Genomic DNA, 72,089 nt, shown 5'->3' on the forward strand with positions numbered 1-72,089 from the left:
CAAAGTAAAAAAGCAAAACAAGATTAAAGTGATGGAGATTGATATGATGAGAATAGACCCGGGGGCCATAGGTTTCACTAGTGGCTTCTCTCAAGAGCATAAGTATTCTACGGTGGGTGAACAAATTATTGTTGAGTAATTGACAGAATTGAGCATAGTTATGAGAATATATAGGCATGATCATGTATATAGGCATCACGTGTTGGGGAACGTAGTAATTTCAAAAAATTTCCTACGCACACACAAGATCATGGTGATGCATAGCAATGAGAGGGGGAGAGTGTGATCTACGTACCCTTGTAGATCGACAACGGAAGCATTTGGTTGATGTAGTCGTACGTCTCCACGGCTCGACCGATCAAGCACCGAAACTACGGCACCTCCGAGTTCTAGCACACGTTCAGCTCGATGACGATCCCCGGACTCCGATCCAGCAAAGTGTCGGGGAAGAGTTTCGTCAGCACGACGGCGTGGTGACAATCTTGATGTACTACTGTCGCAGGGCTTCGCCTAAGCACTGCTACAATATTATCAAGGACTATGGTGGAAGGGGGCACCGCACACGGCTAAGAATATGATCACGTGGATCAACTTGTGTGTCAAGGGGTGCCCCCTGCCCCCATATATAAAGGATCAAGGGGAGGAGGCCGGCCAGCCTCTATGGCGCACCAAGGAGGAGTCCTCCTCCTAGTAGGAGTAGGACTCCTACTAGGAGGGGGAAAGAAGTGGGGAGGGAGAAGGAAAGGGGGGCGCCGCCCCCCTTCTCCTAGTCCAATTCGGGCCAGGGGGAGGAGGCGCGCGCCCACCTTTGGCTGCCCCTCTCTCTCTCCACTAAGGCCCATATGGCCCATTACTTCTCCCGAGGGGGTTCCGGTAACCCTCCGGCTCTCCGGTTTTCTCCGAAATCACCTAGAACACTTCTGGTGTCCAAATATAGCCGTCCAATATATCAATCTTTATGTCTCGACCATTTCGAGACTCCTCGTTATGTCCGTGATCACATCCGGGACTCCGAACTAACTTCGGTACATCAAAACTCATAAACTCATAATATAACTGTCATCGAAACCTTAAGCGTGCGGACCCTACGGGTTCGAGAACAATGTAGACATGACCGAGACACGTCTCCGGTCAATAACCAATAGCGAAACCTGGATGCTCATATTGGCTCCTACATATTCTACGAAGATCTTTATCGGGCAGACCGCATAACAACATACGTTGTTCCCTTTGTCATCGGTATGTTACTTGCCTGAGATTCGATCGTCGGTATCTCAATACCTAGTTCAATCTCGTTACCGGCAAGTCTCTTTACTCGTTCCGCAATACATCATCTCGCAACTAACTCATTAGTTGAAATGCTTGCAAGGCTTATGTGATGTGCATTACCGAGAGGGCCCAGAGATACCTCTCCGACAATCGGAGTGACAAATCCTAATCTCAAAATACGCCAACCCAACATGTACCTTTGGAGACACCTGTAGAGTACCTTTATAATCACCCATTTATGTTGTGACGTTTGGTAGCACACAAAGTGTTCCTCTGGCAAATGGGAGTTGCATAATCTCATAGTCATAGGAACATGTATAAGTCATGAAGAAAGCAATAGCAACATACTAAACGATCGGGTGCTAAGCTAATGGAATGGGTCATGTCAATCAGATCATTCACCTAATGACGTGATCCCGTTAATCAAATAACAACTCTTTGTTCATGGTTAGGAAACATAACCATCTTTGATTAACGAGCTAGTCAAGTAGAGGCATACTAGTGACACTCTGTTTGTCTATGTATTCACACATGTATTATGTTTCCGGTTAATACAATTCTAGCATGAATAATAAACATTTATCATGATATAAGGAAATAAATAATAACTTTATTATTGCCCCTAGGGCATATTTCCTTCAGTCTCCCACTTGCACTAGAGTCAATAATCTAGATTACACAGTAATGATTCTAACACCCATGGAGCCTTGGTGCTGATCATGTTTTGCTCGTGGAAGAGGCTTAGTCAACGGGTCTGCAACATTCAGATCCGTATGTATCTTGCAAATCTCTATGTCTCCCACCTGGACTAGATCCCGGATGGAATTGAAGCGTCTCTTGATGTGCTTGGTTCTCTTGTGAAATCTGGATTCCTTTGCCAAGGCAATTGCACCAGTATTGTCACAAAAGATTTTCATTGGACCCGATGCACTAGGTATGACACCTAGATCGGATATGAACTCCTTCATCCAGACTCCTTCATTTGCTGCTTCCGAAGCAGCTATGTACTCCGCTTCACATGTAGATCCCGCTACAACGCTTTGTTTAGAACTGCACCAACTGACAGCTCCACCGTTTAATGTAAACACGTATCCGGTTTGCGATTTAGAATCGTCCGGATCAGTGTCAAAGCTTGCATCAACGTAACCTTTTACGATGAGCTCTTTGTCACCTCCATAAATGAGAAACATATCCTTAGTCCTTTTCAGGTATTTCAGGATGTTCTTGACCGCTGTCCAGTGATCCACTCCTGGATCACTTTGGTACCTCCCTGCTAGACTTATAGCAAGGCACACATCAGGTCTGGTACACAGCATTGCATACATGATAGAGCCTATGGCTGAAGCATAGGGAACATCTTTCATTTTCTCTCTATCTTCTGCAGTGGTCGGGCATTGAGTCTTACTCAACTTCACACCTTGTAACACAGGCAAGAACCCTTTCTTTGCTTGATCCATTTTGAACTTCTTCAAAACTTTGTCAAGGTATGTGCTTTGTGAAAGTCCAATTAAGCGTCTTGATCTATCTCTATAGATCTTAATGCCTAATATGTAAGCAGCTTCACCGAGGTCTTTCATTGAAAAACTCTTATTCAAGTATCCCTTTATGCTATCCAGAAATTCTATATCATTTCCAATTAGTAATATGTCATCCACATATAATATCAGAAATGCTACAGAGCTCCCACTCACTTTCTTGTAAATACAGGCTTCTCCAAAAGTCTGTATAAAACCAAATGCTTTGATCACACTATCAAAGCGTTTATTCCAACTCCGAGAGGCTTGCACCAGTCCATAAATGGATCGCTGGAGCTTGCACACTTTGTTAGCTCCCTTTGGATCGACAAAACCTTCTGGTTGCATCATATACAACTCTTCTTCCAGAAATCCATTCAGGAATGCAGTTTTGACATCCATCTGCCAAATTTCATAATCATAAAATGCGGCAATTGCTAACATGATTCGGACAGACTTAAGCATCGCTACGGGTGAGAAGGTCTCATCGTAGTCAATCCCTTGAACTTGCCGAAAACCTTTTGCGACAAGTCGAGCTTTGTAGACAGTAATATTACCGTCAGCGTCAGTCTTCTTCTTGAAGATCCATTTATTCTCAATTGCTTGCCGATCATCGGGCAAGTCAACCAAAGTCCATACTTTGTTCTCATACATGGATCCCATCTCAGATTTCATGGCTTCAAGCCATTTTGCGGAATCTGGGCTCACCATCGCTTCTTCATAGTTCGTAGGTTCATCATGATCTAGTAGCATGACTTCCAGAACAGGATTACCGTACCACTCTGGCGCGGATCTCACTCTGGTTGATCTACGAGGTTCAGTAGTATCTTGTTCTGAAGTTTCATGATCATCATCATTAGCTTCCTCACTAACTGGTGTAGGTGTCACAGAAACAGTTTTCTGTGATGCACTACTTTCCAATAAGGGAGCAGGTACAGTTACCTCGTCAAGTTCTACTTTCCTCCCACTCACTTCTTTCGAGAGAAACTCCTTCTCCAGAAAGTTTCCGAACTTAGCAACAAAAGTCTTGCCTTCGGATCTGTGATAGAAGGTGTATCCAATAGTTTCCTTTGGATATCCTATGAAGACACATTTCTCCGATTTGGGTTCGAGCTTATCAGGTTGAAGCTTTTTCACATAAGCATCGCAGCCCCAAACTTTCAGAAACGACAACTTTGGTTTCTTGCCAAACCATAGTTCATAAGGCGTCGTCTCAACGGATTTTGATGGTGCCCTATTTAACGTGAATGCGGCCGTCTCCAAAGCATAACCCCAAAACGATAGCGGTAAATCAGTAAGAGACATCATAGATCGCACCATATCTAGTAAAGTACGATTACGACGTTCGGACACACCATTACGCTGTGGTGTTCCGGGTGGCGTGAGTTGCGAAACTATTCCGCATTGTTTCAAATGTACACCAAACTCGTAACTCAAATATTCTCCTCCACGATCAGATCGTAGAAACTTTATTTTCTTGTTACGATGATTTTCAACTTCACTCTGAAATTCTTTGAACTTTTCAAACGTTTCAGACTTATGTTTCATTAAGTAGATATACCCATATCTGCTTAAGTCATCTGTGAAGGTGAGAAAATAACGATATCCGCCACGAGCCTCAATATTCATCGGACCACATACATCTGTATGTATGATTTCCAACAAATCTGTTGCTCTCTCCATAGTACCGGAGAACGGTGTTTTAGTCATCTTGCCCATGAGGCACGGTTCGCAAGTACCAAGTGATTCATAATCAAGTGGTTCCAAAAGTCCATCAGTATGGAGTTTCTTCATGCGCTTTACACCGATATGACCTAAACGGCAGTGCCACAAATAAGTTGCACTATCATTATCAACTCTGCATCTTTTGGCTTCAACACTATGAATATGTGTGTCACTACTATCGAGATTCAATAAAAATAGACCACTCTTTAAGGGTGCATGACCATAAAAGATATTACTCATATAAATAGAACAACCATTATTCTCAGATTTAAATGAATAACCGTCTCGCATCAAACAAGATCCAGATATAATGTTCATGCTTAACGCTGGCACCAAATAACAATTATTTAGGTCTAATATTAATCCCGAAGGTAGATGTAGAGGTAGCGTGCCGACTGCGATCACATCGACTTTGGAACCGTTTCCCACGCGCATCGTCACCTCGTCCTTAGCCAATCTTCGCTTAATCCGTAGTCCCTGTTTCGAGTTGCAAATATTAGCAACAGAACCAGTATCAAATACCCAGGTGCTACTGCGAGCATTAGTAAGGTACACATCAATAACATGTATATCACATATACCTTTGTTCACCTTGCCATCCTTCTTATCCGCCAAATACTTGGGGCAGTTCCGCTTCCAGTGACCAGTCTGCTTGCAGTAGAAGCACTCAGTTTCAGGCTTAGGTCCAGGTTTGGGTTTCTTCTCTTGAGTAGCAACTTGCTTGCTGTTCTTTTTGAAGTTCCCCTTCTTCTTCCCTTTGCCCTTTTTCTTGAAACTAGTGGTCTTGTTGACCATCAACACTTGATGCTCCTTCTTGATTTCTACCTCCGCAGCTTTCAGCATTGCGAAGAGCTCGGGAATAGTCTTATTCATCCCTTGCATATTATAGTTCATCACGAAGCTCTTGTAGCTTGGTGGCAGTGATTGGAGAATTCTGTCAATGACGCAATCATCTGGAAGATTAACTCCCAATTGAATCAAGTGATTATTATACCCAGACATTTTGAGTATATGCTCACTGACAGAACTGTTCTCTTCCATCTTGCAGCTATAGAACTTATTGGAGACTTCATATCTCTCAATCCGGGCATTTGCTTGAAATATTAACTTCAACTCCTGGAACATCTCATATGCTCCATGACGTTCAAAACGTCGTTGAAGTCCCGATTCTAAGCCGTAAAGCATGGCACACTGAACTATCGAGTAGTCATCAGCTTTGCTCTGCCAGACGTTCATAACATCTGGTGTTGCTCCAGCAGCAGGCCTGGCACCCAGCGGTGCTTCCAGGACGTAATTCTTCTGTGCAGCAATGAGGATAATCCTCAAGTTACGGACCCAGTCCGTGTAATTGCTACCATCATCTTTCAACTTTGCTTTCTCAAGGAACGCATTAAAATTCAACGGAACAACAACACGAGCCATCTATCTACAATCAAGCATAAACAAGCAAGATACTATCAGGTACTAAGTTTCATGATAAATTTAGGTTCAATTAATTTACTTAAAGAACTCCCACTTAGATAGACATCCCTCTAATCCTCTAAGTGATTACGTGATCCAAATCAACTAAACCATGTCCGATCATCACGTGAGATGGAGTAGTTTCATTGGTGAACATCACTATGTTGATCATATCTACTATATGATTCACGCTCGACCTTTCGGTCTCCGTGTTCCGAGGCCATATCTGTATATGCTTGGCTCGTCAAGTATAACCTGAGTATTCCGCGTGTGCAACTGTTTTGCACCCGTTGTATTTGAACGTAGAGCCTATCACACCCGATCATCACGTGGTGTCTCAGCACGAAGAACTTTCGCAACGGTGCATACTCAGGGAGAACACTTCTTGATAATTAGTGAGAGATCATCTTATAATGCTACCGTCAATCAAAGCAAGATAAGATGCATAAAAGATAAACATCACATGCAATCAATATAAGTGATATGATATGGCCATCATCATCTTGTGCTTGTGATCTCCATCTTCGAAGCACCGTCGTGATCACCATCGTCACCGGCGCGACACCTTGATCTCCATCGTAGCATCGTTGTCGTCTCGCCAATCTTATGCTTCCACGACTATCGCTACCGCTTAGTGATAAAGTAAAGCATTACAGCGCGATTGCATTGCATACAATAAAGCGACAACCATATGGCTCCTGCCAGTTGCCGATAACTCGGTTACAAAACATGATCATCTCATACAATAAAATTTAGCATCATGTCTTGACCATATCACATCACAACATGCCCTGCAAAAACAAGTTAGACGTCCTCTACTTTGTTGTTGCAAGTTTTACGTGGCTGCTACGGGCTTAAGCAAGAACCAATCTTACCTACGCATCAAAACCACAACAATAGTTTGTCAAGTTGGTGCTGTTTTAACCTTCGCAAGGACCGGGCGTAGCCACACTCGGTTCAACTAAAGTTGGAGAAACTGTCACCCGCAAGCCACCTATGTGCAAAGCACGTCGGGAGAACCAGTCTCGCATAAGCGTACGCATAATGTCGGTCCGGGCCGCTTCGTCCAACAATACCGCCGAACCAAAGTATGACATGCTGGTAAGCAGTATGACTTATATCGCCCACAACTCACTTGTGTTCTACTCGCGCATATAACATCAACATATAAAACCTAGGCTCGGATGCCACATTTGGGGAACGTAGTAATTTCAAAAAAATTCCTACGCACACGCAAGATCATGGTGATGCATAGCAACGAGAGGGGGAGAGTGTGATCTACGTACCCTTGTAGATCGACAACATAAGCGTTTGGTTGATGTAGTCGTACGTCTCCACGGCTCGACCGATCAAGCACCGAAACTATGGCACCTCCGAGTTCTAGCACACGTTCAGCTCGATGACGATCCCCGGACTCCGATCCAGCAAAGTGTCGGGGAAGAGTTCCGTCAGCACGACGGCGTGGTGACAATCTTGATGTACTACCGTCGCAGGGCTTCGCCTAAGCACCGCTACAATATTATCGAGGACTATGGTGGAAGGGGGCACCGCACACGGCTAAGAATATGATCACGTGGATCAACTTGTGTGTCAAGGGGTGCCCCCTGCCCCCGTATATAAAGGATCAAGGGGAGGAGTCCGGCCGGCCTCTATGGCGCGCCAAGGAGGAGTCCTCCTCCTAGTAGGAGTAGGACTCCTACTAGGAGGGGGAAAGAAGTGGGGAGGGAGAAGGAAAGGGGGGCGCCGCCCCCCTTCTCCTAGTCCAATTCGGACCAGGGGGGAGGAGGCGCGCGGCCCACCTTTGGCTGCCCCTCTCTCTCTCCACTAAGGCCCATATGGCCCATTACTTCTCCCGGGGGGGTTCCGGTAACCCTCCGGCTCTCCGGTTTTCTCCGAAATCACCCGGAACACTTCCGGTGTCCGAATATAGCCGTCCAATATATCAATCTTTATGTCTCGACCATTTCGAGACTCCTCGTCATGTCCGTGATCACATCCGGGACTCCGAACTAACTTCAGTACATCAAAACTCATAAACTCATAATATAACTGTCATCGAAACCTTAAGCGTGCGGACCCTACGGGTTCGAGAACAATGTAGACATGACCGAGACACGTCTCCGGTCAATAACCAATAGCGGAACCTGGATGCTCATATTGGCTCCTACATATTCTACGAAGATCTTTATCGGTCAGACCGCATAACAACATACGTTGTTCCCTTTGTCATCGGTATGTTACTTGCCCGAGATTCGATCGTCGGTATCTCAATACCTAGTTCAATCTCGTTACCGGCAAGTCTCTTTACTCGTTCCGTAATACATCATCTCGCAACTAACTCATTAGTTGCAATGCTTGCAAGGCTTATGTGATGTGCATTACCGAGAGGGCCCAGAGATACCTCTCCGACAATCGGAGTGACAAATCCTAATCTCGAAATACGCCAACCCAACATGTACCTTTGGAGACACCTGTAGAGTACCTTTATAATCACCCATTTACGTTGTGACGTTTGGTAGCACACAAAGTGTTCCTCCGGCAAACGGGAGTTGCATAATCTCATAGTCATAGGAACATGTATAAGTCATGAAGAAAGCAATAGCAACATACTAAACGATCGGGTGCTAAGCTAATGGAATGGGTCATGTCAATCAGATCATTCACCTAATGATGTGATCCCGTTAATCAAATAACAACTCTTTGTTCATGGTTAGGAAACATAACCATCTTTGATTAACGAGCTAGTCAAGTAGAGGCATACTAGTGACACTCTGTTTGTCTATGTATTCACACATGTATTATGTTTCCGGTTAATACAATTCTAGCATGAATAATAAACATTTATCATGATATAAGGAAATAAATAATAACTTTATTATTGCCTCTAGGGCATATTTCCTTCATCACGTCCGTGACAAGTAGACCGAAACGATTCTGCATTTACTACTATTACTCCACTCATCGACCGCTATCCAGCATGCATCTAGAGTATTAAGTTAAAAACAGAGTAACGCCTTAAGCAAGATGACATGATGTAGAGAGATAAATTCATGCAATATGAAATAAACCCCATCTTGTTATCCTCGATGGCAACGATACAATACGTGCCTTGCTGCCCCTTCTGTCACTGGGTAAGGACACCGCAAGATCAAACCCAAAGCTAAGCACTTCTCCCATGGCAAGAACTACCAATCTAGTTGGCCAAACCAAACGGATAATTCGAAGAGACATGCAAATATAACCAATTATACATAAAATAATTCAGAGAAGATTCAAATATTATTCATAGATAGACTTGATCATAAACCCACAATTCATCGGTCTCAACAAACACACCGCAAAAAGAAGATTACATCGAATAGATCTCCACAAGAGAGGGGGAGAACTTTGTATTGAGATTCAAAGAGAGAGAAGAAGCCATCTAGCTACTAACTATGGACCCGAAGGTCTGAGGTAAACTACTCACACTTCATCGGAGGGGCTAGGATGATGTAGAAGCCCTCCGTGATGACGGCCCTCTTCCGGCGAAGCTCCGGAACAGGCCCCAAGATGGGATCTCATGGATACAGAAAGTTGCGGCGGTGGAATTAGGTTTTTGGCTCCTGTTCTGATCGTTTGGGGGTACTTGTGTATATATAGGAGGAAGAAGTACGTTGGAGGAGCACCGAGGGGCCCACAAGGCAGGGGGCACGCCCTAGGGGGGCGCGCCCCCACCCTCGTGACCGCCTCTTTTGTTCCTTGGAGCAGGGTCCAAGTCTCCTGGATCACGTTCGGTGAGAAAATCACGTTCCCGAAGGTTTTATTCCGTTTGGACTCCGTTTGATATTCCGTTTCTTCGAAACACTGAAATAGGCAAAAAAACAGCAATTCTGGGCTGGGCCTCCGGTTAATAGGTTAGTCCCAAAAATAATATAAAAGTGGAAAATAAAGCCCAATATAGTCCAAAACACTAGATAATATAGTATGGAGCAATCAAAAATTATAGATACGTTCGAGACGCATCAGGCATCCCCAAGCTTAATTCCTGATCGTCCTCGAGTAGGTAAATGATAAAAAAGAGAATTTTTGATGTGGAGTGCTACTTGGCATAATTTCAATGCAAATATTCTTAATTGTGATATGAATATTCAGATTCGAAAGATTCAAGACAAAAGTTTATATTGACATAAAAAATAATAATACTTCAAGCATACTAATAAAGCAATTATGTCTTCTCAAAATAACATGGCCAAAGAAAGTTATCCCTACAAAATCATATAGTCTGGCTATGTTCTATCTTCACCACACAAAGTATTTAAATCATGCACAACCCCGATGACAAGCCAAGAAATTGTTTCATACTCTAACTTTTTCAAAACTTTTTCAATCTTCACGCAATACATGAGCATGAGCCATGGATATAACACTATAGGTGGAATAGAATGGTGGTTGTGGAGAAGACAAAAGGAGAAGATAGTCTCACATCAACTAGGCGTATCAACGGGCTATGGAGATGCCCATCAATAGATATCAATGTGAGTGAGTAGGGATTGCCATGCAACGGATGCACTAGAGCTATAAGTATATGAAAGCTCAAAAAGAAACTAAGTGGGTGTGCATCCAACTTGCTTTCTCATGAAGACCTAGGGAAATTTGAGGAAGCCCATCATTGGAATATACAAGCCAAGTTCTATAATGAAAAATTCCCACTAGTATATGAAAGTGATAACATGAGAGACTCTCTACTATGAAGATCATGGTGCTACTTTGAAGCACAAGTGTGGTAAAAGGATAGTAACATTGTCCCTTCTCTATTTTTCTCTCATCATTTTTTTATTTGGGCCTTTTCTCCCTTTTTATGGCCTCTTTTTATTTGGGCTTCTTTGGCCTCTTTTTTATTTATTTATTTTTCGTCCGGAGTCTCATCCCGACTTATGGGGGAATCATAGTCTCCATCATTCTTTCCTCACTGGGACAATGCTCTAATAATGATGATCATCACACTTTTATTTTTCTTACAACTCAATACTTAGAACAAAATATGACTCTATATGAATGCCTCCGGCGGTGTACCGGGATATGCAATATGACAATGATGGAGTGTGTCATGATAAACGGAACAGTGGAAAGTTGCATGGCAATATATCTCGAGATGGCTATGAAAATGCCATAATAGGTAGGTCTGGTGGCTGTTTTGAGGAAGGTATATGGTAGGTGTATGATACCGGCGAAAAGTGTGCGGTATTAGAGAGGCTAGCAAAGGTGGAAGGGTGAGAGTGTGTATGATCCATGGACTCAACATTAATCATAAAGAACTCATATACTTATTGCAAAAATCTAGAAGTTATCAAAGCAAAGTATTACGCACATGCTCCTAGGGGGATAGATTGGTAGGAAAAGACCATCGCTCGTCCCCGACCGCCACTCACAAGGAAGACAATCAATAAATAAATCATGCTCCGACTTCATCACATAACGGTTCACCATACGTGCATGCTACGGGAATCACAAACTTTAACACAAGTATTCTTTAAATTCACAACAACTCAACTAGCATGACTTTAATATTATCACCTCCATATCTCAAAACAATTATCATGATTCAATGTTTTCTTAGTATTCAACACACTCAAAAGAAAGTTTCACAAATTCTTGAATACCAAGCATATTATTATTAAGCAAATTACCATGCTATTAAGAGACTCTCAAAATAATTTAAGTGAAGCATGAGAGATCAATAGTTTCTTTAAAACAAATCCACCACCGTGCTCTAAAAGATCTAAGTGAAGCACATAGAGCAAAATTATAACGCTCAAAAGATATAAGTGAAGCACATAGAGCAAAACTACTTAGCTCAAAAGATATAAGTGAAGCACATAGAGCAAAACTACTTAGCTCAAAAGATATAAGTGAAGCACATAGAGTATTCTATCAAATTTTAATTCATGTATGGCTCTCTCAAAAGGTGTGTACAACAAGGATGATTGTGGCATACTAAGACACAAAAACACAAATAATACAAGACGCTCCAAGCAAAACACATATCATGTTGGTGAATAAAAAGATAGCTCCAAGTAAATTACCGATGGAAGTGGATGAAAGAGGGGATGCCTTCTGGGGCATCCCCAAGCTTTGACTTTTTGGTGTCCTTGGATTATCTTGGGGGTGCCATGGGCATCCCCAAGCTTAGGCTCTTGCCACTCCTTGTTCCATGGTCCATCAAAAGAATTCACCCAAAACTTGAAAACTTCACAACACAAACTCAAAACAGAAAACTCATGAGCTCCGTTAGCGAAAGAAAAAAAAAAGACCACTTCAAGGTACTGTAATGAACTCATTCTTTATTTATATTGGTGTTAAACCTACTCTATTTTACTAGCCATAGATTCATCAAAATAAGCAAACAACACACGAAAAACAGAATCTGTCAAAAACAGAACAATCTGTAGTAATCTGTAGCTAGCGCAAGATCTGAAACCCCAAAAATTCTAAAATAAATTGCTGGACGTGAGGAATTTATCTATTAATCATCTGCAAAAATAATTAACTAAATATCACTCTTCAAATAAAAATGACAGCAGTTCTCGTGAGCGCTAAAGTTTCTGTTTTTTACAGCAAGTTCAACAAGACTTTCCCCAAGTCTTCCCAACGGTTCTACTTGGTACAAACACTAATTAAACACAAAAAATACAACCAAAACAGAGGCTAAATAATTTATTTATTACTAAGCAGGAGCAAAAATCAAGGAATAAAAATAAAATTGGGTTGCCTCCCAACAAGCGCTATCGTTTAACGCCCCTAGCTAGGCATAAAAGCGAGGATAGATCTAGGTATTGCCATAGTTATAAGATAGATCGGTGAAGCTCATTTCATATTCTCTATGTTCAGCAGCAAGTTTTCTTTGAGGCAAGCAAAAGTAATCAAAAGGGCTAAATTTAATAGGACAGAAGTCCCGAAGATCAATTTTAGGAGGTATAGGTTCCTCTTTCGGCCCTTCGTATTGTACAACCAATTCATCATTATAAGCATTCTTTTGACAGAACTTTGTGAGTCTAGACTCAAGAGAGTATCCTAGCTCATTATTTCGAATAGCCAAATCATCATTAAGTTCAGAGATTCTATCAATTAAAATATTGGTTGGCACCTTTTTTCTGAGGTTTTCATTAAAAGTAACATAGTCAGGAGATTGAAAGCGCATAATTTCTTCTTGATCGAAGAGGATAGATTCTATGGGAGGACGACCAGCGTCCACCCTATAGTGCGCAAAGATTTATTTGGCTTCTTTTATTATAAATCTGAATTCATGAGCCAAAAAGATAGTAGCGGCATGCTTAATAGAGGAATGCTCGATATTAGAAAATTCTAGGAAAACTCTTTGTATAGATGGGTGCATATGCATAAATTGCCTTTCAAGTTCAACGATAAGCATGGCAATAGCGTCCGCGAGACTACTAGTTCTATGGAGAATAGAACCGCCCATAGAGGGCAAAGCACCGACACAAGTAAAGAAATCTTGAATAACTCCTTTTCCAATAATATTACCACTACCGATTCGAAATCTTTTTGTATGGTAGGTAGGGGGTTCTTCAGCAGGAGCATCAGAATTTTCCATGATATTGTTATCGCCCATATTGGCGATAACTTCCCCAATTTCAGACATAACGACAAGCAAGCAAACTAGCACACGAGCAAACAAGAGCAAACGGGCAAAAGAGGCAAATAGAGAGGGAGGATAGAGAGAGAGGGCGAATAAAACGGCAAGGGTGAATTGGGGGGAGAGGAAAATGAGAGGCAAATGGCAAATAATGTAATGCGAGAGATAGGGATTGTGATGGGTACTTGGTATGTTGACTTTTTGCGTAGACTCCCCGGCAACGGCGCCAGAAATCCTTCTTGCTACGTCTTGAGCTTGCGTTGGTTTTCCCCGAAGAGGAAGGGATGATGCAGCAGAGTAGCGTAAGTATTTCCCTCCGTTTTTGAGAACCAAGGTATCAATCCAGTAGGAGGCCACGCTCAAGTCCCTCGTACCTGCACAAAACGATAGTTACTTGCAACCAACGCGATTAGGGGTTGTCAATCCCTTCACGGTCACTTACGAGAGTGAGATCTGATAGATATAATATTTTTGGTATTTTTGGTATAAAGATGCAAAGTAAAAAGTAAAGGCAAAGTAAAAAAGCAAAGCAAGATTAAAGTGATGGAGATTGATATGATGAGAATAGACCCGGGGGCCATAGGTTTCACTAGTGGCTTCTCTCAAGAGCATAAGTATTCTACGGTGGGTGAACAAATTACTGTTGAGCAATTGATAGAATTGAGCATAGTTATGAGAATATCTAGGCGTGATCATGTACATAGGCATCACGTCCGTGACAAGTAGACCGAAACGATTCTGCATCTACTACTATTACTCCACTCATCGACCGCTATCCAGCATGCATCTAGAGTATTAAGTTAAAAACAGAGTAACGCCTTAAGCAAGATGACATGATGTAGAGAGATAAATTCATGCAATATGAAATTAACCCCATCTTGTCATCCTCGATGGCAACGATACAATACGTGCCTTGCTCCCCCTCTGTCACTGGGTAAGGACACCGCAAGATCGAACCCAAAGCTAAGCACTTATCCCATGGCAATAACTACCAATCTAGTTGGCCAAACCAAATGGATAATTCGAAGAGACTTGCAAAGATAACCAATCATACATAAAAGAATTCAGAGAAGATTCAAATATTATTCATAGATAGACTTGATCATAAACCCACAATTCATCGGTCTCAACAAACACACCGCAAAAAGAAGATTACATCGAATAGATCTCCACAAGAGAGGGGGAGAACTTTGTATTGAGATTCAAAGAGAGAGAAGAAGACATCTAGCTACTAACTATGGACCCGAAGGTCTGAGGTAAACTACTCACACTTCATCGGAGGAGCTAGGATGATGTAGAAGCCCTCCGTGATGACGGCCCTCTTCCGGCGGAGCTCTGGAACAGGCCCCAAGATGGGATCTCGTGGATACAGAAAGTTGCGGCGGTGGAATTAGGTTTTTGGCTCCTCTTTTGATCGTTTGGGGGTACATTTGTATATATAGGAGGAAGAAGTACGCCGGAGGAGCACCGAGGGGCCCACGAGGCAGGGGGCGCGTCCCCACCCTCGTGACCGCCTCTTTTGTTCCTTGGAGCAGGGTCCAAGTCTCCTGGATCACGTTCGGTGAGAAAATCATGTTCCCGAAGGTTTTATTTCGTTTGGACTCCGTTTGATATTCCGTTTCTTCGAAACACTGAAATAGGCAAAAAAAAAGCAATTCTGGGCTGGGCCTCCGGTTAATAGGTTAGTCCCAAAAATAATATAAAAGTGGAAAATAAAGCCCAATATAGTCCAAAACAGTAGATAATATAGCATGGAGCAATCAAAAATTATAGATACGTTGGAGACGTATCACGGGGCGATGCGGCAGCAGGCACGGCGAGGTCGCGGGAAGCAGCGGCAGCGGCGCAGCAAGGCGCACGCGGGGAAGGGCGCGGCCTGAGCGAGCGCGGCGAGGGGGGGGGGGACACGGGCGCGGACCGCCACCGGTGAACGAGCAGCAGTGGGCAGCACGACAACAGGTGGCCGAGGCAGACGGGCACGGCGGCGCGGACGCGCGGACGCGAGGCGTCCTGGTCAGGGGGAGAAGAGGGGAGGCGGAGGCCGATGGCCTCACCAGCGTTGTAGGGGCATGGGTCGGCGAGGCTCGATGGAGCTCGTCGAGGAGGAGGATGGGGACGACGCGCGGCGATGGATGATGGCTCCGGGCGGCGAGGCGGTCGAGGATGGCGCGGTGAAGTGGCGGGGCGGCGTGCGTCGACGACGGGTGGCTGAGGCGGAGGCGGCAAGCGACGGGGTCGGGGCGGCTCTAGGCTCGAGATCGTCTGGCGAGGAGGGGGACGGGGCGGCGATGAGCGTTGGCTCCTCTTCCCGATCCAGATCAGGATCGAGAGGCAGACGAGGGAGGAGAGTGCGATGTGGGGGGAGTGGGGGAAGTGGGATGGATCGAGGGTTAGGGTTCGGTTGCTCTGGGGAATAAGTGGGGAGTGGGGGTGGGCTGTTTGGGCCGGCCTGGTGGCCAGTTGGGCTGGTTGGCTCGGTGAGGGGGGGTCCTTTCTTTTGTTTTGTTTTTCTTACTTTTTATATATTTTACTTTTTCTATTATAGTTTTGTATCCTATTATTTTAGTTTTAGTAAAAATATATACTTAGTATGTAAATTAGTATCTCAACTTAGTCCACACTCAAAAAGTCCAGTCTTCAATAAATTAGTTTGACATTTTATTAATTACAAAAGGTATTTAAATAATTGTTTTTGCTAGTGTTTTATTCATCTCATATTATTTAAACATTTTATAAAGGTGTGGTTTCTCCACCATAATTATTTATGCAATATTTGGTTCACTCCAAACATTTTAATTTTAGTATTTGAAAACTTTTATTGTTTGCTTGATTTTGGATTTGAATTAGAATCGGTTTCGAACTAACGTGAGATTAGCAACAGTAATCGAAGTGACGTGGCATCATTACTAGAGAATTACTGTAGCTTAAATATCCGGGCATCACACCGCCCCTTCCTCTCCTCTCCCGCGATGGCTCCGCCTCGCCCACCGCCGCGCCGTCCTTTGACCCCCGTCGACCAGCGCATCACCAGCATCCAGGAGCGCTGGCTGGCTGGGCTCCAGAACTCGGGCCGGGACCTGGCATCGGTGCTGCGAGCACCGTCCCCCATCTGCTGCCGGCCACCACGAGCGTCGGCCAATGCAGTGTCGGCTGTTCCTGCTCCACCGCCAATTCCGGGCCTCGTGGTCCTGGGCTCAGCGCCGGCGCCGTCCACAGAGCCGCCGCTTCTTGGGACCCCATTGGGCAGGTGGTTTTCTTGACCCCCGTCCAAGGGTTTTCTCCTATCGACGGGCAGTCCTCCTCGACCTCCGGCGTGGAGATGAGCATGGGGCCGATGCCGTAGGCCGTCGCCAGGGCCGGCTCCTCCTCTGCTCCGCCACCTCTCTCCTTCCCGCCGGGGTTTTCACCGCGGCCTTGGTTCGCTGTGACTGTGCGTGCTTTGGTGAGTCAAACGCCCTCAATGCTTGCTCGTATATGTAGATTAGGGGTTTATTTCTTATGCATGTTCTAGTAGTTAGTGGATTCGATAGGATTCGAGTAGTTTCGTTTGGATGTGATCCCAATCGAATCCAATCGGACTGATCTGTTCTTGTTTCGTACAGTGTGTGTCCTAGGATAATTTTCTTATGCTACTGCTGGTGTGTCCTATGGTCTGTGTTCATGCTAGTAGTTGTGTTCATGCTAGAATCCCCAATGGTAGTGTGCTTTGCTAGGATCTGTGTTCATGGTATGGTCTTGCTAGGATCTGTGTTCATGCAAATGGCATGTTCATGTTGTTGTTCATGTTGCTACATACATGTTCAAGCTAGGGTTTGTGTTGATTGTTATACGTGCATGTAGTAGGATCATTTTAGGATGCTGCCAAATGTGCATGGGTGCACATGGGTGCTATTCAGGGGCGGGCCCAGTATAATTCAAGGGTATTCAGTTGAATACCCATTATATTTGGCAAATAAATTCTATATATATATAGTGTATTTCATGTGTACACAAGGGAAAACAAAAATAGATTCAGGAAATAAAGGCCAGCTAAGGATTTCAGCCCGAAAACAAGGCTAGCCCACTTCTCTCCTCACCACCCCGACATGGCCCAAATCGCTGCGGCAAGATGCAGAGCCCGCACGCGCTTTGCTAATGAGGCATATCGCACGAGACGAACCAGCGCTTCCCAATTCTGTTCGCACTCGTGGGATCGTGGGTAGGGCATGGCGGCAGGGCTGACCGTCATCCCCTTAACGCACGCGCGCACGGCGGCACAGGCAGGCGGGCGGCATCGATGAAAGCATCTGACGGCACCCATCCCTTATTCCCTCAACCCTCGCAGCTTCGCTTCATCTTTAATCCATCTCGTCAGTTGGCAGCATCAGGCATCACCGCATCGAAGGCTCTAGGTTTCCTTCCAAAGTCACAAATTCAGTCGTTCAAGATTTGATTGATAATTTGATGTGTTCGTGTTTCTAAACATATTGACCGTCTGTCTGTTAAAATTTTGATCTGCAGATGTCAGCGCGTGGTCGTCTGCTTCAGTTGTCTAGCATTGACTTACACCGGTAAGTTAACTTGGTTAGTTGGATTTCTATTTCAGTATTTTAAAACTACAAAATTGTTTGAAATGAATTATGAATTTTTTAGACATGATAATTCGCAATTTTCCACATGAATTACAATGTGGGAATGTTTAAAAATTGGGGAATTATTACAACAAGCATTATTAATAAAAAAATAGTTCTCCTATAGTTTGTAAGTTTTTTCTAATCATTTTCTATTTCCTATCTTTTGTACTCCTATATGTTAAGATGTTGTCACTTTGATATGTTGACTTATTAGTCTTTCTATCCTTTGAACAGTTTCAAAGTATGACCAGTTTTACGATTCTATTACATTATGTTATATCTTTTATATAATATACAGTTAGTATAATATGGTGCCAAAAAATGGTGCTATAATCAATTATATACGCCAAAAAGAAAGATTTATAGGATTAAAATAGGCATTAAAATTTTGAATACAGTCTCTTTAAATCATGGGCCCGCCCCTGGTGTTATTGGCACTTGATGTTGCTATTTTAGATGTTTTCATGCTTAGAATAGTGCACTGATTAGTAGCATTTGCCCAACAGCAAGTGCCATTGATAAGTAGCATTTGGTAAAGAGTTTGTGCACTGATCAGTGGTATTTACTATTGGGTAAATGTCTCTGATCAGTGGCATTTTGCAAAGAGTTTGTGCACTAATACTTATCATCTTACCTGTCAAGATATTGAAGACTGACTGGGATATGGCGGGTGGAGGAGCTCAGGTGCTGGCTGGAGCTGAGGGCGTCGAGGATTTCATCCCCACGAATAGGTGGCTCAGGACGGTGGACCTGCCTGGCAGGATCGCCTTCATGAGTCTGCCTCGTTCAAGGGGACGGTCTCCGAGGCAGGGCCATGAGGAGGGGGCTCGAGAGCCGCTGCGTTTCTACCAGCAGATCAAGGACAACGAGGACCTCGCCATGCTCCTCGTCCCTTGCAGATTGTGGAGGTGATGAACACCTGGTTGGTCATCAAGCGACTCCCGCGCGTGGTCAGGCTGTCGGCGAACAAGCGGTGCGTGTTCTGGGTGCAGGTCCAGAACTTCGAGGGACACATGGTGCTTGGCCGGGGCTGGAACTACTTCTCCTGCCGCCACCGGATCGTCTCCGGCGACCTCGTCGTTGTGCGCATCTCAGGACTCAGACTGAAGATTCAGATCTACAACCACGACTCCTCGGTCATGTGCAGATTTCGTTGCAGCAGGCGCAACTACCTTGGTGACATTGAGCATACTATGTAGTTAAGTTAAGTATAAGGTGTTAGTGTTGAACTCTTATGGTGTGTGCGAGACTTATGAGTACTTGTGTTGGGAACTTGTTCATATTTTGGCCAGGAGCAGCACCCTGGCGTGGAGCAGGGAAGGAGGATGCCCCTGCTGTTAATTTAGATTTATGCTATGTAGTTAAGTAGTTTGCTGTCATTTTCTTGTTTTCTTTGTTTGATTTCATTTGGTTGCTTGTTTTGTTTGATCTCATGTATGCTTGTTGTTGTGCTGATCATGTGATGGTAAGGTCATCACATTTGAATAGGGTGAGTAGAACACAAACGCTGTTACAACCAAACAACTAAAGTTTTCATCTGTTCACACTCTAAGCACAAAAACGATAACCAAACAGTAAAAGTAAGTGCCCCTTAATGCGATGCATGCAACCAAACAGATTGCATCTACTGCGTATAAAACTACATTTTAAAAACCAAACTGATTGAAGATGGACGTACAATGCAACTACTTGCAAACTGCAACTAAACACGCCCTATCATGAATGAGGAGTTGCGTCCTCTCCTCAGCCTTCGGGGCGCCCGTAGGAAGCTGGACTGAATATTTGTTTCTAAAAAAAAACTGGACTGAATATTTAACTCGGCCGGGGGGCCGATATCATTGTATTACTGGGCCAAGCAATGGGCCAGCATCAGCTAGCCAAGTCCAGTAAGCATCAGCAAATCTGACGTACCCCATTCGTGCCCCGTCTCCACTCCCGCTGCCGACTCCGGCGACCACCATGGCCACTCGCCGGAGCCCCGCCACCACCCACCACCGCCTTCTCCTACTCCTCCTACCCTTGCTGCTAATCGGCTCGTTCCTCCTCCCCCTCTCGTCCGCCTACCGCCCCGGCGACATCATCCCCATGCTCCGCTCCGGCCAGTACCACGGCGTAATCAGATCGAACCATGCCCTTACTCAGAGCTAGATGCTCCGGAGCGAATTCGTCCGTTCCATCTCGTCTGACCCGTGCGGTTCTTATTGCAGTCGAGGTCGGTGTGGTTCGACGTCATCGGCCGCCACTGCCCGGTCTTCGCGGTCAACCGGGAGGTGAGGGTTTCTCGGAACTGCTCTACGGTTCGATCTTTGGGGATTTGCGTGTGGGGCGTATCGGTGATTTGGTTCTCTCGTTCGTGCAGGTGCTGATGCCGATCCCCAAACCCACAGGGTTCACCGGTGCGGATCCGTATAAGATGTAAGATTTAGATCTCCTAGCTTAAACTTGTCCTCAAGAATTTTTTGACACTGCTATCCTCCAACGTTCGAGGCAAATTGCTTGTGTGAATCAGTCAAATTGGCTAATTGGTTTCAAGACTACAAGATGCTGGATTTTCCAGGGTGGGTAGAGGGTTAGCCTAATGTTATAGGTGCACTGTGAATGAATGATGACTGTTGTAATTCGTAATGTAGTTTTCTGTAGAATATTCATACATCCATGCCATGAGACATTTGATTCCGCAAGTGCAAATTGGTATAACATTAAATTCAATACGATCATTTCACGAAAGATGTAAGTTTGCAAATCTGAATTGGTGATATACTAGCACTACTATGGCTCCTGATTTATGTTTATACATTCTGTGATCCAGAAGGTTTTGTGGTATGCAAAATTTATGCTATCTCAAGGTACTTGTTTGGTTAAAACATATTGAACTTAGACTCAGTAATGATGAAGTCACGGAAATTCGTAAGGTTGCTGGCATGCATGGTAAATTTTGTAAATAGTATGATAGTTGTACCGTATCTGTGTTTTGTGAATGATCTGTTTGCAGAGATGTGTCTGTCTTACATGGTCCTTCCTATGCAGAACATTTCAGATTGGACACGAAAAGTTCCATGTTCCTTGGCTTTATGTTATTAATCGCAAAAGCTCTGAAGTTCCACTGATTGATTTCCATTTAGTGAGTCCCCTGTTAACTGTTATATATGTAATTTCAGGGGAATACTTTCTTTCTGCTTATAATTATCTACCTTTGATTATACAGAAATACACTGGAAACGATTTGCTTGGTGTTACGGCTAAAGTAGTCGACATGCCTCACCATTGTATGTAATGCTATCGCCTCTCCTCACAATATATCCTTTTCTGTGTATTTTAGAAGTTTATATCCCTAGCATCTGTAGCGATGTATTTATTGTCATGTAAGGAAGTACCATGCATATGCATTCAAGTTGGATTGTTTGACCAAGTTTTTAATGCTAGACCATGTATTATGTATACATATGTTTCTCGGAGTTTCTGTTTCCAAAAACCTAAGGGTTTCCTGTGATAGCATGAATTGTTTGACAAGATTAATCTGTTGTTGCTGCTGTTGTATCATGCATCTTGTTGTTGTTGCTGTATCTGTTTGTTCTTTCTTGTGATCCATTATGAGCATGTTGTCCAGTCAGAGTGTAGTGCCTTATCCTAAGTGTTGCTAAGGGTTCAAGAGAAACTGCAAATATTTGTTTTGCTTTAGTCAAGTAGTCAACTTCTTTTACCATGTAGTAAAATAGTGGTGTGCTATTGAAGCAGCCTTTGTATGAGCATCAACAAGATACTCATGACTTCCTCTAAATCCATCTATGGGTATTATTGGCCTGCTGCAATGACATTATGCCCTGTTGGAAGGCACATTTGCTATAGACTATAGACTATTTATGTTCTAGGATAGATGAACTAATATTAAGTGTAAGTTTTCCTCTCTCTTTTTTACCATGCAGTAAAATGTATAATCACTATGTGTGTTTTTTCCTTTAAGTTTCTGAATTGGGTAGCCTAGTTGCTAACCCATCTGTGTTTCATTGGGGGCAGTTGTGGAACTTCATCCTGACATAAAGAAGGATTTCTGGGATCAACAGAATTGGCCAAAATATGTACTTGTTAGTTATACATGGTAAAAACTTATCTGGCCTTGTTTGCATTGATAAAATTTTGTTTCCAAGTACTAGTTTGAGAAAACTTTGAAGCGTGACATTACGACCAAATAATTCTTCTGTACAGGGAGGAACAATCAGAGATAAATGTTACTGCAGGATTCTATGTGTTATTTGGATCTGGTGAGTTAATCCCCCAAACCAAAAAATAAAAAATGTTTCATCATGCCATCTTCCACATAATAATCCCTTTCACATTTGTACTCTAAAAATGTTTTCACCGTGGTATTACAGGCCTTGTTCTTTCCTTCATCCTTGCAATCTATGTATTGCAATCATCTCAAGATAAGTTAACAAGGTATGATTATTCACATTTTCTTTTAGTTTCAAAATATAGGCTGATAATGTTGCCATGTTCTTGGTGAAATGAAAGTAACCAATATAAGAGATTGATACAATGACATTCTGCTGTCCTTGCAATCCAGCATGCTTAACTTTTTTTAGGGAGATGCTTTGTGACGCCCCCGATTTGACCGTACACTAATCATGCACGCAAATGTGTACGATCATGATCAGGGACTCACGGGAAGATATCACAACACAACTCTAGAACATAAATAAGTCATACAAGCATCATAATACAAGCCAGGGGCCTCGAGGGCTCGAATACAAGTGCTCGATCATAGACGAGTCAGCGGAAGCAACAATATCTGAGTACAGATATAAGTTAAACAAGTTGCCATAAGATGGCTAGCACAAATTGGGATACAGATCGAAAGAGGCGCAGGCCTCCTGCCTGGGATCCTCCTAACTACTCTTGGTCGTCGTCAGCGGCTTGCACGTAGTAGTAGGCACCTCCAGTGTAGTAGTCGTCGTCGACGGTGGCGTCAGGCTCCTGGACTCCAGCATCTGGTTGCTACAACCAGAAAGAAAGGAAAGGGGGAAAAAAGGGGGAGAAAGCAACCGTGAGTACTCATCCAAAGTATTCGCAAGCAAGGAACTACACTACATATGCATGGGTATATGTGTAAGGAGGCCATATCGGTGGACTGAACTGCAGAATGCCAGAATAAGAGGGGGATAGCTAGTCCTATCGAAGACTACGCTTCTGGCAGCCTCCGTCTCGCAGCACGTAGAAGAGAGTAGATTGAAGTCCTCCAAGTAGCATCTTCAAGTAGCATCTCCAAGTAGCCTCTCCAGTAGCATCGCATAGCATAATCCTACCCGGCGATCCTCCCCTCGTCGCCCTGTGGAAAAGCGATCACCGGGTTGTATCTGGCACTTGGAAGGGTGTGTTTTATTAAGTATCCGGTTCTAGTTGTCATAAGGTCAAGGTACAACTCCAAGTCGTCCTGTTACCGAAGATCACGGCTATTCGAATAGATTAACTTCCCTGCAGGGGTGCACCACATAACCCAACACGCTCGATCCCATTTGGCCGGACACACTTTTCTGGGTCATGCCCGGCCTCGGAAGATCAACACGTCGCAGCCCCACCTAGGCACAACAGAGAGGCCAGCACGCCGGTCTAAACCTAAGCGCGCAGGGGTCTGGGCCCATCGCCCTGAGCACACCTGCACGTTGCGTGGGCGGCCGAAAGCAGACCTAGCCTAGTGGCGTTCCAGTCCAATTCGGCGCGCGTCGCTCAGTCGCTGACGTCATGAAGTGCTTCGGCTGATACCACGACGCCGAGTGCCCATATTTTCCCACGTAGTTGGTTAGTGCGTATAGGCTCGTAGCCAACTCAGATCAAATACCAAGATCTCGTTAAGCGCGTTAAGTATCCGCGAACGCCGAACAGGGCCAGGCCCACCTCTCTCCTAGGCGGTCTCAACCTGCCCTGTCGCTCCGCCACAAAGATCCACTCGCGGGTGCTCCACCAGCCGACCCGACTTTAGTCTCCACATGTATCATGTATAAAGTATATAGTATATACCCGTGATCACCTCCCGAGTGATCACGGCCCGATAGTATAGCACGGCAGACGGACAAGAATGTAGGGCCACAGATGAATATACTAGCATCCTATACTAAGCATATAGGACTACAGGTAAAGGTAACAACAGTAGTAACAAGGCCAGGCTATGCATCAGAATAGGTATAACAGAAAGCAGTAACATGCTACACTACTCTAATGCAAGCAGTATAGAGTAGAATAGGCGATATCTGGTGATCAAGGGGGGGCTTGCCTGGTTGCTCTGGCAAGAGAGAGGGGTCGTCAACTCCGTAGTCGAACTGGGCAGCAGCAGCGTCGGTCTCGTAGTCTACCGGAGAGAAGAGGGGGAAGAAACAATGAATACCATGTAAACAGATGCATATCGATGCATGACATGACAAGTAACGATGCTAGGCGTGACCTGACGTGGTATGAGGTGATGCCGGTTAAGGGGGGAAACATCCGGGAAAATATCCCCGGTGTTTCGTGTTTTTGGGCAGAGGAGCCGGAGGGGGAAAGTTGCGGGTTCGATAGGTTAGGGGTGTGTGGCGGACGAACGGACTGCGTATCCGGATTCGTCTCGTCGTTTTGAGCAACTTTCATGTACAAAGTATTTTCATCCGAGCTACGGATTATTTTATATTAATTGTTAAAGTTTTTAAATCATTTTCTAGAAATTAGCATAATTAAATTAATTTAGAAATTGCAATTATGATGTCAGCATGACATCAGCATGATGTCAGCAGGACCAAAGGTTGACTAGGTCAACCCTGCATGTGGGTCCCGTATGTCATAGGTACAATAACCTAATTAATCTATTATAATTAGTTTAATTAGTTAATTAGGTACCTAATGTTTAATTAGTTTAATTAAACAGGATTGGTTAAGTTAATTAAGTCAATTAATTAATTAACATTTTATTTACTTATTATTTATCTATTTATTTTTAAGTTCTTTTTTTATCGTTCTGGGGCGGGGCCCGCTTGTCATAGGCCCCTGGGGACCTAGCGGGTCGGGCGTGCTACGGGCGTGCGAGCGCAGGGGCGCTAGCGGGGCTATTGGGGCCACCGGTCAGCGATCCAGCGGGTGGCCCCGGGCGGTGCCACGTAGGTAGGTGCCGGAGAGAGCTCCGGCAAGCCTCTCCCGCGGCGGCACTTCACCGGAGATGGCCGGAAACGCGGTAAAGGGGGTCTCTGGGCCTGTGGTTTGGACCTACGGGTGCGGTCCGGCATCGTGCACGTGATGGTGACGACGGCCGACGCCGAGGACGACCGGAGCATCGCCGGCTTTGAGCGAGGCGGATGGCCAGTGCGGGCGACGAAGCGCTGGCTAGCGCGGAGCTGCAGCGCGGGGCGAGGAGCAGCGCAGCACGGGGCGACGAGCACTCGCGCCTGGGCACGCGCGGGGCGCGTCCAGGGTGCGGCCGAAGGGCGCGGGCACGACCATGGTGAGGTGAGTGAGGTACAGAAAGGAGCCCGGACGCGGGGGGTTTTAACGACGGGAGTAGAGAGGGGGAGTAGGGGAGGCGGCGGCTCACAGGGGCCGGACGGGGAGGGCAGCGGGCTTGGGCTAGATGGAACGGCGCCGGCGAGGAGGCGTGGTCGAGGCGGCGTGTCTTGATGCGGGCCATCGGGGGTCGAGGTGGTCGATGGGGACGACGGCGTCGGGGGAGGCAGACCGGCGAGGAGGCGTGGTCGAGGCGGCGTGAGGAGACGAGGAGGCGGCGGATTCGTGGCGGCGCAGGGCTCCAGCGATGTGGTCCTCCCGGCGGCGTCAGGGGACAACGCCAGGCGGCTGCGGCCATGGGCGCGCAGGGAACGAGCGCGGGGGGGGGGGGGGGGGGGAGGAGGCGTGCGGGGACGGGCGACGGGGTCAGGCCTCTCCCCGATCCAGATGGGATCGAGAGGAGAGGGGGGGGGAGAGGGAGTGGCGTCGTGGGGAGGGGAAGTGGGTGACGGGGTGGTTAGGGTTTCGGGGGGGAATGGATAAGGGGAGGGAGGTGGCCGGTTGGGCCTGCGCCCGAATGGGCCGGCCAACTAGGCCAGTAGGCCGTGGGAGGGGGTTCCCTCTTTTTGTTTTGTTTTGTTAGTTTCTTTCTTTTATTTATTTTCCTTTTCTGTTTTTATTTATTTTAAAATACTTAGGCAGTTTATAAAATTGTGTTTATTACACCATATTGACTTATGTAAAATATGGCATCTCCCGAACACTTTTGTTTTAAATTTTGAAAAACTTTTATTGTTTGCTTTGATTTTGAAATTTGAATTCGAACGGGATTGAATCATCGCGAGGTTTACAACAGTAAGAGTGGTGATGAGGCATCATTAGCAGAGGTTACTGTAGCTTGATTATCCGGGCGTCATATGCTTAACTTATCTGGACACCGCTTTAGTCATAGTTAGCTAGGTTGTTTAGTTGTGTGTGTGCCCATTGATATCCTTTCATGCCCATCATTCAAATTGGAAGGAAATGTGTTATTGACACCGACACCATTCTGCTTTGTAGGTTTGTGCGAGAAGCGGTTTCTGATAGCAGTCTACCTGAAGGAGGGGTTGCAAAGGTTGAGTGATGTTTCCACAAGGGGCTGTTGAATTATCGACAAATGTCCACTTATGGAAACACCGACAAAGACATTGTGAACTCAAGCTTTCTTGGGAGCGTGGACAATAGCATGCATCTGAAGAACCGGTGAACCATTTGGTATGCATGCATTGTACGGAACTGACAGTTACAACATGGCGAGTTAAATGAGAGATGGATTATAGGTTTTTCCTTGGTATAACAGAACATTTAGCAAACTGAAGTATGTGCAGTTGCTAGCTCATTACAGTTTTGGTATATGACCTGTGTGATTTCAATGTTGCAAGAATTTGTCTTCTACATCTACATTTTGATATAAAAACAGGCACCGTGTACACCTCTACAGATCACAAGATTGGTGCAAATGTTTCATTGCTTCATCTGTGAAACACCGATTCCTCCTTGAACTGTAGCTGTTTGTGTTGTTACATGGAAATGAACCTGGTTATTTTTAACTCCTTAAACTGAAATGTACATCACTTGCATTACTATGGTCCAAGGTAAATCTGAAAGTACAGTTACAAACTTGAACCTATAAATACTTTAAAGTCTTGCACAATTCTTGACCTCGGGACCTTTGGTACAAAAAGAATGGAGTCTATCTGCAGACCAGTGTCCCAACGTGAAGTTACAGTGAGAAGATTTGGACCATATCCAGATACAATTTTACAATATCTGCTATCTAGTTTCATGGTCGATCTGCAATTTTGGAAGGTAAAACCCTCCAAAGAATCAGATCATTTTAATTGTAACTGAAATGTCCATTGCTTCATTACTTGGGTTGGAAAGTTGGCTTCCAACCCTACTATCTGCCTACTAAATTGAATCCTGTATAATGCCATCCGCCGTCTAAGAGACAAAATTCTCACGCCCTTGAGTACTTTGAGCTCCACATCGGTACCTTCAAAGGCTCATCGTCATCACCTCCATTTTCAACTTTGCTCAAAGAATCAGAGATCAAAGGTGCCGAGTCACCTTCTTTTGACTGCAATATAGAGAACGCATAGGGATTTATAAACAAGAAATAAAAGTAATGAAGCTAAAGAACCACAGGAGAATTGTTGCAAATAAAATATTAAATATTTACAAGGCATGAGATTTGAAAAGCAAGGTACCTGCTGTGCGGAGACATCGGTATTTTTTGGTTGAGTCTCTGTTGAGCAGAAGTATGAATATAGTACCATCCCAACAACCGCAATTAGGATGCCAAGTATGTTTCTCCAGCTAAACGGATCATGAAGCAAAACGTAGCCGAAGGTCAAAACTAGGCATGTTTTAAGATGGCCCAGGACTTGGTAAGTAACAGGAGATGTCTTTCCGATCACAAGAAAGGTGCTGAAGTTTACTGAGACCGATATCAAACACGACAAGACGATGAAAAACTGCACATGGAACAAGAGGAGAATCAGAAACAGATTAACAATGTCAAAAGAAGTTTGCCAAAGCTGCTTCATGACTTACCACAACGTTAGATGTGTAATTGAAAGCAAAGACGTTTTGGTTAGTCAGGAATCCATCAAGGAACGGGCCGATAAGAAACAGTGTCAATGACTGGTAAGGACAAGACTGATATAGCAGCTGGGTTGAAGAAACCTTGAATTTCTTCTGAATAGTGTTTGTCATCTGGTAGCTGGTTAAGGACTACAAGACCACACAACAAAAACGGTGGTAATACGTGAATGTAACAGAGTAGTAATAAACAGTCATCACGTCAAGTGCAAATTCTTCATTCTGGAACCAGATGCAAATTCCACTTTCTGACCAAAAAAGATGCCAGGAAATTTCGATTTGGCCAAGAAAAGGCAAAAGCTGTCATCAAAGGATACGATTTGAGCGATGCAAGTCGTGATAATGGCCAGCAAGGACAGTATGGACCCCACAGCATTGAGTTGCAAATCAGTCATGGTTGCAACACCGACACCCAAAAGAAGCACGGAAAGGGAGATCTGGATAGTCCGGCTGCAGTCAAGTCAGAAAATGTTTAGATGAAGATGGTATGGAAGTAATGAACAGAATGTAAAAAAACACAAACCTGAACTTCTTCCTGAAGAAAAGAGTCTCCAAAATAACAGTGCAGGGGATGATGGCCAGCTTTGTCATCTAGACGTAAAAGGACAATTCAGCACCAGTTAGGTGGATTGATTAGTGCAGAAGGAAGGGTGACATTTAATAGCAATCAATGCTTGTACAAAATGTTCAACTCTAGCCAAAAGCCTTCTTGGTAAAGTTTCTTGCACAAACAAGGTAGATATAATTAACCTGCACCCTAACTCGCCAAGTAACTATTGTCGTACCGCGTAGCGGAAGTAAAGTTTGTTACATTTTTACTGTGATGATGATTTTTACTGTTAATACCAAATGTAGTAAGTGCAGAACTGGAGTGAATTAACTATGGAATCCTGACAATGGTACGAGAATAAATGTAAAAAGATCACATAATGTGCAGTACCTGGTAAAAGCCAACAGAATTGAAACCAAGACTCAGATTGAGGAGCCCAATGGAGATGCCATTGAGTACTCCGAATCCCATGACAGTTCTCGAATCAAAAGCCTTGTGCTCGAAAAACTTCATCCATAGTGCCACATGAAGGGAGCAGAAAGTGACCAGGAGATGCCAGCTCGTCAAGGTGGTAGCTGCAAAACACAATTCCATGTCGTAGGATATCAGTATTAATAATTTCACTGGTATCTCATATTCTCATTCACTCTTCAGCATAAGCAACATTCAGAAATAAGAAATAAAAATGTACCAAGTCAAAGCTAACAAGTTCTTGAACATCACATGTACATACACTCCAGGCAGCACAAACAAACAGAGATACTACTCCCATCTGTCAAGCTACCGAAGCAGCAAGCAACCAGGACATGCTACACAACCTTTTTTTAGCGGTAGCTACACAACTCGTTCGTTACGAAAAATAATCAAAGCTTTCACAGTAAGTACGCTAGCTCCAAGAGACCAGTCACTCTATCATTTTACACTCATGCTCTCCTGATTTCTACAGTATGCTGCGACGAATCACAATATATACAGTAGTTATCAAACACACCAAATTCAATTGGCAGCTACCACATAAGCTGAAAAGCATCTGGTGTTAATAATCTGAACCGAGCATGTGCACAACCGAAGAACGGAGCACGCATAGATAGATCTAGCAAAATCACAGAGCACCAAGCACGAACACGTAACGTAACGAATCAAGAAGCTGGGAAGCAAGAAACAGTTAGATCTCACACCGAAGGTGAAGCCGAGGGAGCTCATGAGGGCCTTGTTGCAGATGACAATGGACACGGAGGACACCACGGAGAGGCCCAGCGCCCCCACCGTCCCCAGCTGGAACTTCTCCCCTCCGACGCCCATCTCCGCTGCCACCACCCTCCAGACAACAGCACCAACAAAAAAGATCAAGCCTTCCCGATCAGACCGACCGGACCACGCCGCCGGGAGCACCTGCAGGCAAGAGAGATGCCATTTCGATCAGCCAATCGAAGCAGCGAGCGCTCTGCCAAGAAACGGACGGGAGGGGTCGAAACATACCGCGCGCCGCGTCGGTGGATCTGGGCGAATCCGGCCGGGGAGCGGGCAATGTCGGGGAGATCTGCGGAGGGGCGGGCGGGCGGGATCGGCGGCGGTGCGGGGATGGGATGGGATTCGCGGTGGCGCTCCTGCCCCTCTTGCTTTGGCCTTGCGAATCAGGGGCGGGGAGGGAGACGAGGTATTTCTATATGGATGGCCGCCTCGTCGGTGAGATTGGCGATTAAAGGAAGCGGCAATTAGGTATGGTTGTCCACGTCGCTTGCCGCATGGGAACTATTGACTCTGCACTGAATACCTGCTGAATTTGCTAAAAACTTCAAACAGGGTCCACCTTCCTCTTGTCTCAATTTGCCAAATTTGCCTTTTTGTAGCCATAGTTGTTGCAAAGTTTTTTTCTTTTTTTTTTCGACGGCTGCCATGTGTACATTCAATCGAGCGTCAAGGTACAACACGCGCCACGCATGCTGTAGAACATACTCGAACCGACGAGAGGGGGCACATGTCCTGGCACAGACAAGAAACACATCTCACGTAATAGAAAATCACAACAAGGTCCCTGGGGAGGGGGCGGTTGCTGCCGTCCTTCATCGCCGCTGAAGGGAGAAGAGACAAGCTCCTTCAGCCAAAGAACTGTCGGTGCTCCGTCACATCAAAGCTTTGAGAATCGATGAAGAAAACTATCGTGAACGAGTAGCACATATCATTGTAACGTGTCGTCCTAGGAACCCCGTCCATCGGATCTACCTTCCCCGCACAATGTCGTCGAGGGACCACTGGATCCCGCCATCATTCCACCCACAAACCCTTCACGAGAGCAGGCAACGCCTCTTTGTAAGCCAACATTGCCGATGGAGGTGTCGAGCACCGGACTACTCCTATACATCTTCTTTGAAGCTCCACAACGACACTAGAGTACACATTACCTCGATAGGCGAGTTGGAGGAAAAAGCTCTAGGTCATCTCTGTCGCCACGTTGACCCCTCTCGGAGAAACATCATCATGGATTCGTCGACGATGGTGGAATCTGGCATGTTGGTCAAGGATTTGGAGACACCTTATTCGGTGGTGTTGTCATCACTACCGAAGCCGAAGATGAACCGATTAAAATCTACCAACGAAGATAACCTACAACTGTAGAAGAACAAACCGGGTGGGGGGTCCCCCCTCCACCCATGATTATGAGGTCATGAACAGAGGGGGTTCATCTAAGTCGACGCGTGAAAATCTGTTGTTGAACGCAAAACATGTGACCCCTCTTTCCTCAGAGGGAAAAGACGATATTTTTCCTACCTAAAGGTCTTTTTTTTTGACGAAAGCTGACGGAGCAGCTTTTCTTTTCAATTATAGGAAGAAAGGTGTTACAGGTATTGTGGCCTGCACAAGTGCTAGGCCGAGAATAGGAACAAAGTAACATCAGACATCATAACAACTATACATAAGTGCCCAAGTCAGTCCGGCTCACGTGGTCTGTCTAGAATCTGCTGAATCCTGTGACGCCCAGCCTGGTTCCATAGCATAAACTCATCCATCATCGAGTTGAACACTCTGCTAACAGTGGACGCCTTGTTTTGGAAAATCCGAGCGTTCCTCTCGCGCCAAGTGAACCACCAGATGGCCACCGCAAGACCACCCCAGCCCCTTGAGTTGGGCAGATTAATGCTCACCACGTTGGACTCCCACCATTCAACGAGGCTGGAGGTTGCCCCTGTCGGTGCAAGTGTTGTGGGAAGGTTGCAGTGGTTCAGCATCAAACTCCATAGTGCTTGGGTGAAGGAGCAGCGTGCCAGGAGGTGATCGGCACACTCGTCCACTGCCCTGCAGAGACAACAGATCGGGTCGTGTGGCCATCCTCTCTTACGTAGGTTGTCCGCTGTAAGGCATTTGCCCAGGATCGCTAGCCAAGCAAAAATTCTACATTTTAGTGGAGCATCTGCTGCCCAAATGTGCCGCTGGCCGGCGAGGCGAATGCACCCCTTGAATTGCACGGCATATGCAGTGGCGGAAGAGTAAGCACCGCTCGGCGTCCATCTCCAGATTACCGAATCCGGAGTTCCCTGCAGTAGGCGCACATCGGCAACCATCTCCCAAAGCCTTGTGAATTGGACAATGGATGTTGGTGCAAGAGGGTGACGCAGGTGTCTAATCCAATGGCCATCATGAAGGGCTTGAGCCACAATGAGGTTCTTGCGAGTGCAGCAAGCAAATAGGTTAGGCCCCGCGCAACTCAGAGCAACCCCATTGAGCCAAGGATCTAACCAGAACTTAATCCTTTCTCCATTTCCAAGGTTGAACTTGACAGATGCGTTGAAGAGGTTGCTAAGATTCTTGTCGATTGTCATGGGTAGGAATGCCCATGGCTTGTCCGGCTCGTTCCAGGATTGCCAAAGCCAGCGAAGGCGTAGAGCTAGGCCTTGAGCTTGCAGGTTGGGGATCCCAAGTCCCCCATAAATCTTCGGCCAGCACACAAGCTTCCAGCTTACCAAGCATTTGCCCCCAACGGCAGCTTCCTTGCTCTCCCAAAGAAAGCCTCTTCGGAGTTTGTCAACAATTTTATGTAGCCAAATCGGTTGTGACAGGGCAATCATTTGGAAAACCACCATCGCAGACAAGATTTGCTTGACAAGTATAAGGCGCCCATCCAGACCCATGAGTCCAAGCTTCCAGCAACGAACTTTAGCCAGTATCTTGTCAATATATTCCTCATAATCAACCATCTTCAGCCTAGAGTCAGAAAGTGGCATTCTGAGGTACTTGCAGGGGAAGTTTTTGCATGCACCCATTGAGGTACCCATAATCAGAGCCAGATCGAAGCCCTCACAGCGAATTGGGGTGAAAGAGCTCTTCTGGAAGTTGGTGTGTAACCCGGTCGCATTGCCAAAGGGTTGCAACAGTTGCTTGATGGATGCAATTTCAGAAGGCTCCGGATTGATGAAGATCACAACATCATCATCATCTGCATAGAGTGAGGTTCGGAAAGGCATGCGAGATCGCCCTATAGGCTTGAGCACCCCGGCCTCGACGGCGGCATTAATGAGGGCAGCAAGGCAGTCCATCACAATGACGAAAAGCAGCGGCGATATAGGGTCTCCCTGCCGGAGACCCTGCTGATGGTGAATTGAGTCCGTGAGAACCCCATTGACAAGCACTCTGGAAGTGGCAGTAGACAACATGATAGAGATCCAGTCACAGAACTTGGTGCCAAAGCCCTTGGCCTCGAGAGCCTGCAACAGCAACTCCCAAGAGACCGAATCGAAAGCCTTTTCAATGTCCAACTTCAACATCATGGCCGGCGTCTTTGATTGTTTGAACATCTTGGCAAGGCACTGAACATACTTAAAATTATCATGAATTGTGCGACCCTTGATGAAGGCACTCTGGCAAGGTTGAACAAGGTCGTTCATCCTACATCTTAATCTCGAGGCAAGGATCTTCATGAAAAGTTTGCTAATGAAGTTGACCAAGCTGATCGGCCTAAAATCTCTAGGGGTTGATGCTTCAGGGCTCTTCGGGAGGAGCACAATGGTGGTTGAATTGAGCAGATGAAGCTTTCTGGCGTTTAGGCACTCGATCTCTCTGATAGCCGCCATGATGTCCAACTTGATCGTGTCCCAACAGCTTTGGAAGAAAAGTGCAGAGAAACCGTCAGGGCCCGAAGACTTGCTCGGGTCAAGGTCGAACAACACAGACTTGACCTCATCTTCTAAGATAGGCCTCTCTAGCTCCGAGAGCTCGGCTGCGGTTATTCCAATATTCTGCAGGTTCAGTGTGCTTGTCCTGACACGTTTGTGCCCAAGAAGTTTCGAGAAGAAAACGAACATGGCCTGATCTTTGCCAACTTGGCTGGTAACTGGCACCCCATCAACAATGAGGCGGTGGATAAAGCTCTTTCTTCTTCTAGTAGTCGCCTTGGCCTGAAAGAATCTCGAAGTTGCATCCCCCTCTCGAATTCGGGTGATCCTGGACCGTTGCCTCCACATAGAGCGTTGCAGCGCAACGATTCCGAGACAATTAACCTTGAGCATCGCCCTGAATTGCCTCTCATCGTCCGATAGCATGCGCTTGTCCATGGCTTGGTCCAGCATAAAAATCAGCTCGCTAGAGACCGCCGCTCTTAAATGCAGATCGCCAATCATACAAGAATTCCATTTACGAAGAGCTCGGCCTGTGGAAATAAGCTTCATGTGCAACCTGGAGCACACATCATTACAATTTGGAATCTTCTGCCAAGACTCAAGAACAGTCTGATGGAACCCCTCCAAGCGGACCCAGTGGTTCTCAAATCTGAATCTTCGAAATGGCTTGAAATCAACATCACATGAAAGGAGCAAGGGACAGTGGTCGGACATCTCGGTAGAAAGTGCTTGTAGCAGACAACTAGGAAACAGAGCATCCCATTCCTCATTAAAGAGAACTCTATCCATCTTGACCATGGTGGCATTTGCCTGCTCGTTGCTCCAAGTATAGCACCGGCCATGTAGGTACAGATCTCGAAGCTGCAACTCATTGATAAAATTTCTAAAAGCAGCCAACAACCTTCTGTTGATGTTCAGGTTATTCTTGTCTGTGGCTCTAGCAATCAAGTTGAAATCCCCTACTAAAATGCAAGGAGCACCGGCAAGCAAACCACTTGACATAGTTAGTTTGAGCTCATCAAGCAGCACTAACTTGGCTTGATCATCTTGTGGACCATAAACATTGATCAGATTGAACTTTGAACCTGACTGAATAAAAGTGCCTTCAGCAGCAATGAAACTAGTAGTAATGATCGGATTACAGAACTTGACCATCGCACTATCCCAAGCCAGAATCAACCCTCCCCTAGTACCAACTGCAGGTGCGAAGAAAAAATCAGAGAACCGGCTCCCACAACACTGCTGGACAACACCCAAATCAACGAAATCTAGCTTTGACTCTTGCAAGCAGAGGACAGATACATTGTTGTTGGAAATAACAGAGTGAACAACAGCACGACGTGCGGGGTTATTTAGCCCACGCACGTTCTAGACAAGGAAGTTGCAATCCATGAGGGAAACTATGCCGACACGCACCGAGGGAGGCAACGGTTAGGCCATGCTTACGACCTTCCTCCCCTGCATCTTGCCTGCCTTGGCAAGCGCGGACAGAGCAGAAATCTGCTCCGGAGAGAGTGGCAGGTCAAAGATCCGGCGGTATTTCTCGAGCTGCTCCTCCACTGATTCGTCTCCTTTTTCTGCTATGGCCAGCCCTCTCTTGGACATCACTAGCTTTTTGGCTATGCGCATGGTGCGGTTTCCGCCGCCGGAGACAGAGGCGCTGCGCCCCTGGAGTCTACGGCTTCTTCTCGAAGCAACCACAGGGGTCTTTTTCGCCCTAGGAACCCGTTGGGCTGGGTGAGAGGTGTCGGAAATATGCCCTAGAGGCAATAATAAATTACTTATTATTACATTTCCTTGTTCATGATAATCGTTCATTATCCATGCTAGAATTGTATTGATAGGAAACTCAGATACATGTGTGGATACATAGACAACACCATGTCCCTAGTAAGCCTCTAGTTGACTAGCTCGTTGATCAATAGATGGTTACAGTTTACTGACCATGGACATTGGATGTCGTTGATAATGGGATCACATCATTAGGAGAATGATGTGATGGACAAGACCCAATCCTAAGCATAGCACTAGATCATGTAGTTCGTATGCTAAAGCTTTTTCTGATGTCAAGTATCATTTCCTTAGACCATGAGATTGTGCAACTCCCGGATACCGTAGGAGTGCTTTGGGTGTACCAAACGTCACAACGTAACTGGGTGACTATAAAGGTGCACTACGGGTATCTTCGAAAGTGTCTGTTGGGTTGGCACGAATCGAGACTGGGATTTGTCACTCCGTGTAAACGGAGAGGTATCTCTGGGCCCACTCAGTAGGACATCATCATAATGTGCACAATGTGATCAAGGAGTTGATCACGGGATGATGTGTTACGGAACGAGTAAAAGAGACTTGCCGGTAACGAGATTGAACAAGGTATCGGGATACCGATGATCGAATCTCGGGCAAGTGTCGTACCGATAGACAAAGGGAATTGTATACGGGATTGATTAAGTCCTTGACATCGTGGTTCATCCGATGAGATCATCGTGGAACATGTGGGAGCCAACATGGGTATCCAGATCCCGCTGTTGGTTATTGACCGGAGAGTCGTCTCGGTCATGTCTGCATGTCTCCCGAACCCGTAGGGTCTACACACTTAAGGTTCAGTGACGCTAGGGTTATAGAGATATTAGTATGCGGTAACCCGAAAGTTGTTCGGAGTCTCGGATGAGATCCCGGACGTCACGAGGGGTTCCGAAATGGTCCGGAGGTAAAGAATTATATATATAGGAAGTGCTATTTCGGCCATCGGGACAAGTTTCGGGGTCACCGGTATTGTACCGGGACCACCGGAAGGGTCCCGGGGGTCCACCGGGTGGGGCCACCTGCCCCGGGGGGGCACATGGGCTGTAGGGGGTGCGCCTTGGCCTACATGGGCCAAGGGCACCAGCCCCTAGAGGCTCATGCGCCAAAGGGACAAGAGGAGGGGAGAGTCCTAAAAGGGGAAGGCACCTCCGAGGTGCCTTGGGGAGGATGGACTCCTCCCCCCTTGGCCGCACCCTTCCTTGGAGGAAGGGGCAAGGCTGCGCCCTCCCCCTCTCCCTTGGCCCTATATATAGTGGGGGGGGGGGGAAGGGAGGGCAACCAACCCAAGCCCTGGCGCCTCCCTCTCCCTCCCATGACACATCTCCCTTCTCCCGCAGTGCTTGGCGAAGCCCTGTTGGAATCTCGCTACTTCCACCACCACGCCGTCGTGCTGCTGGATCTCCATCAACCTCTCCTCCCCCCTTGCTGTATCAAGAAGGAAGAGACGTCGCTGCTCCGTACCTGTGTTGAACGCGGAGGTGCCGTCCGTTCGGCGCTAGGATCATCGGTGATTTGGATCACGACGAGTACGACTCCATCAACCCCGTTCTCTTGAACGCTTCCGCGTGCGATCTACAAGGGTATGTAGATCCACTCCTCCCTTGTTGCTAGATGACTCCATAGATAGATCTTGGTGACACGTAGGAAAATTTTGAATTTATGCTACGTTCCCCATCAAGAGGGAGCAGGCAACAGGCCCGGAGAGATCTGCATCATGTCCAGCTGCATGAAGGCCGACGGGGTGGTAGGCTCGTGCGTGTGGGGTTGGAGCAGATTTGGCCCATCTGGCGCGACGGCAAGCTGGGCCGGCGCCGAAGGGAGCAGTGCGACAGAGCCCGCGTTGCATGGCGATCGCATCTCCACAGCACCCGCAGGGGTCACGTGAGCCTCACGGTCAGAGTTGGCCTGTGCTTCGGTCATATGCATCCCAGGGGTCCCCGGCAGCGACGTCTTGAACATAGCGATGCCTGAAGAGGAAGCCAACAACGGAGCCTCCGAAGTGTCGAGAGCCAGGGCTAGGCTATCGAACATGGCAGTGGTAACCTCGCCTCCGGGGGCAGCAGCAGGGACCAGAACTTCTGATGCATGCACCACAGCAGCGGGTGCAGAGTGCTGAACCAGAACATCACGCAAGGCAGGAGCGCATGCGCCCGCAGACGAGATCTCCAGCGCGGCGCTAGCCGTAACACCGTGCCCCACGGCATGCCTGACAGCGTCATGTACACCCAGCACATCGCTTCCCGTTGGCTCCGTCAGCACGGCCGAGGAAACGCCGTAAGGGCAAGCAACATCGCCCGCTACCCTAGACGGCGGATCCTCAAGATCGGCGGCGGCGATGGTGACGAACCTGCTCCAGCGCTTGACGAGGATGGGGGTGCCTTGAAAATGCACGAAGTCGCGCTCCGCCAGAGAAGCGAACCAACGGCTGTCTGCAAAGCGGACGAAGAACGCCTTCGGATGCATAAGGAAGACCTGTAGCGCGAGATCCGGCATGTCCGGGAACTCGGCGGTGATGGCCTCCTTGATGTTGCCAGGCACGAGGTCCGGGCGAGTGCCAGCTACGATGAGCACCATCGCTGATTCCTTGGGGTGGGCTTCCTCTAAGGCCATGTCCTGATCGAAGTCGACCAGGCAGCGTGACATCCTGGGCCGGCGCAGGTCCCCCGCGGGGAGCGCGCCAGCAGCGCCAAGGGAAGCCATAGCCTCTGAAGCTTGCAGGGAGGGCGAGTTGGTGGCGGTGGGGGGGTCGTCTTGGGGGAACGCAAGCCGCGAGTGCACCGGAGCACGGTTGGTGACGGGGTGGCCAGGGGGGAAAAAGAGGCGTGAGTGGACCGGCTGTGATAGAGCACGAGGTGGAGCCGGTGGCTGGCGGCGACGAGCAGGGGGTGGAGCAGCCGCGTCAAGGGTTTCAAGAGGGACGCGAGGGAAGCGCCTCCGAGGGCAGCAACGCGCAGAGTGGCCATCACTGTCGTCGAGACAATGGATGCAGCGCGAACGGTTGCGACAGAATGCAACCCGGTGGAACTTGTGAAGGCAACGAAAGCAGCGGTCGGTGAGCTCGGCTTTGTAGCCAGAGGCGCCCTTAATGTCGGCAGCGGAGCGTAGGTGCGCCATGAATGCGTTGGCTTGGGAGGGAAGGGGAGGAGCGTGCCTTCCGTTTCTCGAAGTGACAAGCTGCCACTCCGAGGAAACAGCAGGAGCGGCAGTAGGCGGAGGGGATCGACTTCGTGGACGGACTACTGGGCGGAGCTGGTTGCTGGCTACCACCATTGACTGCAGACGCGGACGGTGCAGCGTCGCAGCGGCCGGCACGTCCAGCGCAGCAGGCGGGGACCTGACAACATCAGCGAAGGAGAGGCGGGATGGCCGCGCAGAGGAGCCAGGCGAGGCCTCGCCGTCCATGCTGCCGGCCGAGAGGCACAGCCGCTCCTCAGATCTAATGGACATAGGGGTGGTGCCGGGCATTTGGAAGGTGGCTGCCATGCCCGGAGTGGGCGAAGGCAGGGAAGGACCAGTGGAGAGTTTGTAGAAGAGGAAATATTTTCAGTTAGAACTTTTGGTTGTGGTCGAAGATTTATGGCCCTGATTAATTTATAACTTTCTAGGCCCACTTGGAACCGGAATGGTAATAATACATTTAAAATGTCCTTATACATCTTAAACCTTCTACTGTAAGGCGTACACATATTCCTGGATCATCAGTCTAACTAACTATTATATTGTACAAAAGTTTATCATTGAATTCATATTCAAAAAAGTTACCAATGTCTTAATTTTTAGCGGATGATCTAGAAATATGTGTGTGTGCCTTATAAACGAGAAATGGAGTAATCTTTCCTTTATAGTTTATTGGGCTCATCTCAAAATTTGGAATTTCAAGTTTGTAGGACCCCAAGAACTCTCACTCATTGTTTACTTGCTTGCTCACTTTAGGCCTTGAACAATGCAAGATGCTTAGAGGAGGCACCTAGAGAAATAAACTAGCTTTCCTCTAAGCACTTGTGCTTATTTGTAAAAAGTATGGGCTTAATTAGGTATCCCTCCTATAGAGGTAAGCATTGATGCTAAAATAATCATTTTATTTTTCTAAGCACCTTTTGTCCAAGGCCTTAGAAATAAGCATTAATTTCTATCTAACTTTGGTTCTCAATTTGATTTTAATGGAAATCAACTGATGCATGAATGAGGGGGTGATTAATAAGTGGCCCAACGCTCAATTAGACTATGCTAAACTAGAAAGAAGGGAGTACTAGGTTACATCACATTCGTAATTACCCTTTATTTGAACGGTTGCGGTATTTTTTTGTCTAATACTCCAATTAAACGTGTGAGACTTGTCATCTATATCTATATCTATATCTATACCAATATAAAAAGACCCAAAGAGTCAGGTCCAACAAATCCTGATCGTCAAATCAGGTCAATCCAACAACTCAGGTTGCTCAAATGGCGAGCGTTCAACACGTTTAGTGTGCAATTAGTATCATATCAAATATTAATGTCAATGCTAATCGCATACTTAATACGCAAATAATATCCTACCTAATATTAACTTGTAACTAATATATTACTTAATATCAACGTGCATTGCACGTACACATTTACTATTACCAATAAAACACTCTTGTGTCAACATTATCAAAAAAAATTGCTTTTGAGTTGCTATTTGACGAAACTACACTTCTAACTTGAATTTGCTTTTGTAAACTACTTTAGTATGCAGTAGTTGATACTTGTACATTGTTGCTGGGATATTTTGTAATTTAACTCAACGATATTTGATTGTATGAAACGCAAAAACTGAGAATACATATGATTTGTTGCGTTTTATTATGGTATGGTTGTAAAATATTATTAGCATAACAGAATGAAAATTCTGATGCATGTTTACATGTTAAGGTTGACCCTTTTTCTAAGCATGTGTGCTTGTTGAGGTCGACCTTTTTCCCTGCATGTTGCTTTCTGAGTTGGCCCGATTGCATGTTTAAGTTAAATCCGTTAGTGAGACCTAGCGATTTAGTTATAAAAGATACAAATGTAGTTCCTTCGGTTAGATTGGGTAGCATAATTTCGTCTAACAAAGACCTGGTCACACGCCACGGGATATTAGTGAGTTATTATGTGCCTTCTAGATATGCTTGTGTGTTTGATACGATGACCAGACAGGGCGGGTGGGTTTTAGCACATTTTTGCGTAAATTGCATACCGCAAACTGATATACATCAAAAGTAATTATGTGGTTTTGGAATAGTTCCGATATACGATATGTATTCTAGTGATATTTTCTCTTCTATAAAAACTATGTCTGTTCATCTTGTACTATAACTTTGTTTTGCATATGTTTTATATAGCAGCAAATAGAAATAGTCATATGTAAAGTAACTAGAGACTAATGGTGGGAGTTTGACCAGAGCTGTTGCTTGAAAGTTGGGTCTAATTATGGTGGAACACAAGCCAACAAAAAGTTAGGCAGGTACCCCGGTTGGTTAGCTCACTTGGTTTTTCTCTTTCTCTTTCTCTTGTTCCCAACTCCTCAGCATATTTCTCTCTCAAAAAAATAAACTCCTCAGCATATTCCTTCAAAAGGAGAAAAAACTCATGCATATGCATGGGTATGGGTGGGAGGAAGGCAGGGAACAGCCAGCTAGAAGAAATCAACAGATCATGTGGGTTAGTTGACCCTGGCACTTTGCCCAACCGTGAGCAAACGACGACAGTAAGAGAGAAAAGTCACGCTGGGTGGCCATCACTTTTGGAGCTAGGACGGATGAACTTCATTTTTGGGTGGGCATATGCCACTCAGAAGCTTTTTTTTTCTTTTGCATGGTTATGCCACTCAGAAAGCTTGCAGGGTCAAAATACTGTAGTGCACGGCGATACGCCAAGTGCCGCGCGCACTGAAGAAAAACATCATCGTTGTCGACAATTTTTGCGTAGACGTTCACATATCACTCAGAAGCTTCCGGATTCAAAGTATGACAATGCAAAGCGGTTGAAATACGTCGCATTTAGACCCCGCGGTTACTTCCGAGAATCCTTTGGCGAAGGAAGTGGTGACTCACAAGCACTCGAAAAACGCACAAAGAGAGTGAGCGCACAGGTTTCGAGCCATGATGGCCAAGGTGGTCGACTCTACTGAATCCAATTTCAGTATACACTGATGAAATGGTACAACATGGGTTTCTGTTGCGAGGAGTGTGGTCTTAAAGAGGCTTCCATGAGACTTACGAGACATGGGCACGGATCCAGTGTTAACCTTTCTTTTATATACTAGGGTTTAGTACTCGGTTACACTACCGGAGCCGATCATGTGCCTCATTTCACTACCTGGAGACCACATCAGAAAGCACTAACCAATGATCAAGTACTATCATCACCGGCATCGTCACCAAATTAAAAGGGGCAGGACTCTTTTTTTTCAAATCTATTCCTTTGCTTTACTACTTGTGCTGTTTAGCGGTTGGTTTCATTCGGCCAATTAGGGTTTTGGCTTGTCAAGAAAGGAATGGGTTTGGTAGTGTGAAATCTCTTCTCATAAGCCTAGGCCCCTGGCTAGCTTTTGGTAGTTGATGATACCCTCTCCAACTAGGCGAAAGGCCTGCCTCCATGTGCAGCAAGCAAATTTTCAGAGAACAATAAGACTTGCAGGCTAATTCTAATTCTATGTCTCCCTTCAACTTTTCCTTTGTTCACAAACTTATTCCAGTGATGATATTTGAGTTAGACTGCTGATTCAAGGAAAACAAGTTTTCTACTTTCTGAATCCAATTCGCCCCATTTTCTTGAGCCATGCAGGAGAACAACATGCTATATATCGAGGGAGTGGGGCCAAAAGGAAGTGAGAGTGGAAAAAGGAAAACAAAAACTGCGGCAAACACCATCAACGACCTAGGAAAATTGCGAGTAGAATTCTTGTCTCGCTCTTAACACAAGCCATCTCAACTTCTAAGTGCCGGGAAACGGTTTGCTCGAGGCCTCTTTGGTTTGCAAGGTTTTAAAAGAACGCAAGAACCCTAGTATGTTGTTAGTTATATAGATGGTCAAAGTTTGACTCGAAATATGAGGAGGCCTAATAAACCCAGACACGAAAAGTAGTCCACATGAAAATCATCCATACTCCTTCCATGCTTTAAAGAGTGTATTTCCAATTTTGTTGAAAAGCCAATCCTTTTTATGTTTGACTGTATTTATACAATAGTACATCAACATTTATGCCATCAAATTAGTAGCATTAGATTCATGATAAAATATATTTTCATCATACTCCTATTTGGTTTCACAAACATTGATATATTTTGCATAAACTCGGTCAAACTTTGACATAGTTTGACCCTCCAACAAAGTGGAAAGTACACTCTTTAAATGACGGAGGGAGTAGGTTTGAATCATATGAATCAAACAAGCTCTCTATGGGAAAGAAACATACTAAGAAATAGGATCCTCTAGAATCTTTATACCATTTCTTGAAACAAAAGAGACCCTCAATGGGAAACCGACACTTCTGAGTTACTAGATCTGAAATGCCTTCATTTATTTTATTTCATTTTGTCAAGCAACAATGGCGCATGCATGACAAATTGTCCGTGGCTAGCAACGGACCACATCACGGACTAGTTAGTCAGTTTCTTGTGTGTCTTGGCATGCAAGTTGGTACTACCAGAAACAGAACCACAAGCACTTTACTTCAGGAAGAGGACCGGCACACCTAACTGTGCAGTTCCTGGCATAGTCCTGCGCTGTAGGGTATAATTTCTACTAGTAGTACGTAGCATCCAAACAAAGTTTCATGTGATAAATGGGCAGACCTCCATGGGCAACCACGGTACAGAAATGCAACTTTGGTGCATGTCAAAGGAAATATGGAGAGCAGATTAAGCAAGCCAGTTATGAAAGGGAAAGCGACTTTGGCGTATTTTCCAGGCTGGCTGGCTGGAAAGCAAAGCCAGGCTTGTTAAATCAAAAGAACAATGTGATGGATGCCCACACAATGTCAGCATCTTATCTCAATGTGTTTGTTGGTTAGTCCTTTGCTTTGTTTGTTGCATTGATTATTATGCTTACCTGACAGTATTTTGGGCTGGGCAAGCCGGCAAGGGCCGGGCCACACACCCTGGACTCGAAGCCCGGGATTTCGGCCCGGGTTGGCTGAGTAGGCAATTGATCGGGAAAATATGACAAGAAAAATGATGAGGCATGAACAAAAGCGGAATGTTCTGATGTTTTTTCAGAAAAGCACTTCAGTATACTCACAGAATCAATGGCTTCAGACTTGATCAAGAAAAAACTTACAGAAATGGATAGAAATTAGTCAATGGCCTTTTTGGCGTGAACTTCATAGGAATTTGCAGCAATTTTGTAGAAACAGTTCACCTCTGCTAGGAATCCACGAATGAAAGATGCTATAGACCTCGCCTGTACCGGGTCTGGCTTCAGCATCTGCCTCCAACTCAGTGAGATCACGAATGATGAATTTCTTCCTGCAGCTTCCTCATCACATCTGAATCATAATACTTTCTCGAGACATACTGTTATGGCGCTGCTAGAAGGAGGGCGCGAGAGGGCCGGCCGGGGGCCTTTTTGCCCACGGCCGGACAAGAGGGAAGGGATTTCCTTCTTAATTCTTACTTGATTAGATTGATACATCTCCTTTTTTTATATAGAGAGGTTTACTTGACTCCCAAGCAAGGCTTACTTGACCCCTAAGCAAGCGACTCTTATCTCTAATTAACCCTAAGACTAACGGGCCCATTAGGCCCATTACCTACTCTAACACTATACCCCACCTGGACATGCAGCTTGTCCTCAAGCTGCAGCCTAACCAACTTATAACCATGACTCGACGCAACCCAAACCTAACACCTAAAAACAAGCCTTTTACATCTCGGCTTGTTTTATTATTCTCAACCTGAAATGGACTGGGACACTTTATTTTGGACCCCTTAACAAAAAGTGGACACCATCTGCACGTCGGACATGCACGTGTACAGCCACCTTGATCCCATGGACACCATCTGTACAAAAGGAGTGCATGTGTAGGACCACCTGGAAGTGGTCGCAAGAGTGGCCAGCAGAGGCGCCCTTGCGGCGCCCGGTAACGGAATGCAGTGGTGCTACGTGGTGCGCTGTTGTCGGTGACACCATGCCTTCTTCCTGCCGGACGGTTGTTGGTCTGCACCGCACAGGGAAGAGTGGGGGGCTTGCGATGGAGAATGACGAGGAGGGGTGCGCCCCCCCAACCGCCAATGTCGCAGACTTGGAGGTCGCTGCCCGTGGGGAAAACATCATGCCCGCTGCCCGTGGGGGAAACCGCATGCCCAAGATCCCCGGCGCAGCGGATGAGATCGAGGTCCTTTGCGCAGCGAAGGGCAACTTGGAGGAGCGGCAGCTGCAGACCACGCATCTCCCGCACACGCCGACGCGCTAGGAGGCCGCGCGCAGTAGCCTACAGCCTCACCGCCGCCGACACGTGGCGGGTAGCGATCCAAGACGGAAGCGGTGACGGCGACGGCGGGGACTGGACTTGGTGGAGCGGGACTCCCGCCGGCACGGTCGATGCGGGGCCGGAGCTAACCGACGGTGGCTGCTGCAGCGGCTGCGGCGGTGGCGCACCAGGCAGCGGCAGCGGCTGCTGCGGCGGAGCGCCGGGCGCGGCGGAGGCCGGCAGGAGCGGCGGCTGCCAGTGCAGCCAGGGCTGGGCGGTGGTGGCGATGGATGGCAGCTGCAGTGGCCCGGCGAGCGCGGCGAAGGCCGCCTGGTGCGGCGGCTGCCACGGCAACCACGGCGGCGCGGGGCAGCGATGGGCGCTGGAGGCGCGGCAGGAGCCGGCCCCGGCCACTGCGGCCACTGCGGGGCAGCGGTGGGCGACAGCGGCAACTGGGGCAGTAGCGTCCCAGCGAATGCCGCGGAGGCCCTGGATGTGGCGAGTACCACGGCAGGGCCGGCAGCCCGGCGGTGGCGGTCAGCGGCAGGGGCGGCGGCGGCCCGTAGGGGCTGGCCAGGTATAGCCGGATCCCCTGGACGGCTGTGACGAGGTCGTTGAGGACCCCGGTGATCTCCTCACGGGTGTAGATGGCGGACGGTGATGCGGTGGAGGGCGCCGACATCTGGGCGGTGGCGGCGCCGGAGGATGCGACCAGCGGCGCGGACGGGGAGGGCAGCGGCACGGTGTAGATGGCCAGCGGCGCGGTGATGACAGTCGGCAGCGGAAGCGACGGGGTGGGAGGCGACAAAGACATGATCGGAACTGAGCTACCTGATACCAAATTGTTATGGCGCTGCTAGAAGGAGGGCACGAGAGGGCCGGCCGGGGGCCTTTTTGCCCACGGCCGGACAAGAGGGAAGGGATTTCCTTATTAATTCTTGCTTGATTAGATTGATACATCTCCTCTTTTTATATAGAGAGGTTTACTTGACTCACAAGCAAAGCTTACTTGATCCTAAGCAAGCGACTCTTATCTCTAATTAACCCTAGAACTAACGGGCCCATTAGGCCCATTACGTACTCTAACACATACGCAAGAAAATTCACGTATCTTGACAAACTCAACTTTGATTCAAAGATACAAGACTGACTCGGACCTGCCATAGGTCGGCGAACTAACATCGCCGTTTCATCATCAAAGACCAAAACACAGAATTCACCATCTTGAATATATGACAAGAATGTAACAGAAGTAACAAGAGCAAACGACCACGGACATGATTGCTTTTTTTCCGCGAGCCATGACTGACATGATCCTCACATTACATTGTAGTTGCACACAGACATAACAGAGTTCTTCTCAATTGAAAAAGCTACAGAACCCAATTCGTAAGCACAAAAGGATATTGGGAACAAGAAGGACACACTTGGTCAGGCTGCCATCAGCATCGGTGGTCTCCTGTGGCCCTGCTGCAGCATCTCACGCAGCTGCTGGTACCCGCTGCGGTAATGCTCAAGGGTGAAGCACAGCTGCCTAATCGCCTCACGCTTCCCCTCGGCGCCCTCAGAGATCGCGAGGTTCTGCTTCTCCACAAGTTCCTCGAGCTCAGAAACCCGAGCACGCAGCTCCGACAGGGACTCATGCACAATAGCGGACTCTGCTGATATCTTGGCATGCTCAAGTTGAAGCTGACTAAGGTGGCCATCCATCTGTTTCATCTTTTCATCACGTGCTGTGATGTCAGTTAGTAGAGTGGCCAGCTTGTTATCAACTGTGTCTTTCTCTGATAATATCAGTTCAAGCTTGCTTGTAAGATTGGCAAGGTCTTGATTCAGCTCAGAAATATGTTTCTCGCTGTTCATTTGTTCTTCTGCCATGTCAGCATAAGCTTGCTTAAGCTCTGCTTCCATGGATGCCAGCTTGCCTTCGAGAGAGGCATTGGCTTCTGATAGTGTTGAAAGTTCAGCGCTAAGATCAGATTTCTCCAGTGAATGTTTTTCCTCAGAATCACACACCACCCTCTCCAGCTCCTTAATACTGTCCTGGAGTATTGATTTCTCTTGTGAGGCAGTTTCTAGCTGTGCTTCTAGGTTCTTGATGGTTTCTTCTTTCTCCAGTAAAACTTCCTCCAGTTCTGCTTTTGTATTCTTCATTGCCTCTTGCAGCTTCACCACCTCGGAAGCTGAATAATCTAAGCAGCATGCTGCCTCTTCTAGCTCTTCAATCCGAGACCCGAGCTGCAACTTCTCCTGTGACAGTTTTGCTAGCTCACCTTCAAAATTTGTGATAACTCCTTGGAGCATTCCAATCTCAGCCTCAAGAGCAGATTTATCATGCAGATACTTCGCTGAAAGTTCTCCAAGCTCCTGCTTGCACTTATCAACTTCAAGATCACGATGCGCTAATTCAATTTCAAACTGCCTAGCTGCTGAGGCCATTGCTTCCTTCAGCCCATCAGTCTCATTTTTGTTCGCCAACAGCGCAGCTTCCAATGCTTCCTTCTCACTGTTGACTTCTTCAAGATCCTCCCGCAGTTTTTCGTCATGTTCAGACACTTCTGAGATGGTATTCTTTTCCCCCAAAGCATCAAGTTTCCCCCTTGCTTCATGAAGCTCAACTTCAAGCTCAATAATTCTTTGGCTCAAGGCATAAAACATGCTGTTGCCATTTTCCTCTTTGCTTTCATCAAGCTCTGACTCAGACTCTGAAGACGATGAAGACCCATCACTCCCCTTCTTGGATACGTCAGAGCTCACACCAGAGCCAATGGACACATCAAAGCAATCTGATCGAGTTTTTGGCTTTTGCTCTGCAGATGGAGGAGACTGTGTCTCAGAATCTGATTCAGGGGCACCAAAAGAGCCATGTGGCTGCAGTGATGATGGGATATTTTTGCGCAGTTCTCCAGTTACATTGTCGTACCGCTCAGCAAGGGTGCGATACATGCGATAGAATTTTTTGATGTGGGCAACAAGCACAGGTCGTTCTTGCCAATACACCTCAGCCTTTTCTGCAGAGGATTCACCTTCCTCCTCAACAAGTCCCAGCGTCTCTTTCACTTGCATCTCCATCTCTGTTCAGTTAGAAGAAAGGTTATATTCAGAAAACAACATCGCATAGCTTGTTAGACTAGAAAAGACTGGAATCATACATGAATGAAGGCCTGCACATCACTATTGTCTAGCAAACAACAATGTATCCAAATTTAGATCAAACAAAGTATCTAATTCCAGTATGTAAGACAAGAACAGAACGTCTGAGAAACATTATTCATTACCTTGTAAGTTCTCTGAGAGCCACTTGGAGTTTTCTGGACTAATGTGGCTATCCCACCACCATGAACGGGATTTCCTTAACTGTGACCCTTGAGTTCCTTTCATCTTCACCAGAATATAAGAAAATCCTTTCTGTTATGCAGACCTGACAATGATTCAAATGGATATACAAGTGAGAAGGGAGAACAAGATACACACAACAAAAGTGAAGTACTTAAAACAACTCAAACACAAATCAGTAAGACAGTTTACTACAGAAACCACAAAGCAATTGTCTCAGAATTCATAGCAATGTAACACAGGATCAAAGGGTGAGTTAAACAAAATGCAGATACATAAAGTTGCTGGCAAAACAAGCTCAGGACTGTACTTCAACGCCGATTGAATGACTTGCCTGTGCAAGGGAAAGATTAGCTAGGGGATATGCAATGATCTGGCCAACAGTGTAAGTCTTTCACACACTATATAAGAAGATCAAGGAAATATCAATCCTTCTCAAATGAGCAAAACTTATATCCTAGTTACGAGTGTATGGCAGGAAGAGTAGATAAATAGGATGAGAAACCCCGGGGGACCAGAGCTGTGGGAAGCCCATGACTGACAATGATTAGCTATCTAAAGAACAGTGACATGGAATGAAAGACAGTGACATTTTTTTCTGGAGAGGAAAACGTCCACTCTTCAGTAAGCAATTCAAAAATGAATGAATACATGCATGCATGCTATCACAAGGAAACATTAGCAACAATCCATAATGCCAGCTTCCTTAAGACCAAAATGATGAGTATAGCATGTAAACCGGGCAAATATTTAAGAAACAGACCGACAGGGACGTTGATCAGATCTCGTAGCTACCAATTATCCGAGAAGAGAAACCTATTGAGAGAATAATATGGCTGGCACTTGGGTGTCAAATGTCCAACTGCAAAGGACATGGCAGCTACAGCTATGTGAGCCTGCCTGATAGGGAGGTCGGGCAACTTGATTCAGTGAACTGGGGAACGATCTCAGGCAGACAATAAGAATGGACAGCAAACATTGAACCCCACGTTGATCTAAAACTTCGGGATTCAGGCAAGAAGTCGCAAACGTGCAACCAAAAATGCTCCTGTCGACATTATTATTCAAGGTAACAGGCCATCAGGAACACTGCTCAATGAATTCGACATTATTGACGAAGATCCGGGATATACGAAACATGGCGGGGACACAGCAGATAATAGACACGTGAGAGCGATATGGCATCAAGGGGGCTATCGCCATGTGAACAGTCCCACTGAGGAGCACGAGGGCGAAACTGTCTGCCCAAGATACAATAGATGTAACTTGAAACAACTGGGCTAACTTGCGTTCTCTGTACTCTCAACGGAAAGCACGAGTAAATTCGACATAATTTTGTCCGCGTTGGATCCAAGTAGACTGAAGGCATGGCATGACGCGACGAACGGCATCACAGCGGGGTCAGTCAAAGGAGCACGGGATCAATTGCGTCTTCAGCTCTTCACGGAGCAGAGCAGACACTGTAAAACAAGCAGCGGTGTACGGGTCGATCTCCCGCTGGCGGAAAAGGAAGACGGAGAGGAACGAAAATTCCGCGGCGGCTACAGGACTAGATCCTCCGGCGACGGGAACGAGGCAGCGCCCAGTCCCCTCCTAGTCGCCGCTCCGCTCACCGCGACAAGGACAAGCAGCGTCACGTACGGTGCGGGAAAGGAGGAAACGATACAAGGGATTCGGGCAGCCGCGGGGATTTACCGAGGTTCACCGGAGATCCGACCACCTCGACGCCCCCGAGACGCAGCGCCGGACCTTGGCACGGCAGGGATGGAGATGAGGCCGGGGCGGGAGGGAGGGAGCACGGGAGGTTACGGGAACTCGGGGAGCGCTAAAGCCCAAGAAGGCATCGGGGCGTGGGGGTTTTCGGCGGCGAGTTTACGGTGGTGCCCCTGGGCGGACGGGGGGTTTTCGTTCGAGTTCCGGGTGTTGATGAGCTGGACGCCACGGGAGAAGGGTAACTGCCAGCCACATTAACGTTGCTGAGTAAATTAGTCAGTTTCGAATGATGGTGGCGCTTCTCGCTCGCTCGCTGTGAGGGGACCACATGGGCTGATGGGCGCGGCCCGGCCGGCCGTGGAGATGGAGCCTGTCGCCGGAGAAAGTGGTAGGACCCGCTGCCGGTGTGGGAAAGGGAAAGCCTCGGATCGCGGCCGCCGCCGCCGGCTGCGGCAGCAGCTTTGGATCCTTCCTGGGTCTGGGTGGCGTGGTTGACCGTGTTTTAGGGGGCGCTCGTGTGTGTGGAACACAATGATAAATTTTCGCAAGAGTTAATACCTAGAGGTGGGAACGGTTTCATACAAGAACTAAAAAACCCCACAAAACTAGCCCTCCAACTTGTCTGCTTTAACAAATTTATATAAAACAGCTTCGGACGCGACATTTGGCATGCCACGCTGGATTTTGGCACACGCCTTCATTTTACAAAAGCCCCCTCGCACTCTCTGTATTTTACAAAAAGCCCCCTCGCCCTCTCTCTCTGCATCGATTCCCCATTCGTAAATCCCTAGCCGTCGCCCTCCCCTTTGCCGTGGCCCTTCTCCGCCGCCAGCCGTCTCCTCCTTCCCCTTCGACGCCAGCCGTCTCCGCCGCCCTCTCGGCCGCCCTCCCCGTTGGCAGCCGTCTCCGCCGCCCTGTCGAGATGAAGGGGTGCACATCATTGAGCGGGAAGCAGCAGGCAGGACGCCGTGGAGCAGGGGCGTCGTCGTCCTCAAGCCACCCTCTCCCGCTCAATGGATGTGACCTCGCCGGTGCCGACATGACGAAGGACGGCGAGCCTTGGGCGAAAATCACCGGAGAGGTGCGCTACATGGATGTCGATTTCTGCAAGGTGCGTGTCCCCCTTCCCCTCGCCGATTTGCTTCGAATGCCCATGAATTTGGGCTTTCCTGATGAGTGCGAGCTTCCTGATGCTAACATTTGATTTGATGGCCATGGTAGGGGACTGAAAACCTACCCGAATTTGACTGGGGTATACCTCTATCCTCTCCTGATGCTGCTTTCAATGGCACTGACAAAAGTGACCATTGTTGCCACTTACTGAACCCTGCGAGAAGAGTTTGCTCTGATGGATATGACTATGGTCGTAGATTTCTTGTTTGTCCTCGTGAGGTTAGTCAAGTGCCCAACTTTTGTTTAAAAAAGTGTGTTGTTTATTTGTAGTTGTTATAGGTTGATCTGACCATTGTTGTACTGAACAAATTGGTGTGTTTTGCAGGGTTATGATACATGTGCTTATCTGAAGTGGGTGGACAAAGAATGGCAGGGGAGACCTAGGCAGGTGATTGGCAAACTTGCTGAAGAGAATGTGGCTCTTCAGAAATTTGTGTTTGACAAGGATGCTGAAATTATGAGGCTGAGGGAAGAAAGGAAGGCCATGATCATGAAGCACAAGAAGGAGATCAGAACTAGGGATAGGAGGGAAATTTGGTTAGCCTGTTTGGTCTGCTGCTCTGCACTGTTGTATGGTGTTGTAGCACTAGTGATAAGAGGTTTTGTGTAGTAAGTTAGGTAATTTAGTATTTGGCATGATGTGAGAGGTGAAACCAGTGGCTCTGTACTGATTATATGAAATCAGTGGCTACCTATTATCTATGTTCAGTGTTGTAAACATTACAAACTGGAATCAGTGGCTTGAAATGAAATCAGTGGCTATGTTCAGTCTTCTGTTTACTTAACTGAAAATTCTCTTATTTGACATGAAATCAGTGGCTTGTTTACTTAACTAAAAATTTCTGTTGCAAAATTCTCTTATTTGGCATGAAATCAGTGGCTTGTTTACTTAACTGAAATCAATGATTCTCTTGTTTGACATGAAAATTCAGTTAACTTAAGCAAAATTCAGTTAACTTAACACTGCAAATTTCAGTTAAGTTAACCATTTGGAAGGGGGCCAGGGATCTTCAGGTAGTACAACTTGCATATTTGGCACGAAGTGAGCACCTAGTACATTCTATTTTAGGATGTGTGCACATGGGCACAACATAAGCAGACAAGAACATGGGCAGATCAACATGGGCAGAGAAGAACATGCAGTTCAACAGCACTTGAACACCAGATTGCCATAGATACAGCAGTTCAACATGGACTGCTCAAAATAGATAACTTATATGCCAACATATAGATCAACGTACCTAACTACTCTTCTGCATCTTCACCTCTTATGCATCTTCTTCAGTTCTTGAGCTGCTGCAGGCGGATGGAGCGGCGCACCTTCTTCACCTCTTTCTTCAGAGGCGCCTTCTTCTTGTTTTGCTGTGGCTCCTTCACCTCTTCTTCTTGTTCAACCTTCACCTCTTCTGGCAGGAGCTCGACGTCCGGCAGGAGCTCGACGTCGATGGGCATGTTTCTGCCACCCTCAACGGCGACCGGCGCAACGAGCACAACCTCGTCTGCATCCGTGTCGTCGTCACTGATGACAACAGTCTCTTTCACTGAAGCTTCTTTGTACTTTTTGTCATGCCTCACAGTAATTTTATGTGTTATGCATTCTATCATTGATATAACACACAATTCTCTTGCATCCAAGATGTAGCTGCAAGAGATATATAGTAAAGTTTTGTCAGAACTCAGTGACACAGCAAGATTACCTCAACTCAAGTTTTATGTGTTAAACATAACAAAACTTGTTTGTTAGAAAAGTGAACTAACTGAAGTTTACCTGTTGTACACCTCTGACATGTTGTTCAGCAAGATGTCACACTTGGGGAAATCTCTGAAGTATGCTTTCACCCACTGGTTGGGGGGCTTGCCATCCAACCAATTATATGCCTCCAAGTTCTGTGCCCTCAGCTTCTCTCTGTTCAAGGTCCACTTGTCCACATTAGTTGACCTAGCAATGCCCCACAACATATTCTTCAGTGTTTCTCCTTTGAACTTCTGGTGGAAGTTTTGATAAAGATGTCTAACACAGAATCTGTGTTCTGCATCTGGCCATATCTTCTCAACAGCATTGATCAAACCCTGCAAAATTAGTTCATAAACATGTGAGACAACAGCACCATATGGAAATATGCAACAGCAGCATGTTTGGACAAATGGAACACACCTTTTGCTTGTCACTCATTATAGTGAAAGGGGAGGTGTTAATGATGTTCAAATCATTCTTCAAAGTGGTGAGAAACCATTCTCAAGAGTAAGTTGACTCCACCTCCACCATCCCCATTGCAATTGGAAATATGCAATCATTGGGATCAATCCCAACAGCTGTAAGCAGCACACCCTTGTATTTGCTCTTCAGGTGACATCCATCAACAAATAGAATTGGCCTGCACCCATTCAGGAAACCTCTCTTGCAGGCATCATAGGACCAATATAGTGAAGATAGGTGATCTTTTGGAAGCAGGTCACCTATTTCCTTCACTTTGGTTGTGCAAACAATGAATTTGCTCCCTGGATTACTTCTCCTCAATTCTTGTCCATAGTCCCACAACTGGCTGTATTGTGCTTTCTCATCACCATGTATGATCTTAAGTGCAGCACTCCTGGCCCTACCAAGCTTCATTCTCACTGGATTAAGCTTGAACTTTTGCCGAACTTTTCTTCCAAATGTACCCAAGTCCATGCTCTTGTTGTCTCTGAACTCATCCATAAATATCTCAGTCAGGTACTTCACTGTCAAGCACTTGGAATCCCATGTTTTCTGACAGGTGTGCTCTGCATTGTACTCTCTGATGACAATGCTTCCTGTTCTATTGTCTCTAGATGCTTTCAACCTCCAAGGGCAATCAGGTTGACACACACCAATGAATCTCTCTGCCTCATTTCTAGCTTTGATGATTTTCACTCTGTTTTTGACTGTGTATGCAGTGACTGCTTCCCTTAGCTCTTTCATTTCTCCAAATACTTGCCCAACCCTGAAGATTGGGTTGCTCATGTCCATATCTGCATTGAATGTTCTGAATGTATATTTCAACTTCTCCAACTCATCTTTTGACAGGTTGAGATCATCATCATCAAGTGGATCTTCCTCCTCAAATATCTCTTCCTCTTCTTCATTGTTGTCATCCAATGATTTGTCCACATTCTGAGCAAACAAATCATCATCTCCATCTTCACAATCATAGTCACTCTCATAAAAGTCTGAGTCAGTTTCATTCAACTCTTCTTCTCCATCATTGTTTTCAACTGCATTATCTGCATTGTCTGCATCTGCATCATGATCTGTCTCTGCATCCTCTCCTTCCATTGCATTCTCTGCATCATGATCTGCCTCTGCATCCTCTCCTTCCTCTGCATTCTCTGCATCATGATCTGCATCCTCTCCTTGTTCTTCATCCTCATTTCCATCTGCAGTTGGGCATCCTTTTAGTATGATTTCAGGATATAATGTCTGAATCTTGTTCTCCTCATCAACTAACAAATCCAATGTCTTGGCTTCTCTGCTGGACCTCACCATAGCAGCTATAACATCTGGATTGTCCACACGTAGCAGGCCATCACCATAGTCTTTATCTGGCAAAATCCAGTACACCTTGATTTGAGGGTCTGTAGGGTCATAGTCCATCCTTGACAAGCAATACTTGATCATCCCCAGTGACCATGTGTCTGAATGACAGTAGTCAAACGCTTCATGACTGCACCCAATGTAAGAGAACTTCAATTCTCCACCTATGCATTCCCCCAAGAAAATTCCATTGTGCTCAAACTCCACTGAGAAAAACTGGCTAGCTTCTCCATTTGTCACTGCAACAATTGACAGATGATATATTCAGTGCAACTGAATCTTAGTTTCAGTGATCAAACTATAACTGAATCTGTACATGATTTTCAAACACAACTATGTACTGAATATCAACTAAAAGACAACCCTTTCATCACAAATCAATGGTAAAAATGCTGACTTTCATCTAAAAAAGCCATGTACTTTTGCATAACAGGGAAAGTCGGCATTTTTACACTGAAATATGAACTAAAATACCACCCTTTCATCACATTTTACACTGCATCTACAGTTCACTGCAACAATAGCATATAATCTCTGAATATGTAAACAATAAAATCACATCAAAAGACCCCCTCAAGGACCCCCCCCCTTTTCCTGTATGCTATCCAAAACCCTAGATCAAATCCCCTCACATTGCCCTTGATTGACCCCCCCCCCCCCCCCCGCCCCCCAATTCCTCAAATCAGCATCAAGAAACCCTAGACAAGCTCATGGAAACTACTTCCCCTATGAACCCTGGGGACGCACACAACCAACCCTAGTGAGCAGATCGACCCAATTTTCAACCCTACATCGGCATGATCGGCCTGAAAAACCCTAGTGCGCCGAGTGCAGGAACAGGGGAAGCAGAGGAACAGGGGAAGCGCGAATAAGAAGGTCCTTACCGTATTCAGGAGGGTACTCGTCGGGTTCCCTACGCCGCGGCTCCATGGCGCCTTGTGTCGCCGCCGATGAGGCCGACGGCGGCGTCGCCTCGCAGGAGGAGCGGGCAGAGATGAGGAGGACCAGGGGACGTGGGCAGAAGGGAAAGGTTTTGGAAGGGGTTTGCATCGGGGCCGACGACCAGGTGCTTTTCTATCGAGGGATGGACTTGTCTGCGAAATTGCTAAAGCGCGAGGGTTTCTTTGTAAAAACGTGATCCGGGCCCGACAGAGCCTACATGGCGTGCCACGTGTGCAGTTCGGGGTGGTTTTGTATAAATTTGTTACAGCAGACAAGTTGGAGGGCTAGTTTTGTGGGTTTTTTTAGTTCTTGTATGAAACTGTTCCCACCCCTACAAGTTTATGTATCAATAGTGGTATTAACTCTTTTCGCAAACACTAACGCCCATACATGTGGCAGTTTGCAACTCGTCCACATGCGTAGATCATCATCCAGTACAGTTTGCATGAATCTTGACACATTGAGACAGAATTTGCATGCTACGTAGGACGGGTTTGGTGTGTGGGCGTTGGAGAGTTTGCCAACACGCCCGCATCATGCTGTTTGACAGCTGGGCTGTGTGGACGAACTAGTTTCTGTTCACACAACCACCACCTAGCCCATGCGCGTGTGGATGAATTGTTTTTCGCCCACACGGCACTCCTACGTTGTGTATGGCAACTGCAGCTACGCGAACGTGGCAACTAGATAAATACACAACGCTGCTACACACACGACAAATCTGAACGATTTTCAGACGACAGAGTACATCAAGCCGTCCATGCATAGACCAAACACTGGATAGCACCGTTAATTCCTCCGTCGTCCAAAGTTCGTGCGGTGAAGTGTCGTCCGCATAGTAGTTTCGATAAATACACATGGCAACTGTGATTAACCATACAACTATGATTGGACCCCACGTGGCAACTAGGTAAACACGCATGTCAACTACTGTTTGACCATATGTGGCAAGTAGTTAATCACACACGGCAACTACGGTTTGATTACACGCGGCAACTAACATAAATTAGACATGGCAACTATAGTTAACCTAAACAGATAGAGTTGCCATGCTTTTACAACTACACTTGCCATTCTCGGATAACTACATCTGCCAATCAGGATGGCAACTAAATCGTCATCCCGCGGGTACCTAACGTAGTTGCGCCAGGACGTGTGGGCTTTTTTGCTTCGTGCCACACGCACGAGATGAAGATGAATAGTATTTGCTGGACGTGTGGCACAAAGTAGCCGCACCCACACATGTGGACAATTTTAACGTCCGCCCACACATAGCCCGTGTGGGTTGCCTCCTGCTCACACCATATACTGTGTGTGGACGCATGTCAACTATACCACACGTGTGGTGAATATCGACGTCCTAAATTTTTATAGGGTTGTTTGAAAATATAAGCAAAACAGTGAGGATGCTCGTTTAAGGAGAACACACATGTCGTGCCAATTTTTTTGGAAGGTGTGGGGTATGAATTTTTCTTTTTGGAAAACTTTGAGAGATGCCCCCCCATGAAAAGTCCTAAGGTCATATATTAAGAATAACATGACCTTACAAATAAACACATACAAGAAAAGGTAAAATTATAACCAAAGTCTTAAAGGCCTTATACAGTGGAAAATGCTTATGCAAGATGCTTAAGGAGAGAGAATAGACTTTGCTTCCTAGAAAGAATTGACACCTACAATGGGCAGTGCCTTCGTATGAATGCTTAGGATGGATTAGTACACGCAAGATTACTACCGGAAGCCCGAAGCACCTGTTAGCACCGGAAGCAAACTTTGGCTTTTGTTGCCTTTTCGAGGCACCTAGCCAAGCGTCCGGGAGCCAAGAAACTGTTATTTATTCCTGAAGCAGGCACCTGCAATGTACATGGCCTAAAGGTGCCAAAGTATTCTTCCTTGGTGGATGGTGGCGCACTATGAGCAAAGCCCGATGTCGTTTCTGGGCCTCCGCCTTGATGGAGCAAACTCTTGAAACTCAGGAGCTTTGTAGAAGCAGTGTCCGAGGGATATAGACGACCGTCATCTACAAAGCAAATTGTTGCCTCAGACAAGAGAATGCCGATAAGGGCGTGTAGAAACTCTAAAGACCATGAAAGCCGGCCGAAGTCAGATGAATCCATCGAAAACCTAAACCGACAAGATCGTGGAAGACCCGCCGGAAACACAAAAACACGCACTCTTTACTGATGATAAGCACACGAACGAAACAAGGATAGGCGAAGGGAAACATTATTTCTATACTGGTAAAGCGCTGTCGCCACGCCGTCCCTAACCAAATACGAAGATAGCCTAAAGAACACCTGAGAAAAAATTCCCACGACGGTGTACACCAAGTGCGGATCTAAGATAGAACTCGCTGCCGCCTAGGACCATCCGCAAACATCATCTTTTCCGGTGGCCGAGGCAGATCGGGCTGCCGTAGAAGCTTACTACGCTGCAGTTGTCCAGCCGTTGTCGGATTCACAAACGTTGCCGCCAAACACCACCCGACGAAGACCTCCACTCGAGCACTAATCTCCTTCTCCAATTGCATCAGCCCTCCAAGACCTTCAGAACTTCCCCCAACAACCCGCCCTTGAACCTGAGTTGCCTGCCACTGTCGGTGCTAGGGGGCTTTGACCGACGACGGCAAGAAGGGAAGGAAATGGGAGGTGGCTAGGGTTTGGAAATACCATTAGCCTCCCTCTCTTAACAAAAGTGTTGCGTGTTGAGAGCTTTATTCAATAAATGAATTCCTAGAACAATCAACTAATAAACTGCTAACCAGGAAGAATGGGGCGTTCAGAGTCGAGCTAACTCTCGGTGATCATCGGCGAGCAAGCACGCTTTGTGCAAAGATGAGCCGGAAGATTAGCTAAGATATGTACATGCTGAACAACCATAGTAGAAAACGATGTGGCCAGGTCTCCAATTTCTAACAATATCGATGCCACAACCAAACGAGGGTCGTGGCAAGTGGTTCAGAGGTTCACCACCCTCAAGCAATTAGTCTCCACTATGACATGTGTGGAGCCCTTGAGCTTTGCAAAAATCAATCCATCACGCATGGCTAGTGTCTCAACAATCATCGAATCAAATATCGCATCAAGGGGCTTGCACCACACACCAAGTAGGGTTGTTGGCGAGCGAGAAACACCACTAGCACCATCCTTATTTATTTCAATGCTAATTCCGCATCAGAGTCAAATTATATCCAGACTTATTTCGAAGGGTGCCACCCATAACACAACAGAACAAATCAAAGGGCAAGGGATATCAGTATAGGCAGATCCGTCCCCGGCGTGCTTGACAGAGTACACCGGACCAGGACGGTCTTCCTAATGTGTGCATTTATTCCATTAATCACGTAACAGAGATAACCTTAGTTCGTTCATGTTCTGTGAAAAACGCCTATCACATAAAATATCTTGTGACCGTGGATCTAGATGAAGTCTTAGTAAAGAAAAATCAAACCAAACTACAGCTTGGCAAGCGAGCAATGGATCAATGCATGCAATAAGTTTCCATTTATTATTAGGCATACTTTGCATATGTTGGGGAACGCAGTATTTCAAAAAAATCCTACGATCACACAAGATCTATCTAGGAAATGCATAGCAACGAGAGGGGAGAGTATGTCTACGTACCCTCGTAGACCGAAAGCGGAAGCGTTAGGTAACGCGGTTGATGTAGTCGAACGTCTTCGCGATTCAACCGATCAAGTACGGAACGCACGGAACCTCTGCGATCTGCACACGTTCAGCTCGGTGACGTCCCTTGAACTCTAGATCTAGCTGAGGTCGAGGGAGAGTTTCGTCAGCACGACGGCATGGTGACGGTGATGATGAAGTTACCGACGCAGGGCTTCGCCTAAGCACTATGACAATATGATCGAGGTGGAAATCTGTGGAGGAGGCACCGCACACGACTAAGAGATCAACTTGTGTGTCTATGAAGTGCCCCCTTCCCCCGTATAAAAAGGAGGGGAGGAGGAGGGCCGACCTCAAGGGGCGCGCCCAAAAGGGGGATTCCTACTCCTAGTAGGAGTAGGTTTCCCCCTTTCCTAGTCCATGTAGGAGAAGAAGGAAGGAGAGGAGAGGGAGAAGGAAAGAAGGGGGCGCCGCCCCCTCCCTAGTCCAATTCGGACCAGCCCATGGGGGCGCGTGGCCTCCCCTTGTGGCCCTTCCCTCCTTTCCACTAAGGCCCATGAAGGCCCAATACTTCCCTCGGCGAATTCCCGTAACTCTCCGGCACTCCGAAAAAATACCCGAACCACTCAGAACCTTTCCGATGTCCGAATATAGCCTTCCAATATATCGATCTTTACGTCTCGATCACTTCGAGACTCCTCGTCATGTCCGTGATCTCATCCGGGACTCCAAACAAACTTCAGTCATCAAATCACATAACTCATAATGCAAATCGTCATCGAACATTAAGCGTGTGGACCCTACGGGTTCGAGAACTATGTAGACATGACCGAGACATATCTCCGATCAATAACCAACAGCGGAACCTGGATGCTCATATTGGCTCCTACATATTCTACGAAGATCTTTATCGGTCAAACCGCACAACAACATACGTTGTTCCCTTTGTCATCGGTATGTTACTTGCCCGATATTCGATCATCGGTATCATCATACCTAGTTCAATCTTGTTACTGGCAAGTCTCTTTACTCGTTCTATAATGCATCATCTCGTAACTAACTCACTAGTCACATTGCTTGCAAGGCTTATAGTGATGTGCATGACCGAGAGGGCCCAAAGATACCTCTTCGACAATCGGAGTGAAAAATCCTAATCTCGATCTATGCCGACTCAAAAAAAATCATCGGAGACACCTGTAGAGCATCTTTATAATCACCCAGTTACGTTGTGACGTTTGATAGCACACTAAGTGTTCCTCCGGTATTCGGGAGTTGCATAATCTCATAGTCATAGGAACATGTATAAGTCATGAAGAAAGCAATAGCAATAAACTAAATGATTATAGTGTTAAGCTAACGGATGGGTCTTGTCCATCACATCATTCTCTAATGATGTGATCCCGTTCATCAAATGACAACACATGTCTATGGCTAGGAAACTTAACCATCTCTAATTAACAAACTAGTCAAGTAGATGCATACTAGGGACACTCTGTTTGTCTATGTATTCACACATGTACTAAGTTTCCGGTTAATACAATTCGAGCATGAATAATAAACATTTATCATGATATAAGGAAATATAAATAACAACTTTATTATTGCCTCTAGGGCATATTAACTTCAGTCTCCCACTTGCACTAGAGTCGATAATCTAGTTCACATCGTCATGTGATTTCACACCAATAGTTCACATCTTTATGTGACTAGTTCACATCTCCATGTGACTAATACCCAAAGGGTTTACTAGAGTCAATAATCTAGTTCACATCGCTATGTGATTAACACCCAAAAAGTGATCATGTTTTGCTTGTGAGAGAAGTTTAGTCAACGGGTCTGCCACGTTCAGAGCCATATGTATTTTGCAAATTTTATATGTCTACAATGCTCTGCATGGAGCTACTCTAGCTAACTGCTCCCACTTTCAATATGTATCTAGATCGAGACTTGGAGTCATCCAGATCGGTGTAAAAGCTTGCATCGACATAACTCTTTACGACAAACTCTTTATCACCTCCATAACCAAGAAATATCTCCTTAGTCTTCTAAGGATAATTTTGACTGTTGTCAAGTGATCCACTCCTGGATCAATATCGTACCCCCTTGTCAAACTCATGGCAAGGTACACAATAGGTTTGGTACACAGCATAGCATACTTTATAGAAGCTATGGCCGAGGCATAGGGAATGACTTTCATTCTCTTTCTATTTTCTGCTGTGGTCGTGTTTTGAGTCTTACTCAACTTTACACCTTGCAATACAGGCAAGAACTCCTTCTTTGACTGTTCCATTTTGAACTACTTCAAAAAATTTGTCAAGGTATGTAATCATTAAAAAATCTTTATCAAGCGTCTTGATCTATCTCTATAGATCTTGATGCCCAATATGTAAGCAGCTTCACCGAGGTCTTTCTTTGAAAAAACTCCTTTCAAACACTCCTTATGCTTTCCAGAAAATTCTACATCATTTCCGATCAACAATATGTCATTCACATATACTTATCAGAAATGTTGTAGTGCTCCCACTCACTTTCTTGTAAATACAGACTTCACCGTAAGTCTGTATAAAACTATATGCTTTGATCAACTTATCAAAGCGTATATTCCAACTCCGAGATGCTTGCACCAGTCCATAGATGGATCGCTGGAGCTTGCACATTTTGTTAGCACCTTTAGGATTGACAAAACCTTCTTGTTGCATCATATACAACTCTTCTTTAAGAAATCCATTAAGGAATGTAGTTTTGATATCCATTTGCCAGATTTCATAAAATGTGGCAATTTGCTAACATGATTCAGACAGACTTAAGCATCGCTACGAATGAGAAAATCTCATCATAGTCAACACCTTGAACTTGTCAAAAACTGTTTTTCGACAATTCGAGCTTTGTAGATAGTAACACTACTATCAGCGTCCGTCTTCCTCTTGAATATCCATTTATTCTCTATGGCTTGCCGATCATTTGGCAAGTCCACCAAAGTCCATACTTTGTTCTCGTACATGGATCCCATCTCAGATTTCATGGCCTCAAGCCATTTTGCGGAATCTGGGCTCATCATCGCTTCCTCATAGTTCGTAAGTTCATCATGGTCTAGTAACATGACTTCCAGTACAGGATTACCGTACCACTCTGGTGCGGATCATGCTCTGGTTGACCTACGAAGTTCTGTAGTAACTTGATCCGAAGTTTCATGATCATCATCATTAACTTCCTCTCTAGTTGGTGTAGGCATCACAGGAACAAATTTCTCTGATGAACTACTTTCCAATTCGAGAGAAGGTACAGTTACCTCATCAAGTTCTACTTTATTCCCACTCATTTCTTTCGAGAGAAACTCATTCTCTAGAAAGGATTCATTCTTAGCAACGAAAATCTTGCCTTCGGATATGTGATAGAAGGTATACCCAACAGTTTCCTTTGGGTATCCTATGAAGACACATTTCTCCGATTTGGGTTCGAGCTTATCAGGTTGAAGCTTTTTCACATAAGCATCATAGCCCCAAACTTTAAGAAATGAGACCTTAGGTTTCTTGCTAAACCACAGTTCATATGGTGTCGTCTCAACAGATTTAGATGGTGCCTTATTTAACATGAATGCAGTTGTCTCTAATGCATAACCCCAAAACGATAGTGGTAAATCGGTAAGAGACATCATAAATCGCACCATATCTAATAAAGTACGGTTACGACGTTCGGACACACCATTAAGCTGTGGTGTTCCGGATGGCGTGAGTTGCGACAAATGAAGACCAAACTCGTAACTCAAATATTCACCTCCATGATCAGATCGTAGAAACTTCATTTTCTTGTTACAATGATTTTCCACTTCACTCTGAAATTCTTTGAACTTTTCAAATGTTTCAGACTTATGTTTCATCAAGTAGATATACCCATATCTGCTCAAATCATCCGTGAAGTTCAGAAAATAACGATACCCGCCGCGAGCATCAACACTCATCGAACCGCATACATTAGTATGTATTATTTCCAATAAGTTAGTGGCTCGCTCCATTGTTTCGGAGAACGGAGTCTTTAGTCATCTTGCCTATGATGCATGGTTCGTAAGCATCAAGTGATTCATAATCAAGTGATTCCAAAAACCCATCAATATGGATTTTCTTCATGCGCTTTACACCAATATGACCTAAACAGCAGTGCCACAAAATAAGTTGCACTATTATTATTAACTCTGTATCTTTTGGCATCAATATTATGTGTATCACTGTGATCGATATTCAGTAAACCATTTACATTGGATGTAAGACCATAGAAGGTTTTATTCATGTAAACAGAACAACAATTATTCTCCGACTTTAAATGAATAACCGTGTCATAATAAACATGATCCAATCATATTTATGCTCAACGCAAACATCAAATAATATTTATTTAGTTCCAATACTAATCACGAAGGTAGAGGGACTATGCGATGGTGATCTTATCAACCTTGGAATCATTTTCAACACATATCGTCACCTCGCCCTCAACTAGTCCTTTTTCATTTTATAACTCCTGTTTCGAGCTACTAATCATAGCAACTGAACCAGTATAAAATATTCAGGGGCTACTATGAACACTAGTAAAGTACACATCAATAATATGTATATCATATATACTTTTGTTCACTTTGCCATCCTTCTTATCCGCCAAGTATTTGGGCAGGTCCGCTTCCAGTGACCATTTCCTTTGCAGTAGAAGCACTCAGTTTCAGGCTTGGGTCTAGCTTTGGGCTTCTTCATGGGAGTGACAACTTGCTTGTCATTCTTCTTGAAGTTCCCTTTCTTACCCTTGTCCTTTTACTTGGAACTAGTGGTCTTGTCAACCATCAACACTTGATTCTTTTCTTGATTTCTACCTTCGCTGATTTCAGCATCGCGAAGAGCTCGAGGAATCGTTGTCGTCATCCCTTGCATATTATAGTTCATCATGAAGTTCCAGTAACTTGGTGATAGTGACTAGAGAACTATGTCAATCACTATCTTATCTGGAAGATTAACTCCCACTTGATTCAAGTGATTGTAGTACTCAGACATTCTGAGCACATGCTCACTGGTTGAGCTATTCTCCTCCATCTTGTAGGCAAAAATATTTGTCAGAGGTCTCATACCTCACGACTCGGGCATGAGTCTGAAATACCAATTTCAACTCTTGGAACATCTCATATGCTCCATGGCATTTCAAAACATTTTTGAAGTCCCGATTCTAAGCTATAAAGCATGGTGCACTAAACTATCAAGTAGTCATCATACCGAGCTTGTCAAACGTTCATAACGTCTGCATTTGCTCCTGCAATAGTTCTATCACCTAGCGGTGCATCAAGGACATAATTCTTCTATGCAACAATGAGGATATTTCTTAGATCATGGACCTAGAACACATCATTGCTACTATCAACTTTCAACTTAGTTTTCTCTAGGAACATATCATAAATAAAACGGGGAAGCTATGCGCGAGCAATTGATCTACAACATAGATATGTAAATACTATCAGGACTAAGTTCATAATAAATTTAAGTTCAATTAATCATACTTAAGAACTCCCACTTAGATATACATCCCTCTAGTCATCTAAATGATCACGTGATCCATATCAACCAAACCATGTCCGATCATCACGTGAGATGGAGTAGCTTTCAATTATGAACATCACTATGTTGATCATATCTACTATATGATTCACGTTCGACCTTTCGGTCTCAGTGTTCCAAGGCCATATATGCATATGCTAGGCTCGTCAAGTTTAACCCGAGTATTCTGGATGTGCAAAACTAGCTTGCACCCGTTGTATGTGAACGTAGAGCTTATCACACCCGATCATCACGTGGTGTCTCAGCACGATGAACTGTAGCAATAGTGCATACTCAGGGAGAACACTTATACCTTGAAATTTAGTGAGAGATCATCTTATAATGCTACCTCCGTACTAAGCAAAATAAGATGCATAAAGGATAAACATCACATGCAATCAATATAAGTGATATGATATGGCTGATACGTCTCCAACATATCTATAATTTTTGATTGTTCCACGCTATTATATTATCTGTTTTGGATGTTTAATGGGCTTTATTATGCACTTTTATATTATTTTTGGGACTAACCTATTAACCAAAGGCCCAGTGCAAATTGCTGTTGTTTGGCTATTTCAGTGTTCCGTAGAAAAGGAATATCAAACGGAATTCAACGGAATGAAACCTTCACGAGGATCTTTTTTGGAACAAACGCAATCCAGGAGACTTGGAGTGGAGGTCAAGGAAGCAACAAGGCGGCCACAAGGTAGGGAGGCGTGCCTCAGGGGGCCAGGCACGCCCCACCCTCGTGGGCCCCTCGTGGCTCCACCGACCTACTTCTTTCGCCTATATATACTCTTATACCCTGAAAACATCCAGGGGAGCCACGAAACCACTTTTCCACCGCCGCAACCTTCTGTACCCATGAGATCCCATCTGGGGCCTTTTCCGGCGATCTGCCGGAGGGGGATTCGATCACGGAGGGCTTGTACATCAACACCATAGCCTCTCTAATGATGTGTGAGTAGTTTACTACAGACCTTCGGGTCCATAGTTATTAGCTAGATGGCTTCTTCTCTCTCTTTGGATCTCAATACAAAGTTCTCCTCGATGTTCTTGGAGATCTATTCGATGTAATTCTTTTTGCGGTGTGTTTGCCGAGATCCGATGAATTGTGGGTTTATGATTAAGATTATCTATGAACAATATTTGATTCTCCTCTGAATTCTTATAAGCATGATTTGATATCTTTGCAAGTCTCTTTGAATTATCAGTTTGGTTTTGGCCTACTAGATTGATCTTTCTTGCAATGGGAGAAGTGCTTAGCTTTGGGTTCAATCTTGCGGTGTCCTTTCCCAGTGACAGTAGGAGCAGCAAGGCATGTATTGTATTCTTGCCATCGAGGATAAAAAGATGGGGTTTATATCATATTGCTTGAGTTTATCCCTCTACATCATGTCATCTTGCCTAATGCGTTACTCTGTTCTTATGAATTTAATACTCTAGATGCATGCTGGATAGCGGTCGATGTGTGGAGTAATAGTAGTATATGCAGAATTGTTTCGGTCTACTTGACACGGATGTGATGCCTATGTTCATGATCATGCCTAGATATCATCATAACTATGCGCTTTTCTACCAATTGCTCGGCAGTAATTTATTCACCCACCGTAATATATGCTATCTTGAGAGAAGCCACTAGTGAAACCTATGGCCCCCGGGTCTACTTTACATCATATTATTTTCCCGTCAACTAGCTATTTCTGTCGCCGTTTATTTTGCAATCTTTACTTTTCAATCTACACAACAAAAATACCAAAAATATTTATCTTATTATCTCTATCAGATCTCACTTTCGTAAGTGAGCATGAAGGGATTGACAACCCCTTTATCGCATTGGTTGCGAGGTTCTTGTTTGTTTGTGTAGGTACTAGGCGACTTGCGTGTAGTCTCCTACTGGATTGATACCTTGGTTCTAAAAAACTGAGGGAAATACTTACGCTACTTTGTTGCATCACCCTTTCCTCTTCAAGGGAAAACAAACACATGCTCAAGAGGTAGCAAGAAGGATTTCTGGCGCCGTTGCCAGGGAGATCTACGCCAAGCCAAGACATACCAAGTACCCATCACAAACTCTTATCCCTTGCATTACATTATTTGCCATTTGCCTCTCGTTTTCCTCTCCCCCACTTCCCCCTTGCCGTTTTATTCGCCTCTTTTTTGTTCGCCCTTTTTCCGTTCGCCTTCTTTCGCTTGTCTCTTGTGTGTCTGCTTGCCCTGTTGGCCTTTCCTAAAAGCATTGATCCTCACTTTAGAAGGTTGGACGAAATTGAGAACAACTTTAGAAGCTTTATGTCTTTGCAATTTGAGCATAATAATTTCTTCAGAAATGAGCTTAAAGAGCAAAAAGGTTTTATGGAGTACATGAATAAAGAGCTTGATGATATGTCTAAGGAATTCTATGGTTTGAAATCTCAGTTTTCCTATCTTGAAAATTTAGTAGGCCAAATTTCGGATAAGCAAGCCACCTTAGTTAATAAGATGGCAGCTAAACCAGAAGATCTAGAGGATAATAAAGATGAAGATCTAAAAGTGATTGGTGTGTCTCCTATTAAATTTTTGTTTGCCAATATAAATGTTACTAAAGATGGGATTGGAGATGAGTCAACTTTAGTTAGAAGGCGTCCCAATGATTCGGAGTTTTTAGATCTTGATGCAAAAATTGATAAAAGTGGGATTGAAGAGGTCAAAACTTTACATAGCAATGAACCCACTATTTTGGATTTCAAGGAATTTAATTATGATAATTGCTCTTTGATAGATTGTATTTCCTTGTTGCAATCTGTGCTAAATTCTCCTCATGCTTATGATCAAAACAAAGCTTTTACTAAACATATCATTAATGCTTTAATGCAATCCCGTAAAGAAAAGCTTGAACTAGAAGTTTCTATCCCTAGAAAACTTTATGATGAGTGGGAACCTACTATTAAAATTAAGATTAAAGATTATGAATGCTATGCTTTATGTGATTTGGGTGCTAGTGTTTCCACGATTCCAAAAACTTTGTGTGGTGTGTTAGGTTTCTGTGAATTTGATGATTGTTTTTTCAATTTGCATCTTGCGGATTCCACCTTTAAGAAACCTATGGGAAGGATTAATGATGTTCTTATTGTTGCAAATAGGAATTATGTGCCCGTAGATTTCATTGTTCTTGATATAGATTGCAATCCTACATGTCCTATTATTCTTGGTAGACCTTTCCTTAGAACGATTGGTGCAATTATTGACATGAAAGAAGGAAATATTAGATTCCAATTTCTGTTAAGGAAAGGCATGGAACACTTTCCTAGAAAGAAAATTAAATTACCTTATGAATCTATTATGAGAGCCACATATGGATTGCATACCAAAGAGGACAATACCTAGATCTATTCTTGTTTTTATGCCTAGCTAGGGGCGTTAAACGATACCGCTTGTTGGGAGGCAACCCAATATTATTTTTGTTCCTTGCCTTTTGTTCCTGTTTAGTAATAAATAAATCATCTATCCTCTGTTATGATTGTTTTTTGTGTTTTAGTTAGTGTTTGTGCCAAGTAAAGCCTTTAGGATCTGCTTGGATGATTGTTATTTGATCTTGCTAAAAAAACAGAAAGTATGAGCTCACGAGAATAATTTTCATTTTTTACCAGAGAGCGATAAAATACTGATTCCAACTGCAGTAGATCAATATACAAATTATTTAGGACGTCCTAATATCTCGGGATTTTGGGAGTTATAGAAGTATTCGAAACCTATAGATTACTACAGACTGTTCTGTTTTTGACAGATTCTGTTTTTCATGTGTTGTTTGCTTATTTTGATGAATCTATGGCTAGTATCGGGGGGTATGAACCATAGAGAAGTTGGAATACAGTAGGTTTAACACCAATACAAATAAATAATGAGTTCATTATAGTACCTTAAAGTGGTGGTTTGTTTTTTATACTAACGGAGCTCATGAGATTTTCTATTGAGTTTTGTGTTGTGAAGTTTTCAAGTTTTTGGGTAAAGATTTGATGGATTTCTGAGAAAGGAGTGGCAAGAGCCTAAGCTTGGGGATGCCCAAGGCACCCCAAGGTAAAATACAAGGACAACCAAAAGCCTAAGATTGCGGATGCCCCGGAAGGCACCCCCTCTTTCGTCTTCATCTATCGGTAACTTTACTTAAGGCTATATTTTTATTCACCACATGATATGTGTTTTGCTTGGAGTGTCTTGTATAATTCGAGTCTTTGCTTTTTATTTTACCACAATCATCCTTGCTGTACACACCTTTTGGAGAGACACGCATGAATTGGAATTTTTAAAAATACTCTATGTGCTTCACTTATATCTTTTGAGCTAGATAATTTTGCTCTAGTGCCTCACTTATATCTTTTTAGAGCACGGTGGTGGTTTTATTTTATAGAAATTATTGATCTCTCATGCTTCACTTATATTATTTTAAGAGTCTTTTAGAATAGCATGGTAATTTGCTTTGGTTATGAAATTAGTCCTAATATGATAGGCATCCAAGATGGGTATAATAAAAACTTTCATATAGGGTGCATTAAATACTATGAGAAGTTTGATTCTTGATAGTTGTTTTGAGATATAAAGGTGCACTACAAAAAGAAGACGCATCCATGACATTTTGGGCTGAACGAAAAAAAATTCTGTCATACTTATGACACTTCTATGACGATAATTGTGACAAAACCCGGTACCATCGTAGATGTGGTGGGCTCCTACTTATATGACAAAAAATCATGACAGAAAATGATACTCCGCACGTTGTTGCGGGAATATTTGCAATACATTTCAATGATATGTGATTTCTATGAAACGTGAATAGTGATACTACGAAAACTAAAATTGCAAATCCATATGCTTTATTGTGTTTGATTAATGTATTGTAAAATATCTAATATATGTTTGCATGTTGAGGTGTACATTTTCATGTGCATGAATGCATGTTGTGGTGGGTCTTTTGCCATGCATGTTGCTTGATGATGTGGCATGCTTGCATGTTGAGAGAAATATGTTAGTGGGGGCTAGCTATTTAGATATAGAAGATGACAAAAAATCATGACAGAAAATGGGATTTTCGTCCTGGGCGGGCCGTAGACGCAGCTGCATGACATTCTTTGGGCCGTCCATGACGGAAAAAAACCATGGTAGAAGCGAGGGCGAGGAAAATATCGAGGTGTTCCCGATTACGGTGGGTGGTCGGGGCCGAGCGATGCACGAGGTTTGCGCGTTTCTCTCATACACGCACGTGCATGGGTGTGAGGCGTTGGGATCTAACTGAACCCAAGCGAGGAGTTGGGCTCTAACTGAACCCGAGCGATTGCACTGCAGGCTACGCGTTACCGAACCCGAGCGATCGGCCGATGGCTGTTAACTGAACCCGATCGAGCGATTCCTTCGCTACTACGACTAACTGAAGCCGATCGATGCTACCTCTGGATGAACAGTGAGCGTTGCTGGGGGGTTTGGATGAACAGTTCCCAGTGGAGGTGGATGAACAGGACCCCGTGGTGTTGCCTCTGGATGAACAGGACCCCGATCGATCGAGCCGATTGGGGCTAGATGAACATGACCCCGTGGAGGGCTTGATGAATAGGACCACCCCGTGGAGGGCCGGATGAACAGTTGACGGTGGAGGGCTGGATGAACAGTGGCCCGTGAAGGGGTGGTTGAACAGGAGCCCGTGTGGAGAGGGCTGGTTGAACAGTAGCAGATGGAGTAGTGCGCCGTGGAGGCTGGATGAACAGGAGCCTGTGGATGAACAATCGCAGGTGGAGGCTGGAGGAGGTCGACGGTGGATGAATAGTAGCCCATGGAGGCTGGAGGGGGTCGACGGTGGAGATGAACAGTATCCCGTGGAGTCCCGTTTTGTGGTATGCCACACCCCTCTCGATGAACAGGACCCCCGTTTCGACCGTAGTGCTCCAACACAAGTTCGTTTCCTCTGTTTTGCGGTACGCCACACCCTTCCCAATCAACATGACCCCGTTTCGACCGTAGGAGGTCCGTTTCCTCTGTTTTGCGGTACGCCAGACCCTTCCCAATGAACATGATCCCATTTCGAACGTGGCCGGTCGAACACAAGGCCGTTTCCTCCGTTCTGTGGTATGCCAGGCCTCGTTTCCATCGGCTGTTCTGTCCAAGCCCTCCCGATGAACACGACGACGCATCCCGTTTTGACCCAGCCGGTTGGCTCCCCATGAACACGATGATGACGCAGTTTCTCCGTTCCGAACCAGCCATGTACAAGAGCCCTGGCCGTATGTATGCGTGAGCAGGCATTCGAGACCCCGCCCGTATGTACGTACATGACCGTATTTTCTTTCTTGCACACCGGCTGTTGTACGTACGTGTACATGCTACGTGCGTGCCCCTACTACGACACGTGCATGCCTCTACATCGACCAGTATGTACGTACACGTTCACGACCAGAATGACAACGCTACGTACCCTTCGACCAGGTGGGTCCCGACTGTCAGGCACTTCCTTGCGTGCCAAGATGTAGCTGGTTGGTCCCAACAGTCAGGGGGGCGAACCATTTTCTTTTTTTACCCGGACGCACTTCCTTGCGTGCGAAGATGTAGCTGGTGGGTCCCAACAGTCAGGGGGAAACATTTTTTTTGCAAAATATGGTGGCCCGTCCGGTGGGTCCCCGCTGTCAGGTGGAGGAATACTTATTTTGCGCGTAATAAGTAGGCACTTCCTTGCTGCGGCCGTGGACCCAGCTGTCAGCCCCTCCACGTACAGTCCACGTCTGATGGAAGCCGTTCCTTGACCACGTTGACCATGCCACCGAGAACACCAGGACGGTGGACGACGGCGAGGCCTAGGAAGGGGACGACGCGGAGCCGGGGAAGATGCGACAGTGGATGCCCACGCGTAGAGGAGTATGAGGGTTCACTGGTTCACTGAGGTGTGAGGCTGCTGTCGCCGTAGAATAACAGGGGTGTTGGTGAGTAGAGGGATGGCCTGGCCAGCGGTGG

At 45.7% G+C, this 72,089-nt stretch overlaps 3 protein-coding genes across 5 annotated transcripts; 1 reads left to right on the forward strand and 2 right to left on the reverse strand.

Moving 5' to 3' along the window:
* Positions 1–20,055: 20,055 nt before the first annotated feature.
* On the forward strand, positions 20,056–27,160 carry LOC123039901 (uncharacterized). The gene is made up of 9 exons (XM_044462885.1): positions 20,056–20,327; positions 20,423–20,485; positions 20,575–20,630; positions 21,243–21,336; positions 21,421–21,481; positions 22,230–22,311; positions 22,419–22,474; positions 22,586–22,649; positions 26,733–27,160. The coding sequence occupies exons 1-9, from the start codon at positions 20,175–20,177 to the stop codon at positions 26,794–26,796; spliced, it is 693 nt and encodes a 230-aa protein (XP_044318820.1). The 5' UTR covers positions 20,056–20,174; the 3' UTR covers positions 26,797–27,160.
* A 160-nt stretch (positions 27,161–27,320) lies between these two features.
* LOC123039890 (UDP-xylose transporter 3) lies at positions 27,321–30,530 on the reverse strand. The gene is made up of 8 exons (XM_044462880.1): positions 30,346–30,530; positions 30,045–30,258; positions 29,257–29,441; positions 28,840–28,907; positions 28,634–28,766; positions 28,269–28,430; positions 27,923–28,189; positions 27,321–27,792 (listed from the first exon to the last, which is right to left on the reverse strand). Exons 2-8 carry the CDS (start codon positions 30,166–30,168, stop codon positions 27,673–27,675), a joined length of 1,059 nt encoding a protein of 352 aa, XP_044318815.1. The 5' UTR covers positions 30,169–30,258; positions 30,346–30,530; the 3' UTR covers positions 27,321–27,672.
* A 15,871-nt stretch (positions 30,531–46,401) lies between these two features.
* On the reverse strand, positions 46,402–50,449 carry LOC123039912 (protein NETWORKED 4B). Of its 3 annotated transcripts, none has more exons than XM_044462891.1 (3): positions 50,236–50,449; positions 48,483–48,625; positions 46,402–48,278 (listed from the first exon to the last, which is right to left on the reverse strand). In XM_044462891.1, exons 2-3 carry the CDS (start codon positions 48,583–48,585, stop codon positions 46,636–46,638), a joined length of 1,746 nt encoding a protein of 581 aa, XP_044318826.1. In that variant the 5' UTR covers positions 48,586–48,625; positions 50,236–50,449; the 3' UTR covers positions 46,402–46,635. The 3 variants fall into 3 exon arrangements, with proteins under 3 accessions (XP_044318826.1, XP_044318830.1, XP_044318836.1); XM_044462895.1 differs by lacking the exon at positions 50,236–50,449 and adding an exon at positions 48,875–49,056; XM_044462901.1 differs by lacking the exon at positions 50,236–50,449 and adding an exon at positions 48,851–48,870.
* Between the last annotated feature and the right edge of the window lie 21,640 nt (positions 50,450–72,089).

The sequence above is a fragment of the Triticum aestivum genome, chromosome 1A, assembly GCF_018294505.1.
Source record: "Triticum aestivum cultivar Chinese Spring chromosome 1A, IWGSC CS RefSeq v2.1, whole genome shotgun sequence".
Taxonomy (NCBI): Eukaryota; Viridiplantae; Streptophyta; class Magnoliopsida; order Poales; family Poaceae; genus Triticum; species Triticum aestivum.

Excerpts from the sequence above, each read along its gene's own strand:
- LOC123039901 (XM_044462885.1), top strand. The coding sequence starts at position 20,175 with ATGGCCACTCGCCGGAGCCCCGCCACCACCCACCACCGCCTTCTCCTA. Across the intron at positions 20,328-20,422 it reads GCTCCGGCCAGTACCACGGC|TCGAGGTCGGTGTGGTTCGA; the intron begins GTAATCAGATCG and ends TTCTTATTGCAG. Across the intron at positions 21,337-21,420 it reads CACTGATTGATTTCCATTTA|AAATACACTGGAAACGATTT; the intron begins GTGAGTCCCCTG and ends TTGATTATACAG.
- LOC123039912 (XM_044462891.1), bottom strand. The coding sequence starts at position 48,585 with ATGAAAGGAACTCAAGGGTCACAGTTAAGGAAATCCCGTTCATGGTGG. Across the intron at positions 48,279-48,482 it reads GCTCTCAGAGAACTTACAAG|AGATGGAGATGCAAGTGAAA; the intron begins GTAATGAATAAT and ends CTAACTGAACAG.
- LOC123039890 (XM_044462880.1), bottom strand. The coding sequence starts at position 30,168 with ATGGGCGTCGGAGGGGAGAAGTTCCAGCTGGGGACGGTGGGGGCGCTG. Across the intron at positions 28,767-28,839 it reads TTCTTCAGGAAGAAGTTCAG|CCGGACTATCCAGATCTCCC; the intron begins GTTTGTGTTTTT and ends ACTTGACTGCAG. Across the intron at positions 28,431-28,633 it reads CGACTTGCATCGCTCAAATC|ATGACAAACACTATTCAGAA; the intron begins GTATCCTTTGAT and ends ACCAGCTACCAG.